General features: G+C 40.3%; 2 protein-coding genes across 3 annotated transcripts; one reads left to right on the top strand and one right to left on the bottom strand.

The window, feature by feature from the left end:
* Window positions 1-4,313: 4,313 nt before the first annotated feature.
* LOC145443180 (uncharacterized) lies at window positions 4,314-7,446 on the bottom strand. Of its 2 annotated transcripts, XR_013916332.1 has the most exons (6): window positions 6,820-7,446; window positions 6,594-6,747; window positions 6,314-6,402; window positions 5,883-5,999; window positions 4,795-5,815; window positions 4,314-4,753 (listed from the first exon to the last, which is right to left on the bottom strand). XR_013916332.1 is itself a non-coding variant. In XM_080321170.1 (5 exons), exons 1-5 carry the CDS (start codon window positions 6,977-6,979, stop codon window positions 5,643-5,645), a joined length of 693 nt encoding a protein of 230 aa, XP_080177296.1. In that variant the 5' UTR covers window positions 6,980-7,446; the 3' UTR covers window positions 4,314-5,642. The 2 variants fall into 2 exon arrangements, 1 of the variants encoding a protein (XP_080177296.1); XM_080321170.1 differs by having other exon boundaries at window positions 4,314-5,815.
* Window positions 7,447-20,955: 13,509 nt separating this feature from the next.
* Window positions 20,956-49,852, top strand: LOC145442869 (uncharacterized). The gene is made up of 6 exons (XM_080320902.1): window positions 20,956-21,070; window positions 22,918-23,025; window positions 34,954-35,100; window positions 39,437-39,583; window positions 48,922-49,169; window positions 49,524-49,852. The coding sequence occupies exons 1-6, from the start codon at window positions 20,989-20,991 to the stop codon at window positions 49,719-49,721; spliced, it is 930 nt and encodes a 309-aa protein (XP_080177028.1). The 5' UTR covers window positions 20,956-20,988; the 3' UTR covers window positions 49,722-49,852.
* Window positions 49,853-72,089: the final 22,237 nt, after the last annotated feature.

The raw sequence follows: 72,089 nt of genomic DNA, 5'->3' as shown, positions 1-72,089 counted from the left end.
GATGCAACCATCGCCAACGGATACTTTGTTACTGCAATTTTTAAAAGAAAGGGGATTGAGATGTTTAAGTGAAAAATTTGAAATAACGGATATGCACCGGCTTGGATTTTTCTTGAATCCAAAATACAAAGGCCTAGTGCCACTAAGTCCAAATGAAAGAACCAAGGTTCATGAACATGCTAGACACTTGCTGTCCTCTTTTTTTTTCTGGAAATTCCACAAGCAACAGTAAACCAGAGGAAGATCATTCATACACTGCTTCCAAAAGGATGAAGATTGATGGTAGTCTGAGTCTAGATGAGCGTTTTGTTGACTGGCAAGAGGAAGTTACAGGACAATATAACCTAGATACTGATGAGGTGGCAAAATACATTTCGACAAATTTCAGTCGACTTGACGTCAAGAACATGTGTGAGGGCCAAAATATTAACGTGTTGAGGTTCTGGAGCCACCCCTCGGTGGTATACGAGTTTCCTACTCTTAGCAAACTGGCTATGGGTATTATGAGCATTCCGGCGTCGAGTGCACCAAGCGAGCGAGTCCTCAGTGCCTGTCGAAACACAGTCACAAAGAAAAGAACGCGACTCTCTCCTAAGACACTAAATTCCGTCATTGTATTGGGGAGCATGTTGGAAAATAAATATGTGTGATGAGGTGCTACCATCTGCTTTTTCATGTCATCATTCTGACACGTTTCGTTCATGTTGATCGTTAATGTCCGGCGCAGTAGTAGTTGCTAACCTATATATTGTGATTCGGCTGATTCTTTCGTCTCTAATATTTTATGTGCACATGGAACAAACTACTATGGCAAGTTCGTTGTATAGTGACCCCTGAAAGTGAATATGTTAGTCATTTGTTTTGTATAAGTACATTAGTGTTGGGTGGAAATAACTTCTTTTTTCAAATTTCCTGGCTGAAAAAGCTACTGGTTGGATTCCAACCGGTGTAGGTGTAGTATTGAATAGTATATTCATATTGGAATGAACCCGGATATTTTCGGATGACATATTTTCGCCTGTCGTATTTTGTGATACAATTGTTGATATACAAGGTTCTTTCCAATTCTCTACTAGTCGCTGACGATTGTCCCTGATGAGTGTCTGCCTAAAATGTATGGGTAAATCTCAATATGAATATATTAGTCAATTGTATATGCAAGTTCTGTACCTCCAAGAAGCTGTTCAAAATAGGGTTGTAGCTCTAATTATTGATGACAGAATTTCCCACAGTAAATACAACGATTTTCACGCTTCCATTGGTTGGAATTGAATCAAACTCGTAATGCACCAATTTCGTACAAAACTTCATAGGGACGGGCAGCCACTATCTAAAATGTGTATACTTTTTAGTATATTGAAAATTCTCATGTTGTTTTAACTACGTTTCTTACAAGCTGGAATTGAATCGAATTAGATGTTCAGTGTTTATAACCGCCCTATAACATGTCTTTCTGTTTTTTCAGTTGTAGATTTTAGATTTTAAAAATTTTTTGGATCAGGATGGACTTGGACTGAAAATCTGGCAAATATTTTTGGATCAGGATGGACTAGGACTGAATTGAAAATTTTCAGGACCGGACTTGGACAGTAAATTTGGAAAATATTTTTGGATCAGGATGGACTAGGACTGAAATAAAAATTTTCAGGATCGGACTTGGACCGAAAAATATTACAGTCCGCTCATCACTGAAGTGAAGCATTCCGTCTTGTCATCAAACTTCTCATGTCGATGCACACTGCACAGCCGCTTCTTCAATCGACCCAGGCAGGGTTCAGGTAACCAGTAACCGGTACATGTCAAAATTCTTCTGAACTGTGGTGTGGTCTGATAAGAAGAAAGAGAAGTAACGTTTATAACCTTCTCGCTATTTTAAGAGACCTTGTTATGTACCTGATAACTCGCGATACAACAGCTGCTGCAGAGACTTTCTTAAGCCTCAGTCACATTTGCGTAAAATCGTACGCGCGTACGAGTCTCACTCTCTCACTAAGTTGGCCAAAACGAGAGATTACGTCATCGCTGAACGAAAAGTGAGAATAGATTTTAGCGCTGTTCCGCATGTTGTCGCTCTGGAGGCCAAAGCCACTTTCGCGCGAAAACTAAAGCAATCGATGTTCTCGGCGTTTGCGATTTGCACTGGACATAGTATTCTGTAGTGGGAAAGCAACATTCGCTGAAAAGGATGAGTATTGTTCGAAGGCAGGGTGATTTGGCTGGGGTAAGCAGCCAAATGGACCTGCTGGGTTTGCTTTATTTGGCGTTGAAGAAGGATGAAAGGAGGAAAAAGAAACAGAAGAAAAGACGTGAATGCTGGGTTCACCCCATTCTTCAGAGAAGAGATCAGCTGGGAGAGTATAGGCTTACGCAGGAAATGAGATATGAAAGACCTGCTGACTTCTTTACATATTTTCGCATGACGCCCGAGAAGTTCGACGAGCTGCTGTCAATTGTTGGACCTCTCATTTCGAAGCAGACGACAGCGATGAGGAAACCGATTCCTCCAAATGAACGACTGGCAATCACTCTGAGGTAAATGACACATCCACACCAACATTATAATACACCTTGTTCAAATCAATTTACAGTCGTGGTGAACTGGCCCTGTACATAAAATCTGAATCGATTGCTGTTCTAGGTTCCTGGCTACTGGCGATTCATTCCAAACAATCGCTTTCTCGTATCGGTGCGGCAAGTCAACAGTGGTCAACTTGATCAGGGAGACTTGTGTGGCTATCTGGCAGGCTTTAGCAGCGGAGTACATGCCAGAACCCACACAAGAACAGTGGAAAGAGAGTGCATCACAATTCAGAGATAAGTGGAACTTTCCTAATTGTATTGGCAGTATTGATGGTAAGCATGTGGTCCTTCAGAAACCTGCAAAGTCTGGGTCACTGTATTTTAATTATAAGAAGACTTTTAGTATAGTTCTGATGGCAGTTGTTGATGCTCAGAGAAGATTTATTGCTGTTGATATAGGTCAATATGGAAGGGTCAATGATAGTAAGTGCTTCAGCAACTCCAATTTCGGAAAACGTTTGTCCTCTGGCCAATTAGATCTGCCATCAGATGCTCCTTTGCCTGGGTGTGTAAGTCCAAGTCCTCATGTTTTTGTCGCAGATGAAGCATTCCCATTGCAGAGGCATATCATGCGACCTTTTCCAGGTACCTCATTGAATTGCCCAGAGCGGAGACATTTTAATTTCAGACTGTCGCGAGCAAGGAATGTTGTGGAAAATGCATTTGGTATTTTGTCCTCCCGGTTTAGAATGTTTCGCAGGCCGTTGGCAATCACTCCTGCAAATACTGACCATGTAGTCAAAGCATGTACTGTCCTGCATAATTATCTTTCAGGTGATCAACATCACCTTGAATTTGCGGCAGATGAAGGCGAGGGACCTCCAGAGCAACCCGGACCGCATTGGCAGTCTCTTACAAGAACAGGAAGACGTTACACGGAGGAGGCTAGGAAGATTAGAAATGATTTTGTTGGGTATTTCAATAGCCAGCGGGGTGCTTACGTACCCAGGCATTGAGTTCATTTTCCCTCCTTCTCTCCATGTATTATATATTTACACGTTTTAACTATTATTCAGTATTCCGTTTTCTTATATATATATATCCTCTCACATATATTTATATTAGTATAATATATATTTATCATTTATATTTATATATATATACATGCGATAGTACTGATTGATGTTACATGAAATTTTACTCTCAAGTTGGACTATTCCGTTTTCTTATATATATATATCCTCTCACATATATTTATATTAGTATAATATATATTTATCATTTATATTTATATATATATACATGCGATAGTACTGATTGATGTTACATGAGAAGTTGGACTAGGGATTACCATGGATTGTCTAAACTACATCAACTCAAAGCGATGAATTGAAAAACAGTGGAGACATACTTAGCAATCTTGCCTAAACTGTTCTAGAAGTAGTTCTAAACCCATACTACTTGCTTAGGCAGTAGTGCTTCTTTTCAGACCGCCTATGGTCACTGGTCATGTGTATTGTCATAACCATCTGTGCAGTTCTCTGGTCAATTGCTGATAATATTCAAGTGCTTTGCCCATGATGATGATTGTCAGGAATGCTGAGGCTTAGATCTGGGAATCTCATAGCCAGAGATGCGACTACATATTCTGAGGCAACATTTTATTGTTGAAGTTTCACTGCAGTACATCTGAATAATATATCATTGAGAAGGTGGAAATCTTGTCAGCTCTCTTTTCTTGTGGTTATGACTTAGAATGCTAGCGGAGGTAGAGCAAGACAAAGAACAAGAAGTGTTGCCATTCATTTATTATATTAATGCAATTGTCGGATACCCAATATGTGCAAGTGCAAACCGGGGCACAACTGGTTGTAGGAGTTGGTGTTTCTCGAGAGAAGAAACACCGGGGAGACCAAAGTTTAAACCCGGTTAAAATGAAAGATCTCCCAGCCATTATTATGACTATTTCCCAACATCCAGACAATTGCTTCTTGCTGCCGCATCCATTGCTTGTACCTAAAAAATAACATAGTAAAACTCCACTCGTATCTTAGCAGAAAATGCAAAATAACTTATGGCCTCTAGTCTCGAATGTTCTAGCCCCTACATCATTTGCTCTCAAAACTTTTTTAGACATGGCCACCTTCATCATTTAGCGCCCCCTCACTGTGATATCAAAAATATTGAAGAGCAGTTTGAGAAACACTGTATACTACATACCGCTCTGGTCGTTCTGGTTCCATACTAATACCGAGAATGGTCATTACCGAGAACGGACATTACCGAGAATGGCCAATGCCAAGAATATAGCTTAATGTAACTGACGTTGTCGAGAAATTTTTATCTGAGAATAGATACCGAATGTAGCAACGCCGTGATGCACACACACGACCTGTTCATATGCATAACATGCCTGCATTGCATATATTACATTCTCGGTGTTGTCAATTCTCGGTATTGTCCTTCTCGGTAATAGCATTCTCGGTAATGACCGGACACCGGTCGTTCTGATACTTAAAAAATCCTTACCTCAATAAGAGTTGGAAAATGACCTTCTTGAATTTACATGGCCATGATCCGATATACTGACTGGGCTTTCTGACACATACCATCTCATTTTTACCGCTCGTCATTTACTACTTTCATTCTTAATCTTGAAGAGTTTATTAACAATATATTTGACTGATTTCCATAAAGAACTATCCTAATCAATACTTACCTGCATACTTACATGTTAGGTTCACTATTGCAACATGAAGCATCTGTACGCTTGGTAGATGTTGGTCATTAGTAGAAGCTACTCACCGCAATTGTTATAAAATATTTCAAAAGTCACAAACTACTTGTTTTTCAAAAAGTTACTTTTTAACATCCGATTACCTGCAGAAACTATGCTAGCCATCAATCAAATATAAGCAGTTTTGACACGTCTTTGTAATTACTGCTCCTACTTGAATAACAGCGCTATTCCAACCACTTCTGACCACAGTACAAATCAGCCTGTACACTTTAGTTACGTAATCCAAAATATGCTGCTACACTGCTTTTCGTACCACTGAGGGGAACAAATACCAATGGTACCACTCAATTCAAGGTACAGATACCAATGCTGCAATAGAAAATCATGTGAAAGCATTTGGGTTGATGGTGGGGAAATTCCTCTTCCTCTGGACGGCTTCGGCAGCAGTGTTGATGAGCAGGACCCGGACTTGATTTAGATATTGGTCATCGTCGGTGCCAAGCTTGTCCAGCTCCCTGGCAATCACCACCCCAACCGCATCGTTAGCACTTTGTCCTGCAAATATCGACATGTGCTACATGATTAAATCCTGGCGTGTCTTCAAGATCGGTAGGTTACACACGTTGGTGACCCTCCTTAATGACTTTCAGTACTGCCTGAATGTCACTGTCCGCGTCTTCCTCTTCCTCCTCCTCTGCCACAGCTCTCCTTTTCCGCTTCGGTCTTCTTGCTGGAGTTGCTACAAGACAATAAAATACATAAATTTTCAGATCCGCAAACTACCTGTACTGTGTAATAATAATAATTATAGACCGATATTGTACAGTATAGAAGTCTACGTATGTGTGTGCAATACAACGCCTTTTAGCCAGTATATTCATGAGTATATATATATATATATATATATAATTGAGGGACTGACTCAACCCAAGTCACGTTCGAAAATCGATCGACTTGATTCGAGCCAAAATGTGCAATGACTCGAGGTGACTTATGGCTCGAAGGCAGTGACTTGATCCTAACACTGCTGTTTACTATTATAAGTATACTTACATGTTGATGGTTCGTCGGCCGCTACGGAAGTCGATGGCCCCTCTGTGACGGATACTTCCAAAGAACAGTCCGCCATGTTGCTGGATGTACTGTAAATACAGTTTAATAATCAATACATTAATAATTGCAAAAGAATACCAGAAATGGTGACATATAAAAATTCCCACCATAAAAACCACAAACTCTCTGAATAAACTACAAATATAGATCAACTTCATCTGCTAATCCTCCGTAAATCTCGACTAATCAATCTCTTTCAAAGTCTCATATCATTACAGACCTGCGAATTTCAAGGTGTGGATCCAAAAAAGTCATGAGCAAACCGAAGGCCCACTTTTTTTGTAAAGCATCTGCCCCTGCTCCCGATGGAATATTTTTCTTTGTCCTGACATAACGGTCACGAAGCGTCTTCCACCTTGTTTTCGCCACCAACTCTGCAATCCGGGCGTCCACGTTACAAGCAATATATCTATCTATGCACTACACGAAAAACACTCATCTCATACCTGATACATCTAATAAAGCCGCTATCTCCCTCCACGCCGTACCCGATTTGGTCCTGAGGTGATGATCATTAAGTGAGACAGTATACAGCAATGGTCTCAGTCTCACCTCCTCAACGAGCCTCTCATTCAAATCAAAACTATCCATATTACTCGTCTGCATAAATAGGATACTTTGACAGTATAACTATAGACTGGTTAGTTATCTATAGTACAACGTTACATGGCTTCCCAACTCATAAACGTAAACAGATGAAACAAGACAACACCGGCATTCCTAAAAACAGACCTGCCAGGCGCAGATGATCCCTTGCGAATCTGATTCATCACAAATGAACTCGATCGCAGTTCATTAGTTATTTTCCCGCGTAGCAACAGTATTGAATACTTTAAAATCTGCGACCTCTTGCGAGCATGAATTTCGCAAACGTCAAGCTTGTGACCGACCACTTGCGAGTGTGAATTCTCACAAATGAGCTCGTCAAGTCAGCAGTACGCGCGTACGAATCGCTCTCTCCGCGTAAGGTCTGCGTAATGGCCGCGTAAGAAAACGAGAGAAAAGAGGCTCTTTACGCGCCGAGCAAACGAGAGAAGAGCAGAGAAAGGAAAGAAACTAAAGAAATGCTTTAAATGCCCTATACGCCGTACGATTTTACGCAAATGTGACCGATGCTTTAAAGCGTAGCAGCTTGACCAAAGAATAGGTTAACAACATAGGAAATCGGTTGAGATTGCTAGCATTTTGGTTGTACTTTTTTATAATTTTTGTCGGTTTCGCCAGAATGTCCGTTAAATGGCAAAGTAACAAATTTGACAGCTCTGCAGGAACTAAATTATACAACGGACGAGTATCATACCCTACTAATTCAACAAAAAGTATAAATGCAACTTTGTACTGCAACTTTTGTCAAAATTAAGTGCAACTTTCTCGCGATTTTAGTGCAACAACAACTTGCCCTAAGCATCACTCATACGTCGAAAATTTAATTTGCCTTGATGACTCGAGTCAAAATGTGCAATGACTCGAGATGACTCGTGACTAGGGCTGGGCACAATGATTCGAGTACTCGAATCTGAATCCAGTATTATTTTTAATGATTCGAGTCGAGTAGTAAAAGACGAATTTTTCGAGTATTGAAATTATACGCTCCTCGCCACTGAAAGTTAATTTATCAACGAGAATTATAGTTTCGATACTGATTTTCACTGCTGAAGCCTTGAAACCTGATTTTTCATATTGTAGCATACGAAATATATAGCACAAAGCTAGGAACATTACTGTAAATACCACATTTCCGAAGTCATGATCATCCCACAGCATTGTCACCAAGTCCTTTGAAATCGGTATGGTCGAAAAAATACCAAACTATGTTTAATGTGATGGATAACAGGCATTATATTCTTTGTGGTAGCATAAAAGGAACATATTTGAACTTTGACATATTACATTATGTTATGACGTGATAATGACTGATACTCGATTACTCGACTCGACTCGAAGCATATTACGTGATTCAGAATCGAATCACTCAGGTACTCGATTTTGCCCAGCCCTACTCGTGACTCGAAGATAGTGACTTGATCCCAACACTGGTATGTACATGATATCCGTGAAATTCTTCAACTCGGATTGGTCTAATACCCCTAAATATAATGATGTTATTGTATTTTGTTTCAAAACAATCGTTAGTGTATAAAATAACAAATAGATTAAATTTATAAACTTTGTGATACGACTATAAGCTATATTTTCATCAGCCCATTCAGCGAAAACATGTCAAAACAAAATCCAATTTCAAAAAATTAACCCCGGATAGAGGATAATAAAGTACTCGGCGATTCAATGCAAGTTCATTTCTTCCTTTCAGTACAGTAACGCCGTATTCAACCAAGCCCGAAGGGGCAACGCCTGGTATAGATCGATATTTTTGTAGCTAAACCACAAGGAAAATTGCCCAATCAAGCGACAAAATAGCTGAACTGACAGCAATGCTCATCGGAAAGGAGACCCAGTTAATGAAAAAGCTGTGGCGGCTCGTGACAATATCGGGTGGTGGGGCAAGGGGTGTAAGTGATTTTAATTGTCTAAATGACGTCATAATAGTGTATTCCGACGTGAAACTTTGACTTTGTGGTGGTCACACACTTATATGGGGTATAGACATTAGGCAAGGTTAACAGGGCTTACATATTTCAAATTATTCGAAAGAAAATATGAAGTACAGTAATTCGTACCTGCTCATTTTAACGGTTGTATCAGTAGGCCTATTGCCCGCGGCGTGATTTCATAGTTGCAAAATGTTCAATGACGAGTTCATTGAAATCTGGAATACTCAGAATGAGAGCGTTGAGAATCGTGAGCACATCTAACGCATCGAGCCTAATTACTGCAGCAAAGTTGATAGAAAGCGATTTTTCAACTATAGGAATTTTAAAAGTTCACTAGTGGTCGTGGTTACTACTTCGGAAAAGATGTATTGGAATATAAACAAGTCAACTCGAACCGAGCAATGTTGGCCATCTGGTAATATCGAGACACCGTCTGCAGTAGACCACATGCTTCAGATCACGTCCAGACATGGGGTAATCGCGATTAGTAATCGTAATCGATTACGCCGATTACAACATTTTCAAGTAATCGTAATCACAATCGATTACATTCGAAAAAATACCGAAGTAATCGTAATCGCAATCGACTACTTCACATATCTAATCGATTTCTTTGTGCATGAACGATTACTTTTTATTTGCACAATGACTATGACATAAACTGAACATTCGTGAACAAGGAGATATTATACCAGGTTTATTGACAGCACAAATGTCAGATTTTTAAAAGCCACTGCTCATTATTACGTCAGAAGTATTAGCTTTGCTCGTCATTGCGTAAGAACTATCCACACTCCACAGCCATACATATGAAATAGACATTCGATGTCCATTGTAATGCGATTGTAAGAACACCTGTCATGCTGTATATCAGATTATCAATACACTCCGGACGCCACTACCTTGCAGCAGGATAATAATCACCACTCTGCCTAGGTGTCAAATAGTAACTTATGTATTGATGTCTGGTTATGCTTAGTTAAACGCGGCTTGACCGTTGTTGCTTGGCATGCAGTAGGCCTATGTATATGTACGACGTACGTACGTACTACGTGCACCGGACAAAGATTTGAAATTTGGTACTCGTCAAATGAAAGAAACATTACGATTTCCGCAATGAAGCTGCTGACATATATCATAACCAAGCCGTTGTTTGCCGTTTCTCGTAACAGCAGCTTGCAATATCTGTATTATCTTTTCTCCTATGACTCTACTTGAAATGGTCTCCAATCGTATTTACGCAAGTCGTTACTGAACATTTGGAAGTGCCGCGATAGTCATCCGCTAATACACCATGTTAGCTTGGGTCATAGGTGTAGCTAGAATCAGGACCAAAACAGCAAGTCATACCCCAACTCCAAACGTTAGTCTTGGGCCCCATACGGTGTTCAATTTTCAGGTTAAACACTGGATTTCGTCAAAATATTGGTGTTTACATTACATTAATATTCATTTTTAATCCTCTCAACCCCCGATGGTCAGCTTTACCGGTAGAGCTGGGGGCACGTGTAATTCATAATTATAACATATGATATGTTGTTTTAATTGCTTTATTGTGTGTTGTTAATTCATGACCTGTCATCTGTTATATAATCAAAATTGTCATGTCTTCATTCTTCTGTGGGTGCCCCCGGTGGCATTTGTATCGTGGGGCTCAGATTGAAACGTCAGGACTATTCGTTACGTCCATCCAGCGCGGCTATTGACAATGGACAGTGGACACATATTCAAAGCGTCGGCCTAGGTCTTACTTTGGTAGCACACTTCGTGGAGTCGCATGTTGACCGAAATTGCATATGTCTTTTGGTATGGTGCCGAAATGCCTATTCCTATAACTTAGGCATGCTTTTATTCTTGAGGGAGTGACGTTTGCAAATCAAAATCAAGTTTTTAGAGACAATAAATTGCGAAGCTCGAAAAATACTTTCAAGTTAATTAAATTTCTCGGAAATCTCTCGCTCCCCACCAGGGTTGTCACCAAGTTCCAAGGTTCCAAGTCACAAGACAATCTCACTTTTTTAGTTTTGACTTGAGTCAAGTCGAGTCATTTTCAATTCACCACCGAGTCATTATATGTTCAAGTTCACTGTTCAGTTTTCAGTTCAATTCGGTTCAACCCACTTTTTCAACTCTGCTGGAGTGATATAGAAGACTCGCATTCATAATATAGTAATTTTACTCAGTCTTACCACTTTGTGGCCCTATTTTCCAATTATCAGAAGTGACAAAATATCAATATTGTGTTACCTGTACTATTCTTCGAAGTTACAATGACATGTCTGTCTTGGCCGCCCGAGTCTCGAGTCATATGACTTGGTTCAAGTCATGAACAATGACTCGAGTAAAAGTCAAAATTGACTCGAGTCGAGTCATTTTACGCATTTGAAAAAGGTCCTCGAGTCGAGTCGAGTCACCAAAATCGCGACTCCAGTCATTACAACCCTGCTCCCCACCCTATTGGGGAATTTGGGGTGCGGTAGTTACGGACCTGGCAAGAAAGCAAATGGGTGTGTGCGATCAATCGTCCCCTATAAAGTTGGACATTCGGTATATTATGACGTAACAAGCAAATGATTTAATATCTATGAAGAAAGTTGTTATCTCAATACGCCTTTTCATCGCAATCATTATATTGTCTACCAATATCTTCTAAGATTAGTTTTAAGAAGCAAAATAAATGTAATCGTGAGTAATCGTGATTACTTTTTCAATGTAATCGTAATCGACTACTTCCAGATGTTGCTGTAATCATAATCGTAATCGCGTGACACAGAAGTAATCGTAATCGCAATCGATTACATTCATAAAGTAATCACCCCATGTCTGGATCACGATACGCAGTTTCTGTCGAACTAGAGACACTGTCCCTGGCACCAGCAGTGTAAAAGTGTATAACAAGGCGTCCTTATTCTCGCTTATACGTCAGCCTCTCATTTTTATCGAAATGCGTTTGGCAAAAGGTAAGAGTACGCTTTCCTTCCGTGTACGACTAGATCAATGAACAATTTCCAGGCTGATAAGGACCGAGTCTTGCGTAAAAACACCGAATTTTGCGTAAAATATATTGAGGAATAGGCTGATCAAGTGATCAGCTGATAGCCGTCATCGAAAACGAACTGGCTATTGCTCTTGCCATGGGGTTGGAAGCAAATTGCTTGAAGGCCACAATTTCACGGTGAAAGTGACATTGGAGAACATAAAATAAAGTAAATATTTGAATGCAAACCTAGAATCTTAGTAAACTGTTTCATGAGAGCATCATCTCATCACCTATCTCAGTATGAAACGCAGTTAAAATTAGCACAGACCAATGCAGTAGTTAGGCCTATGTGTCAGATCAGCGTACATCTCTACCATACTCGACCTCGATAACAAAATTGCTGTCCTATACATTGAGTGTCAAACTCGGGACTTGGCACAGCGTTCGACACTAAAATCAAGACATACCGTGCAAAAGCTCATGACTGATCTAGGTATGGAGCATTGTTAAAATCAATAGAGACCAATACCGGTTTTTCGTAAAATCTGTTAGCGATGAATGGCGAGTTAGCTCTCACTCGACTTGGGAAACGAAATAACCACCCACATAATTCAGTGATAAACTTGAAACTTGTTAAAACGCTCGATACTAACATTAAGACTTACTAAACCAAATGTCATGACCGATCTCGGTATGGAACATCGTCAAAATCAATGGAGACCAATACCCGCTTTTGAGTAAAATCTGTTTGCGACACATGACGGATCAGCACACAGTCAACTCTGGAAACGAAATTACTACCCTAAACTTCAAGTAGCGACCCGGAAACTTGGAGCAGTGTTAAATACCACCATTACGACATAACATACCAAGTTTCAAGAATTAGCATGTTGCGTAACGCCGACGAAATCGACGTATACCAGCAAAGGTCGACTCAAGGCATAGGACGGTAAGAGAGTTCAGGTATATATACCATTGTTACATCACAATGGCAGGGCGACTCGCCAAGTTGCCCCGGTTGGTCAGTAATTTGAAGAATAAGAGAGAGTAGTTCATCGTTTCTTTATTGTGAACGGCTTTGAGAGAACAGACAGTGAAAGTTTGTTATGAACGCTACCGGGGCAAGCCCCGGCTAGGCATTTACAAAGCGAAAACACAAAAGATAATACGATTTTCGTAGAGACTTCGCTATATACGGCCGTTTACAAGCGAAAGCCCGAAAAGAATACAATTTTCGCCGTGATTTCGGTATATATTGATTTCTGAGCGTCTATCAATGGTAAATCATCGTTATTGAACATAATTTTAAGTGGGACAATTCCCCAGATGCCCTATAGAACGATCCACCACTGTCAAAATGTGAAATTACAAGCTACGCACAGTTATTGGCTGCGACCGGAATTTCGTTGTAATATTTGCAGAGATTTCCTTGTAAATCTACCATAATTTTTTACAGTGTGGTTATCAGCAATCAGTCAGTTCTATGGTCAGGGGTGTACGACTTTCGAGCAAACGTTAAAAGGGTGTTCCACGACGAAAAAGGTTGAAGAGCACACACAACAAATTAGTGGCACGCGATCGGGTAAAGTTTAAGAAAGAATGATGTGGCGTCACTTATCATTTCAATCGTGTTACATAAATCGCCTTGTTCCACGACTACCTAATGTTCTCGACGTTTATGTATTCGCGTTAAATTCCGCATTTTCGTAATGGCGTGAAAGTAGGGTTACTATACGTACTCTTTTTTGAATTGTTTGAAAGTATTTTCGGAGAACCCCCAACTGTCCTCTTATTTGAGATTTTGTCCTCTTATGTGAGAAATTTTGGTTTAATATAGGGCGAAATCTACTGAGATGCGGCAAATCAGCACTGAAGTAACGCTCTGGTGGTCACTTAGGGAGCTGAGCCGGAAAGTTGACCGTTTTTTAGTCAACCGACCGCGAAGTGCCAAAAACAAACATTTCTTCAGGATTTTCCTCCGGTATTGCAAGTCTGAAAATTTTGAAAAAGTTTTGTTCACAGTTTCATCCTACCAAAGTTCAGACGCAACACATTTACCAACACAATGTTTTACGAAATTGATAAATCAGCTATATCTTCGGTAATCATCCACTAAGCATTTCATGTTATTTTGCTGAAACATATACACGGACAGCATCGAAAATCAGATTACTGTGTTGATGACAATCCGTGACTCAAAGCGTTAAACACTTGTCGGTTTCAAAACAATTATTTCTGGCATGTTAGCTGTAAACGGAATTAAGTGTTATGCTGGCTACGCGCAGACGGCTGCTACTGAAAACAATACTTATGTTTATTATCGGTTTCAGAAAATTATTCAGTCATTTATGTCAAATAATAATCCAGTTAGTCGGTGTTTATCAGGAATCAGCAAATTTACAATAACGGATTAACGGTAGGAATACATTGAGCGCCACTGCGCCTCAAGCATATGCATCAAAGGCTTTCTTATTGGGAAACAACGAACGATAAGGAATATTATTATTAGTATGTATAAAATCATTTAGTGGTGCTTTTCGCATCGAAGGCTTTTTGCACCACGGCGATTTAGACATTTTGATCAATATGATGGCATGAAATGGCATGGAAACACAAGATGAGTACGTAGTTAAATGCGACGCTTTGACTCTCGTATAAAGTCCAATAGGTCGGCGATAATGTTGCTGTCCGTTAAAAGGTTATTTAGCTGGAAAGGTACGTTCTTTGTCTGCGCGATACGTTGTAGCTTATCTCAGTCAGATGTGAGAGGGAGAGTCTTTATTTTCATCCAACCAAAATACATAACAAACGGCAGTGATGGTGGTACAGAAAATATGCATGCACAGTATTCGGTATTAGATAGGAATGATCGGTAAGACCGCTAAGGTCATCTAGTCTGATCACACCAGCATCAAACAGGTACACTTGACTCTGAACAGTCTGGCTGTAAAAAATGTTTACTTTAAAGAGGAAAATAGAATAAAAATTAAACGATGGTCATAATATAGTGTTCTACCGTTTCTAATTCGCCGCAATGCTCGCACAATGGTGATTCCGAGCAGCCAATGTGGTGGAGATGTGCATTGAGTCCGCAGTGACCGGTGCGTAGTCTAAAAATAGAAAACGGTATCCCCCCGAAAGGCGATAATCAATCATTAGATTAATTTCCGGCTAATCTCAATTTTCAAACGACTGAAGTTAGCGGTTAAATGCAGCGATGGGCTGTCATACTATAGTAAATGGTTGATGTGTCTGATTACGGTTTGCTGCCAAGATGACACCATAAACCATAGCCTACTGTCGGCTAACTATAGTATTTTCAACATAGCACGGGTATCGCTATTATGCGCAACTGCCCGATTTAATATCTCCCCAAATGCAGGGACTAATCTAATTTCAATTATCAAATACTTAAAAGCACCATGGAATAAATTTAATAATTTACATACAATTTCTATTAATCACTTAGTTGCATACTGTTATTTCTTGACCTTCCGTCAGTATTGTCGGTATAGTGGAAAGATATTGGAATCGCCCTAACGTATCATAAACAAGATTTGAAATTTGGACTCACCATATTACCCATTTCGATTTCCATATCGAAGCAACGGATGCTGATAAATTATGACCGACCTGTTCTTTCCCGTTACTCGTAACGGCAGCCTGCGATATATTTGTATTAAGCGGGCTGTAGATATTAGGTAGGCCTATAGGTATGTTCATTGTCCAACTACGAGAAGCATTATTCAATATGGCAGAATTTCATTTTCACTTTAACTTATTCTCACATGGCCCGATAACTTCAAGCGGGCATTTATTAGGGATGGTGTGAACCTCTAAAAGGTTCTGGTTCGTGTAAACGCGAACCTTTTTAGGTTTTGTGTGAACGCTAACGTGAACCTCATGACGTCACGTGACGTCATATTGCTAATTCCAACCCCACATTTCAGTGGAGTGATAGCCTATTTGTACAAGTAGGCCTACACGATACCTAGCAACGACTCAGGCCACAGTGCTGAAGTACATATTGACGTTTGAAATGTCGCCTAATGTATCAACTGGGTCAATCAAATGATATCATATTCCCATAAAATCAATATCTTCTGTCGCTTTGCCAACAATTTCGACGAGGACTTGCAAGGGAATATAATCCTACGCCGTAACGGTCTATATAGGCCAGCGGTTCTCAACCGGGGGTCTGCGGACCCCTAGGGGTCCGCGAAGCAATTTCAGGGGGTCCGCGAGAGCTATAAATTTTTAAAATGGTTGATAACCTAATTTTTATTATATTTTTTTATTTGAGAAAGCATGAGGCAGTTTCGCACGACAACTGCTAAAACCTCATGACTCATATCATCATCATAATCGGCTGACATGAGCCATCGTAGTGTGGAAAATCATTTTCATCGCCAATTTCTCAATAACCTGCTGATACAAACATATTGCTGTTTAGAGACGTTTTGTTTGGGTTTGTGGAAAAAATAAAAAATATGGAGATAACGTCAATCAGGGTGACTTCGTAATGTCTGCGAAACCTTCTCGATGCGAAGTTGTCAGTCTCGTAAAATTAGCGAACAGTCGTTTGATATAAAAATTTCTGAAGTATTTCCCTAATTTGACCCAATGCAGGGATTGAAACCTCGCCACGAAATAAATTTTATCCTGTTATATACATATCCACTATTTGAACAGCTTCTTGGAGGTAAAGAAATTCAATATACAATTGAATAGTATATTCATATTGAAATGAACCCGAGTATTTTCGGCTGACACTCGTCATAAATCAGACTATAATATACCTGCCCTTAAAGCTCGGCTATCAGATTTGGCACATTCTTTTTGCGGATTCCCTATCGACAAGGCTGGTTTTTTGATGAACAAGGAGTGTTTCATTACGCTCCAACTGAAATTCATATCACCAGGTATATTGGTATGCAGCCTTGTCTTGTTAATGTTCAATTGTTCATGGTCGAAAATGTTTGCTCGTAAATATATATGTAAACCCGAACATAACAAGTCGTTTCCTGACAGCCTTTCTTAGGTAGGAAAACTTGAATCCATTCTTTGGCGCATAAAACTTGTCTATACTTTTAGATTAGGATTTCACTTTGACGGTAGAAACTCTCTGCGGCTCGCCATCCGTATGTTGCCCGTCGCTGCGCTAGATGCTGGACGTGATATGTCCATAAAATATATGTTTCTTCATTTTGGTGCCATAAATGTTGAGATCACACCAAAAGTATCGTCGGAAGCGTTATGCGTTAATATTGCATTAGCCTCCATCTATCTTTGCGGAACTGGTTTTCGGCACGCCTCGTTCATATCAAAATGAAGACGCGGATTTTCAAGACACGACCTAGTACTTCAAGAAATACAGTAGCAAAATTAGCTTTGAAATAATAAAAGTCTACCAATTTCTACATAAATGGTATGAGGTTATTTTCAAGAAAGATCATTATTTTGCTGTTTATCACAAGCCTATGCAGTTCATATTTGCACAAGGCAGATGAAGTTTGCACCATAATAGAGCTAAAAATGAACTAAAACTTGAGAGGGTCCGCGCGGGTTCGTGACGGTCAAAAGGGGTCCGCGTAGCCAAAAAGGTTGAGAACCACTGGTCTAGGCCATACTGGACAATGTATCAGGGTTGTATTGATGCGAGTCTTGACTCGACTCGATTCACGATTTTCTGATGACTCGACTTGACTCGAGTCATTTTGTCAAAATACGAAAACGACTCGACTCGACTCAAGTCAATTTGTGTATTGACTCGACTTGTACTCGAGTCATTCCGCATGACTCGAACCAAGTCATATGACTCGAGACTCAGACGGCCAAACCAGCATTTCATTGTAATTTCGAAGAATAGTAAAGTAACCACACTATTGGAATTTCGTCTATTGGTACTGGTACTTGACAATACGACCAAAAACTGCTAAAAGTGAGAGAAATTAGTATATCATAAATGCGAATCATTCGTTATCTTCAAATAAAGTTATAAAAAGTGTGTTTAACAAGACTTTAACTGGAAACTGAGCAGTCAACACAATTACTTGGACTCGGACTCGAGTCATAACACCATGACTCGGACTCGACCCTCTACTCGATGACTTGGACTCGGACTTGACTCGGTAGTGCATTGAAAACGACTCGACTTGACTCGAGTCAAAACTATAAAAGTGAGATTGACTTGGGACTCGGAGCCTTGTGACTTGATTACAACCCTGCAATGTATTCCGCGTCTGAGTATTGCGACGTTGATATTGAGCAGGGTGTAGAACCTGTATATACTTCCTACAGATATTACCCCATTAACAGGTTAAACAGCAGTAGCCAACACCCCAATCACACGGATTTGTTTTTTATGATACAATAAATATATGAAATCAAGATTAACCTAAATGTAGTGTATTTCGTTCTTGATGCTGTGTGATTGCGGGTCAACCTCACAGCAGAGAGTGACTATATATTCGAGCAAAGCTTAGTAACGAGGAAAGAATAATTTATGAGATTGTCAAGGTGCATGCTCGTTTAGTGTTGAATTTTTTTATGCAGCCAACGCCATGCATATAGTGCCCGCAGTAGATATGAAATAAATTTCAACCAAAGCTGTGATAATGAAGTGAAAATTTTCATATATGAAAAAGATTCACAGTGTGGAACCTACCAAGGTTCGTTTGTGAACGTGAACCTCACGTTCAAACCATCCCTGACATTGATTATTTTGCAATTATATACTCATCATAGGAGTCTGCTATCATAGTCATCCGGGTATACACCATGGTAGTGTGGGTTGTAGCTAGAATTCCAGTCGTTGGGAGCGAGAACTCGTCAGCTATAAAGGTGTGCAATGGATATATTGTGACGTAACAAACAAATAAAGTCACATGTAATAAGAAAATTTTTCTCTTATGAAGTATTCTCATGGCAATCGTTGTATTGCCTTCCAATATGTCTTCTACGAGAAGTTTTCAAGAAGCAAAATAACTGCCTAATCGTGAATAATCTTGATTACTCTGTCATCGTAATCGACTACATGTCGAGATTTTGCTGTAAGCGCTATCGTATTTGTAATCGCGTGATTTATAAGTAATCGTATCCGCAATTGATTACATTGATCTAGTAATCACCGCATGTTAGACCACAAGACCTGAAAGTGTGTGATAATCGTTTTAATCTGTTTTATTCATGACTCATTCACCATTTCATTACAATGTCCTGGATTCATTTGAATTGAAAATCCCATTACAAAGTATACGAAGTCATAAAACTCATAAAATCCGGATTGTGAAAGGTCAGGAAAACGAAGATAACGTTTCCGCCGCATGACACGAAGTGGTAGAGATACTGTAACGACATAGGAAACCTACAAGTTAATTAATTCCATGAAATTTCATACCTGATGTCGTTTCCTTCAGTCTGGATTTAATCTGTTATATATCTGTAATCAGGAGGTATACATTAAAAGCATAGACATGCAGAGCATCGCCGGGATGTTTGTTGTCTGATAGCAATCTGGAAATTTCTGCCTCACAATACCTAAACACCGAAAAACAGTATGTATGGAATGCTGAACTTGAAATGGATTTACCGACCAAGAAAGTAGCGTGCAAGAGGATTCCATATTTAACTGTTTTATTTTTTGAATAAATATAACATAATTATAACAAATATCAGATATCTATTGTAACTTAACTTCGTATTCCATCGCTACCATCTCAACTGAAAATATTACAGGAAAAAAGCGAACGTTGTCCTTTTTACAAATCGACATGCCCAGAATCATAATATTGAATATCTATCTGGTATAAAATAAAATACCATGTAGCCGAAATACCATCAATCCCAAAACACCAGCGTATACTAAAAATCGAACATGAGTATATAAAAAGTGGCATCGCGTATTTACTACTTTCGCAACGTAAGACAAAAAAATTAAATTTCGTTTTCTTTATTTTAAGCGGTTCTAAGAGAATAAAACAGTGTAGCTCACTGTGAACACTATCTGGGACAAGAACATATAATACCCAGCTAAAAGGTATCTATAAACGAAAACACGGAAAATAGAATGATTTTCACCACCATACAGTCGTTTCAGTGCTCTACATCAAGTTGTAGTTAATATTGTTATAGCACCGAATTATAGGAGTGGCAAGGCCTGAGTTTGCCGACGGGTCGGACTTCCACTGTCCAAGTCGATGTAATAACTTAAAAATAAAATGAGTCCACTTCGATGCCCCGTGTTCCATCGAAATGTTTAGGCTTGCTACCCTCCAATATATCCATTAAATTCTTCGTGCTCTCCAATCTACGGCCTGAAATCATCAATTCTTATTATCATGATTGTAAAGGCCTCATCTACGCTAGCAGTTGATGCAGTTTCACGATGTTGGGTGGCATAGCCTATGAGTGGCCCGCACAGATTATTTCGGTGGATGTCGAACTTACGCTCGCCTAAAAACAAATCAATTGTTTTGTGAAAGACTCCTGTTCAAAACTGGTATGTTTGAAATACGCGTTGTTTTAAATTCACACCTAATTTTGTGCAATATATGTAAAACCATGAAAAATGGACAAACATATAAAATCAAAATAATGTTGCAGCTTCTTGGAAGACAGTGCCCTGAGAAATTTGTGGAATACCTTCCTTCAGTATTATAAGTATCAAAGATCGAAGCGCTACTTCTTATCTTGGAAAGAGAGATTGGGAAATGGTAGATTCGCCTATATATTCCGTTTCGCAGCGAATAAAGATAGCATTGCACGTAAGCGACGCAATGAAGTGCACTGAGGAGTCTTTCGTGGTGATAAATTATTTCGAGATTAGTTGTTACAGATACATATATATACTTCTGTATCATGTGCTATATCGCAACTCTGATACCTTTTCCAGGGAGAATTATCCCTGCCGAAGGTCGTAGTTTCACATTGTCGATGTATGGCTGAAAACCTATTATTAGCAAAGCAATAAATAGCCATTCACTCATGCAATAAATCATTTGGCCTTTCAAGAATATTTATCTAACAATGCAATATATCTCTCTAGGTGTTTTGAAATTCAAACATTCCACTTCATAAAAAACATGAATTTTGTATTCACCGCGGTTTTATGTTGCATTTTCGCTTCATCAGCAATTGCAACATGGATAGCGTGGTCGGAAAAGAGTGAGTATATATTTCCTATATTTCAAATAGGTAGAAGCATGCTGACGTTATGTATGCGGAAGTAATTTCACAAATAGTATTCAATGCGACTAGACAGGAATATGGTATGACGACTATAAAAGTCGTAGAGGTATTGACAGTTATATCAAATGTATACTAACGTTCTATAGAACTCTACTATTGTACTATAGCAGTGGTTCCTAACGTGGGCGATTAGGCGGTCTAGGGGGGCGAAAAGGACGAAGGGGGCGGTAGGGGGGCGAAAATGGAGAAATGGGGCAACGCGGGGGGGGGGGGCGAAAATAGCGAAGGGGGCGATAGGGGGCGATGACGCGTTAACACGGCTATATTGGAGTCAAGTCGGAGAAATGACCTTTTTTTTAGTCAACCCACGAAAATTCAGTTGCAAAAGTGTAAAATTTGACATCGAGCCGAAAAGTTGACTTTTTTAAAATCAACCCGCCGGTGATTACAGTTTGTATACCGATTTTTCGGTTCACAAAATTTGGGGGGCGATGATCGGCGTTGAGCTTGAAAAGGGGGCGATGAGTCGAAAAAGGTTGGGAACCACTGTACTATAGTATCGAGCAGTGTTGGGATCAAATCACTATACCTTCGAGTCACGAGTTATCTCGAGTCATTGCGCATTTTGACTTGAGTCAATTCAAGTCGATGGATTTTCACAGGTTACTCAAGTAAAGTCACTCGTGTTTTGGAGGTGACTCGAGTCAAGTCGAGTCAAGTCAAGTCAAGTCAAGTCAAGTCACGAGTCAAGTCACAATTCAAGTCAAATTGAATTTTCGAGATATGAATGATGACTCCAAGTATTACATTTTTCTAGCTGTGTGAAAGACAGATTTGTTGGCCATTATCTTGAATCAAATAACGAATATAAAGTTGAATATACACAAAATAGGGCGTTGTAGCGCTCACGCATGCGTAGAACTGCTAATACAATGTGAGGTGAAATAGAGGATTGAATACAAAGCCTCGAGTGGTTGAAACAAATTGATATGGTTCTGTAAATCTTTACACTACCCACCGAAGCCTGTTAATATGCAGATACACAAGATTCTATCCTCTATCAAAAGCTGACGATAAATTTTGCCGGTGAAAACTAATAATTTTATTATTATGTATGGTATTCGCACCAATACTTCGTCCTCGCACGGATGGACTGTTGTTTCAAGGATTCGAAACTTTACGCTATGTCCAAAATTATATTGCCTGATAATTTTACCCCTCATGTTTTGGGAAATATAGTCCTACACCGACTCATGATATACAACAGTAGGATACACACGATCTATGATTACGCATACCATGAGTGTATGACGTACATATGCCGGTGAATGAGAAAGGTGCATAAATAGCATGGTGGACTTTGTGAGTCTTACACCACTCCTCCATGGTCTCTCAGGAATGCTGAGCTTCAAGCGGGGAAGTCAAGGATATGAGTTTTTATAATAAGATATTTGGTTTGACCCGACCGGCGATTGAACCCATGACCTAACGATCAAGAAGTCGGACAATGTCCGAAGTGGATTTTACTGGTAGATGAACAGATATTGAAATTATATTATAAAAATATACCACATGTTGTGCAGTAGAGTATATATTCTCTCTTATAAAGGAACTTAAGATGTTCATATTTTGACCTTCGTTAACAAGCAAACATAGTTGCAAATAATATTTTTAACAGCAATGTGTTATATATTTTCAAGGTATATTCATACGATATTAACCAGACTTGTCTTGCTACATTATCATCAGTACGATTCACTGTTACTACCATGATACGTATAAGAAGTGAAATATTCAATGTGATTGTTACATCTCCATTTCAGTGGTGTCAAAAGAAGTCAGAGAACTAAACTGGTCTTGTGATGTTTACCGTGGCTGTTGCTTCATTCCGTATATTCGGGATATGTGTCCGGTAATGTGCGGAGTTAAAGGTATGTGCATTCTTCTGTCGCTGAGGCAAATTACAATATTATTGTATATATGAAAATAGGAAATAGAAAAATCCGTGTATAAGCTGGTTTCCACTCAGGCTGAATAGCACAGGGATTGACAACCTAGACCGACGTCGAGTCAGCTGTTTATTGGTTTTACTCTCGTTCTCACGTAGTCTGGATGACGACATACGTTTCTCCGCTAGGACAGTTGTTCTCAACCTGGGAGGCGGACGCGAAGAAGCGGTCAACTGAATATATTTTTCGATTTAGGCTCTCCAAGTCACGCGTGTTTCTCTGTATACAGACCGAATTTCATATTTTTTAATTCTCTCATCAACAGTCATAACCTTCCATGCCATCAAGCAATCTGTTGGGATTGCTAGCATCCCGATTGGATTTTGTGATATGACGATAAAGGGGGCGAGAAAGTTTTCACTGGTATAAAGAAGGAGGGGGGGGCGTGTCTAAAAAAGGTTGCGAACCACTGCCCTAGTACGTGTTATAGCAATCACTCTCTTCGCTATATACGCATCTTGACTTCTGTCATGTTGTTATGGAAACACTTTGAAACAATAGTGCATGCGCGATATCTTAATATAAAATGATGCCTTCCAAATACCTAGCTGTAAATACAGACTGTTGTTAGATTGGTGGATCCCAACCTTTTAAAATTCGTTTCGGGGGCCTCGATTCCCCCTCCATACGACAGTAAATGAACATAACACAAAAATTTGTGCTAACACTAATTTATTCCTCATGACTGCTACGTTCTGAATTCGCTCGTGCTTTCGCAGTTTTGCAATCAAAACATGAAGTTGTGAGAAAGATAGCCACGAATAACACGGGTTGAAATATTTTGGCGCCAGTCGATGATATCAAAAACAGGATAGTAACTGCCGCACCCCAAGCCATCCAATAGGGGGGACCCGAGCTCGAAGGGCCCCAAAATTACTTCGTGAATTAACATAAATCATAGACTATTTTTTCGGATTTTCTGCACATTTTCAAAAAATTTTTCACTCTGCGCGCGATTTACTGTTGCCAAGTTTATTAATTATTGGGTACCCTTCCTCCGACAAAACATACGCATGATTTATAGAAATAGGCACTTGGGCGTCGGCCATCACCGCGCCACGACGCATCAATACATATGAAGTTATAAGCCATGTAACATGCGATTCCGAGAAGTGTGCCAGAACGATCAGCAGCGAGAAGACCTTGGCCGAAAAGGACTGCCCTTGTACTGACCGAAAATTTCGATATAAATACATAATTACATATATATTTAATAGTCCATATGCGCCTAAATGACTGGCGCCGAATATTCCTGTCCTGGTGATCTGAGCCCCGCACCAGACAAATGCCATCCCGCAGGGAACATTGTTTACCAGTAAAGAAATATCAATTTAAAATCGTGTACATCTTTTAGTTTAGTACGTTTTGGCGATTTCAATATCTTTTCACATAGCAGATAGGTGGTCACGAAATAGCATCATGAAACGAAGTCGTTATATCAACGGGTACGTCCGAGGATGTTTCTGTCGCCTAAACGCGCGAAAAGCGAAAATTTCTATATTTCATGATTGAATCGGTCAATATGGCCGTTATATTGCTATAAATTTTGATCCTCTCTCTGCTCACGTAATCATATTTGCCGATAGAGCTGAGTGAGATGCGTTGGAAAAGGTAGGCCCCCTATATAATAAGGTAGGGGTCCAACACATCTCACTCAGCTCTAACGGTAAATCTGATTACGTGAGCAGAGAGAGGATAAGAATTGATGGCAATATGTATGCAACTCCCGGCCATATGGACCGATTCAATCATGAATTGAGTTTAGGCGACACAAGCTCACTCACTAAACCAGGGGTGGGCAAACATTTGAGCTCACGGGCCGCATTCAACAACTGAATCAATTCGCGAGCCGCACCATATAAAATTAGGACTATAAGCCACAACGCAATATTGGTATTTGATTATATAGTAAGGACAAGGAGATAATATATATATGCTTATTTAAAACAATCCAAAAATTGCTTTGATGATATCGTACACGCGTCAGAAGCAGTGGCGAGAGTTCGTAGGCTGGTCGACCTCAATCACCAATTTGTCAAAACCATAGAGATGAAAGTCGGTTGTCCCGATTCATAGAACAGGATTGAAATTTAAATCTGTGAGCAGCGATCTGTTCATAAATTTACTAATTCCACTTTTGGATCAGTTCCAGGACACTCAATGCTGTCAACATCATAACCATCTTAGCTTCAAACAAGCTTCTATACTGTGTGTAGATAAAATAAAATTACCCTAATTCTACGCATACAGAGAACGAATCTACCTAAGACACGCGCGAAACGTTTTTTATGAGCACATCATAGAAGTAATTAAAACTGGAGTGGCCAATCTGTAATCACACTAGTGATCCGGATTATGTCAATCTCGTTTAGGATTTCTGTGATGTTAACCAGTTGAAACCTTTTAAACTGCGTGGGCCTTGAGGTCGGGCTGTCGCACCAGAAATTAAACATAAAAAATAAGATAGGAAGTATTTACCTTAGAACAGTGCAGTGTTGGGATCAAGTCACTACCTTCGAGTCACGAGTCATCTCGAGTCATTGCAGATTTTGACTTGAGTCAAGTCAAGTCAATCGATTTTCAAAGGTGACTCGAGTCAAGTCAAGTCACTCGTTTTTTGGCGGTGACTCGAGTCAAGTCAAGTCAAGTCACGAGTCACGTCACAATTCAAGTCAAATTGAATTTCGGAAGTGCGAGTGATGACTCAAAGTCATTACATTTTGCTAGCTGTGTGAAAGACAGATTAATTGATCATTTATCTTGAATCAAATAACGAATATCTAGTTTAATATACATGCAAACATAGACGTTGTATCCCTCACGCATACGTAGATTTGCTAATAAAATACGGGAGTAACTGTACAGCTACATAATACAATCAGTTATTATCAGCCAAAATATGGCACCTAATGCCAAGCTTCGAGAAGTTGAAACAAATTCATATAGTACAATCACCTACACTATCCGTCTACACATCCCTGAGAATATAAACGCACAAACTATATTAGTTCGATTTAAATCATACAAGAGGGTTAGTAAATGTGAGCACTGCGCAACGTAAGCATTGAGCCGTCTAAAAAAGACAGAGACACATTGCTATTTATATTACTCTTCTACTATTACTTCGACAGCGTAAGCTGTGATCGTTTGGTTTGCGGTCAATTTATGTGTGATGTATCAATGAAGGATCAGTGTAACGAGAATAAGTGAATGACTGGTTGCTCTCACAAGTGACGACGGCGTATCTAGAACAATCTGAACATACACAGAATACAGTGATTTATCCGACAGCGTTTACTTCATGACTTGAAATTGACTCGTAAATTTTACTCCGAGTCACGAGTCAATGCACATTTTGGAATCTCCGAGTCAAGTCAAGTCAAGTCATTTTTCCAAAGTGACTCGAGTCAAGTCAAGTCTTAGGTTATATGGTATGAAAGGTTACGACTGTGGATGAGAGATTTTTAAATATGAAATTCAGATTAAATGCAGAGCAATAACAATGAATGGGATGTTTATCGCGCGGAGCGCGAAAAAATTGCCAGTTGAGCTCAGCTTCGCGCCCTCCTTCAGATACTTTCACGCCACCAAGGGGAGTGCGCCCCCAGTTTGAGAACCACTGCCTTAGAATTATCATTGTGAAATATAATAGGACAAAGTTTAATCAAGTCCCAGCATTAACTCGATTTTTAGTACGCATTTTATCAATATTTTTATTAAGTTTCTTCAGACTCTCGCGGGCCGCACAGAACGGTGTGGAAGGCCGCATGCGGCCCGCGGGCCTTTGTCCACCCCTGCACTAAACGGACACCCAAATAGATGAGAAGTACCGCCGAAAAGCGTATAGCCTGAGGGTGGTCAACCTGGGTATATCAACCTGGGGGGCATACCAACGGGGAGGGGGGCTGACGAAGTGCTGTTACGATCCTGATCCAAAACGACGTACGCAATCACATAATGCAGTAACAGAATGCATATGGATGTTTGGTTATGGTGGTAAAATGGTGTGTGGCTACGCGATTCGATTGCGTTTATTCGAGTACCATTGACGTCATAATAGAGAGAGGGTCTTGAAGTGTCCAAGTACCAGAGAGGAGCGGATTTGAAATTTCTATGTCCTAATCCAATCCAAATCCTAACCTTCAAATCCAAATCCAAATCCTAATCCATAACTTTTACATATTCAAGTCCATGTCCAATCCTAATCCGATTCCAACTGGAAATTCAGAAAAAATACTAATTTATGCAATGGAGCAATTCGAAAATTTTCTTTCACAATCAACGATTCACTTGATTCAAGATAACTTAGTGACCTTAAGTACATTAGTAACTGATCTGAATAAAGTTTGTCGCCATTCGCCACACGACATTTCAATCTCCCAGAAAATAGGTCAATCCAATCCAAATCCTGATCCGTTCTGAAAAAAATGTCTAATCCAAATCCAATCCAAATCCGACAAAATTTCACAAATCCTGTTTTTTCAAAACCTAATCCTAATCCATGCTCATCTCTGCCAAGTACGTATCGTTTATGAGACGAAGAAGAAATGATAACAATAGCGCTCATTTATTTATATAAATTAGTTCATTGACAGTGATACGTCATTGCGATTTGCGACAATACTGCAGGTCGGTTAGTACTAAAGGTAAATGTTCTTGTCATGAACGTTGGTAGTCTACTGAGTAGACTTCTGCTGCATGTATTCAATGATATGCTACATGGTATCCTATCGGAGTTTCTAAGATCCCGGAGTGACAATATAACATCGCAACCTCAGTCTTCGTTCATGAAATAATATGACTTAGGGAGGGTATAGTTTTGGTACTCGTAAATATTAGCCACTGTACTGTTAAAATCAATCTGTTATTTCTATTATATCGTAGGCTGCATTTCACTCGACATTCGACAATGCATTACAAACAATGTTGCTCAAACCCAAATTAGTTTATAACTAGAGCCCGACCGATATTGGATTTCTGAGCCGATACCGATAAGACCGATATCCAGTACCTCCACCGATAACACCGATATATTCAGCCGATATTCAAAAGATATGGAATCTACCTCAAGGTCCATATTTAACACATCAGAGTATTTCTTTCAACAACTTTACATCCATTGATATGCTTGAACATGAAATAAATGATCCAGGAACTATAAAAATATATCAAAAGCACCAATCCAGCAATTGCAGATTACAGTTCACGAAGCACAATTTCTCGGAGTGAACTTCTGTGGTCTTCCATAGATGATGTATATAGTACTAAACACATTGAGCAGTCTTTCACTTGGTACCATAGTTAGTGGCACAGCAAGAATTGGATATCTTTCTTCATTTCGGTTCCACCGCTCCCTTGCAGGGGATCTTTCCTTCAATGGTTTCACCGTATATTGATATTAATATTGATATTCTTCTGGCAATGCACCTGGAGCCTTCAGCAAATCATTAACAAATAGCTGAAGAGAATGTGCAAAACAACTCAAATTGTCCAAGTCTGCAACTGCTCCACCCATTCGGACCCTTGGGCCTTGACCATGACCAGCATTTCAACAATCAACATTTTACGCTCTTGTGTCAGAATTGGCCAATGTCATCATGGAATCAAAAATTTTGGTATCAATTATTGGTTTTACTCCACGTTTGCTTGATTTTCTTGCCCTCATGCTTGCATATTTCCTATCATGGTGGCCCCGCAGGCCTCAGTCAGACGACTTCATACATTACTGGAATAATTAGCTCTGTTGGTACCGAACCGAGATATGTTTCGACGCGACGCTTTTCTCTGTCATTACGAGGGTCAGTCCAGCATGATTGAAGTTCTCATTTCTCTTACTGATTGAAATCTTCTGCAGACAACTATCCATCCAGCTGCTCTCTGTCGTTGGTGATCGATTACTGCAGGGGGATTCCCACGAAGTCAGTGGGGCATAACGGTGGTTAGTTATCTATAATATTTTTCAGATAGGCACGCCTACTGCCCTGTATGCAGTATGCACTATATGCAGCTTGGCCATTTATTTTTATAATTTACCGTCCTCACGTCTTCTATCGACTTCTCTGTCTCCCTGCCACCATGTTGTGACGTCACGAAAATGGCCGATATTTTTTTACCTTCAATGGCCGATACCGATATTTCTCTCCAAGCGTGATATCGACTCGATATTATCGGCGAGCCGATAATCGGTCGGGCTCTATTTATAACCATAGTTGATGCTGCACCTGTCAACAGTAATTGTCCATTGGATCCATTAAGTTACTGTGTCTTGGATATTGGTATCGGTACTGGTGGGACAGCAATATATGTAAATTCAATGTATGGACACTACCGGTAGCCTACGTTAAAAGTTTCTACTTGGTACATATAATTCCGTACAGTCCAACTGCAACACTGAGTACAAGGAATCGGATCTGTACCGGAAACCCAGTGGAGCGAATATTCTTTACCAAGGGTGGGCAATTATTTTTCCCCGCGGGCCAAATGAGAAGCAGAAATATGTTGGCGGGCCGAATCAAAAATTTTAGAATATCCAGCGTATTGATTTTATTTCCAAATTGGAAGCAGTGAATTGCACGAATTGGTGCTCAGTGGATGATTGGGGAATGAGAAAGTGACGGTTAAATTCCCGTCATATTTAGAAACAATGTTAAACATAATACATTTTGAACTCTCTTTAAACCCCTATCCGCGTTTCTCTATGAATAAATTAAAATGTATTTGGAATGGCCAAGACAACCCGTCGTCATCCCCCCAAACGTTGGTCTTGAGCCCTCCATAGAGTTCTAAACCAAGCTCCTGGTGGCTTCGCCCCCAGACCAGCCCCCATCGAGATGCACGATGCACGAGCTGTCATGTGTACCCTAAATGGCAACTTTTATGTCCCAATCGCGGAATTTTTTCATGATTCATGATTCAATCGGTCAATAATATAGGTAATTGCAAATATATGCCTATATTTTTAACCTCTCTCAGCCCACGTAGTGGCCTACTCAGTTTTACTGGAGCTGGAGCTGGAGCTGGAGCTGAGTGAGCTACTGTCTTGGAAATATATGAGAGGGCCTGTTGATATAATTACTTCGTTACATGTTGTTATTTCGTGACCTCCCGTCTGCTATGTGAAAAGATATTGAAATAGCCACAGCGTACCAAACTAAAAAGACGCACCCGATTCCCGATTTATATTTATTCACTGGCAAATATTGCTTATGGACAATTGGACTTCGTGGTTTTCGGTCAACATAAGGGCAGTCGTTTTCGGCCAAGGTTTTCTCGCTGTCGCGCTTTTTTTCCCTTTACTTAGTTAATTTGATCAGCAGTTGCAATTGCAGTGCCTTTTCGGAATCCCGTGTTGGCCTAAAGTTCATTTATCTTGGTGCGTCGTGCCGCTGTAATGGCTAACGCCCAAATGCCCAATTCTAAAAACCATTGATATCTAAATCGGGCGAAGGCGAGAAAATATTTATTGAAGTTGCATAAATTTTCAAAAAAATACCCTATAATTTATGTTCTATCACGAAATAATATTGGGCGCCCGTCGAGCTCGCCACCCGATTGGGGGGTTTGGGGTGCGGGAGTTACAGCCCTGAGGATAATATATAGCTTATTGTCTTGGTGGCTGGTTGCCGAGAAGTGTGCAGCATGCCAAAATGGCCGCGTTGTTTAGCCAAGGTTATAGTTATCAACCATCTTTGAATTTCAACTTTCGGCTTTCTTTTTTTGACATCCTTTATGGGTGGAAATATATTCATAAAAATAATGGACACTGATTCACTTGTTTCACGAATTATGGATTTTGAAATACATCACGTAACAATTGGAAACACATATCGTGTAGTGCGTAATGTGACAATGGCAACAAAGAAGGTTTGGTGACTTTTTATGACTTTAATTCTAACGGCATAATTTGCTACATTGACTTTACTTTGAATCTGGATTAGGCACACTCTTAGAAATATTCGTACATTTACCAAAATTATACCGGTAAATTTGTCCCGTCAGTTATATTAACGGTAAATGCCCGTTAAGTTAGTAATTCAAATTTAACGGTCTCAGAGTCGTAAAACTGCTGCCAGGATCGGACCAGTAATTTGGCATAGAACATTTTCAACAGTGCATGTGAGGTACGTATAGGCTGCGTACTCAGGGTATGTTAATAAACAGGCTTGATAGTAAACGAATTTCCGGTTCAGTTTATACATCGTATGGTTTTAGTACACGCAACAACATTAAAAAGTAGGTTTGATAGTTTAAATTTCAAGCAACCTTTCGCGGGCCGCACAGAATCGCTCGGCGGGCCGCACTTTGCCCAGGCCTGTTCTTTACAGTACAGTTCTTTATAGTACCGTTACGAAGTATAACTCACCATCCAGATATTTCCATTCTCGAAAGAGGCTTTTTTTTACCGATTCACGACAACTAATCCAGTCACTCGGTCACTCGATAGCCAGTCTGGTCTCGTAAGCGCGGAAAGTCGGCATATAACGAAACATAGGTGTACCGAAACTATAGTGCAGCAGCTGTTCTGGTGACGACGGTTTTTATGATCCATTATGATGTAACAATTGACTAAATGATTCGATAACAATATTCCGGGATAACGAAGTTAAGGATCTCTGACATATTTGTATGCTATATAATTGATATATCGGAAATATGGATTTGATAGCGGTATAAAGCTGCAGATTATATCATCATAAGCTGAAGAAGTCTTGCCGTACTAGATTCATCTTAATAGATCGAACCATCGATACGATCCGAAAGCTGTATGACTATTGCCGGTTAGGCTGGCTTACTGTGCAATCCAAAAATCTACCAAATATTGATTAACAACATTCTAGATAAGAAAGTAACCAGGAAGGTGCAGAAAAATGCTGCAGCCCTTTTTTGTTTGGGAGATTTTGCTCCTATTTAGGCCTCCTTTCGCCTGATCCAATGATTTCTCCGTGACGTAACCTTGTACCCTTTCTTATGTAGCGTCCCTGATACGGCGCATCACAAATGTCAATGATTGGGGTGTGTATTTGATGGTATGGCGTGGTATGGGTGTATTAGGCTTATTCACACTCACTAGCATGGGTGTAAATAACAAATTCAGTACCCAAAGGTGTGATGACTTGTAATACGCCCTACGCTAGGGAGTAAATTGCGGAAACACCATTTTCGTTTACAGTGTAGTGTTCAAGAATGTTCATTGTTTCGTTCATGTCATAGTCCTCGTACAAATAAAAAGTAACCGTAATTTCACATATAAATTGATTAGATATGAGAAATAGTCGATTACGATTACGGTTACTTTGGATTTTTTTCGAATGTAATCGATAGCGATTACGAATACTTGAAAAGCTGCAATCGAAGTGATCAATTACGATTACTAATCGCGATTACCCCATGTCTGCTCTCAACTATAGGTCCAATGCCCCATACAGCTTATCCAGTGTAACTTGAAACTTCTATACTCTTGATAATTCGAATCAAGAAGAAGATAGCGGGCCGCAGGGTAAATATTTTGAAATCGAAGATGATTTAGAACGTACAGTAGTCCATCGAATCAAAATAAGTTAAATGATCTGACATAGGCTTTGGGTCTTGGAAGAGAAATAGTAGGAACTTTTAGCGTCCTTGCGAAAGGAGAAAAGATTACTTGACAAGGGAGAGAAGATATCCCACTCTCGATCATGACAAACGGCGTTTTCATCGTAGGGCTACTTTCGGCAGTTTAGACAAACCACAAAATTATGAGTTATTAGCGTAAATTTGAATCCCAAAACTCGCACTTTAGTTGTCCGGCAGAAACAATATCAGTTTAAATCAACCAAATATTGCAGTTCAAATGTTTAGTTATAGTCTATAGATTTACTTTCAACTGTTTGTGATTTTTGAAACGTTTTATACAATAAACACAAAAAATTATATGTAGTACTTTTATGTGGGTTGTGGGACAATGTGGTGGGAGGCTAACCCAAAAACTTGACGTGATGGAGAAAAAAGGAAGTCAGTAACAAATCCAGCGCCAAGAATTTAGTCGAAATCAATTGTATGATAAAAGTCAATAGGAATTGAGTTTACCATTGTTATCCGTCATTCGCAGTGCAGTGAAACAATGCTCTATCGACGTAGCAAACCGACGGTGTAATATGAACTATGAAGTTGTGACTGCCAACCAGTAGTGCAGAGGAAATACACTGCTCTGATGTAACTGTTTCCAATCCATAACTACTTTCAATTGTGGAAATGTAGTAGCTTTTGTGTAGCCTAAGTGTATTTGCCAGTGCCTCACGACACTGCAGCAAACCATAGTTGGTTATTGAAGAGCTACAATTCGCTATTATTTTCTTCAACACATAAAAACACTTGGCATGTAGGATAATTCTTAACGAGTTTAGCACAATGCGAATTTCACACACCTTACACGACACAAGACTCAAGAATGTTTGCTTTTGTAGAAGCCTAGATAATTTAAATTACATGCCGCTCAAATCAAGATATCAAATATGAGACATACAGGTTGCTGCATTAAAATGTGCCTTAAACGCATTTGTGTATTACATGTTTTAGGTACGAATGTCTGAAACATGTTTTAAACAAAATACTTTTTTTTCAGGATTCATATTTAGAAGTCCGTACAAAGTAGCCAAACTATTTTCAAAAGACCATGTAGTCTGGGCATGACGAAGTCTTGTGCTCGGAATACACATTATGTATCTGATATGGAACCTCGATATCCTTCTTATATACAGCAAATTTCATCGCGCACGTATCAATTACCTCCAAAACTAGAAACTTGTATGCACCCTGATTAGCAATGATCGACTCTTTTCTGTAGCAATTATTTTGCCGCAGTGACACACAGACGAAAGATGAACACACGATATTCGATTCTTTAGGGATAGCGTGCGGTAAGTGCACCACAAATGCACCAACAGTTCGTGTATGGTTGTGCAGTTGTGGAATATATGCCTTTCAGTTTCTAAAGATTTCCGTAAGAAATGTTTGGCTGTGATTGTCGATTTCATTCAAGAACTAATTGCACATTGTTGTAGGGGTAAGATCATGATCACGGACAATTCATATGTGACTAGCAGCGCCACTGCAAGTCGAAACAATTCACTTTTGTTCATATTTAGACGACCAGGAGAGCAACAACTCACTATTTTGGAGATTTTCGACTACTCCAGAGTATGCTAGTCATTTATTATTATAGATATAGACTTAGCGAAGCGTTATTTCCGTGAGTTCAACACGTTTGCAATGTTCTGGATATGTCAAATACAGCGACGAAATATTCTGCAATGTGGATATCATAGATGTGTAGTGGTCGCAGCTCTCTAGGTATCGGCAGGGAAATACTTGGCTCTTTCTCATGTATCAGCCACAGGGCAATACGGCGGATTGTAAAAATGCTATTGATTGAAGGCATCGCACAAATTCACGTCCAATCCAGTGCAACAGCATTCTAGCAGAAACAGGCATATTCAAAATTTACCAAAAGCAAGTCCCTTCACCTAGGGGTCCAGAATATATCATCGACCTCAAAGGGATAAGGACGATAGAATTCCACACCAAGTTAATAACATAAGAGCTATAACGCGTCATTCGACGTCCGGAACTTTTACAACATTTTCGGGCATAGCAGTACTTCACAGACCACGATATACCTGAATGTATCACGCTCTCCATGGATTGATTTCCTACCACGGATTTTTCAAAAATATTAATTTGTTCTCGTTCAAACAATATGTAGCACTTGAGGTTTGAACACACGTTTGGATTGAAATAATATCCCCTAATGTTGAGAGAATCCTGAAAATGACCTATTGAATGTCACAACTGCAAATATAAATTTCATGACAGGTATCTGGGGAAGTTGGTCAACTTGGATAAGTTGCACCGCGTCATGCAATGGAAAAGAAGTAAAAAGAACAAGGAGCTGCAGCGTTCAGGGAACATGCGTTGGCGATTCAGAGCAATTAGAGAACTGCAATCCTCGAATCTGTCCGGGTGAATATTTCCTAACATGTCACGACTTAAACTACGACATGCTTCGGTATAAATGTATTTAATGTAATCACGGCAATGATGAAGTTTCAGGAAGGGCACCGAATTAATCGGCTTATTTATTTTAAATCGTGATTTTCTATCACATTCCTACATGATCTGAATAAGTGGTTCACAACTGGTGGAGATTGCCACAATCAAAAAATATTGTAATTATCATAGTTGAGTTTGGCCTAAGAATTGCAAGCCTCTTTAGGTGTGATAGTATTTTTTGACGATTTTTTTCATGGCAGAACCGTTGAGTATGAAACTAGTTCTGCTCATATTTGCACCTTCTTAGGATAGTATACGCAGAGGTGGTTAGTAATTAAGTACTGTTACTTTTTTTAAGTACTCAAGTAGTTTTCCTCTACTTTCAGTACATACCCAAGTCAATCAAATTTCCGCTACTTCTACTTCGTAAATTTTAGTGATTTACCTACTTCTCTATTTACAGTTTTACAGTCAAGTAGAGGTATTATTTTCTTCCAATGACAGAGACAGAGATACTGAGTAATGTCGGGAGTGCTTACACGGAGTACCAACAATAATTTAATTTCCCAAAACTTGAGTAAAGCCAGGAATTCACTTCGCTATTCGCGCAAAGTAGATGTGGATTGATAAATATATTTTCACTAAAATACAAGTTTGTTTGGTATGCATTCATATTAAAGTTAATAACTGGGTGCAGTACTACATTCAATGTGAGCATAGAATTACCCCAAATGCCCCTCAGTGTATTTACTATTCACACAAAGTTTATGAAAAAACGCAATATAAACAACTAACCCGCAATGCCAATCCCAGAGGTGAATTAGGGCTGAGTACATCGGACAGGAATCAGATGGCATAAGCCCGTACCTGATGGTCGGGATAACAAACTTAATTTGATCCCGAATATAGCACAAACAAATGTTATATCGGAAATTGGTCGAATGATCCCCCAGCGCGTTTCATGCGCAAAATAATTCCAATAGTGTAGTCCCAACCCGAAAAGACCGACCTGACTTCGAGACTTCCTTCCCATTTGGAGTGACAGTTCTAGGCAATTTATGAAAAGGGGAGCTGGAGGGAAAAGGTAACGAACTACTGATCAAAACTATACGTTCTAATCAGGGCCGTGGAGTCGGTAAATTTTACCACCGATTCCGACTCCGACTCCTAAGTACTTCAACATACCGACTCCGAATCCGACTCCGGCAGTATTACCAATTTTCTTCGAAAATTATATGCCACCCTGTCGGTTGAATGACTATCATACAACCATTAAACATATGTAAACATATGATTATCGGTGGCATGCAAATTTGAAAATGTTTCGTGGCCCAGAGCAACATTTGACGAGCTGATTACTAAAAGAAGTCAGCGCCTTTGCCCGGACTTACTCATGTGCTATTTTGGAAGCTAATTGCGTTCAACATTTTCGCGAACCCCAAAGTAATGGCAAAAGACCTCCACATTTAGAACCACTATCTTTGAATAAAGCATTTGAACGGCCTTAACCGTCTTTAGGAATATACCGTTCTCCTATAATTGCGATTACAATTAGGCTTATTTTAGTAAATGAAGTTATTTTAATTTATTTTTATTATAGTTTTTGCCAGGGTGGTGGTCCCCAGTGTTGGGATCAAGTCACTACCTTCGAGTCACGAGTCATTTCGAGTCATTGCACATTTTGACTCGAGTCAAGTCAAGTCAATCGATTTTCGAAGGTGACTCGAGTCAAGTCAAGTCACTCGATTTTTGGAGGTGACTCGAGTCAAGTCGAGTCAAGTCAAGTCAAGTCAAGTCACGAGTCAAGTCACATTTCAAGTCAAGTTGCATTTTCAAAGTACGAGGCATGCTTACGCCATTGCATTTTGCTAGCTGTCTGAAATACAGATTGAGTGGCCATTTATTCTGAACCGATGCACGAATGAAAAGTTAAATATACACGCAAGAAGGCGCTATATCACTCACATATACATAGAAATGCTAAATTACCTAAGTAATTGCATAGCCTCAGTGTATAGTTATAGTAGCCAAATAGGATGGAGAAACGGATTGATAAGATGCAATACATTACCCATTTAGAAATTGATATGATACAATTCGAGCCTGCGGCAATGGTTGGGGACTATAGGGCGTAAGGACGTAGTTTATTTTTGTCCTTGATGTTTTCTTGCGGCACGTACACCGACTCATGATACACATACACACGATCTGTGCATATGCATACCATGAGTGCATGATGTGCATATGCCGCTGGACAAGGAAGTGCAGATATAGCCTTTACGACTTTCTAAGTCATGCACCACCCCTCCATGCTATCTGACCCGGCCGAGGATCGAAACCACGACCTACCGATCAAGAAGCCGGACGCTTCACCATGACGCTATCTTGTCGGTAAACTATCTTTGAATTCAATTTCAATAAAACACGAGGTTTGGCTCGGGTAATAACACAGAACAGTGTTGGACATTTCGCTATTAAATTACGTTACGTACTAGTTTACGACAGCTTAAGTTGTAAGCTTCGATCACTTCGTTAGCGATCAATTTATTTGTGCCAGAACACTGGAGGCTCAGTAAAACGCACGATCATTGAATGATTGGTCGGCATGGTTGCTCTCACAGGTTAAACCAGCGTTTCGCGAACAATCCGATTGCTTGACACAGTGATTTTTATCGACATCGATTGCTCGATGACTTGAAATTGACTCGTGAATTTTGCTTCGAGTCACGAGTCAATCCACGTTTCTGATACGCCGAATCAAGTCAAGTCAAGTCATTTGAGCAAAGTGACTCGAGTCAAGTCAAGTCATACGAAAAAGGTGACTCGAGTCTGACTCGAGTCAAGTCATGACTCGAGTCATCCCAACACTGGTAGTCCCCATATTAAAATCAAAATATGTGATAGTAAATCACGCGCAGCGCGAAGAAAAAATTCATGTATCATCAATCTTCCCAAAAATAATGCTAATATGTGGATTTACGAAAAGATAATGAGCCTACGTCAAGCCTTCAGAATTCCGGACATTTAGGCATATTTTAGAAACCCCTCCCGGACGCTGTTTAAACAGTGAAATTCCAGACATGTCTGGGAAATTCCGGACGTATGGCAACCCTAAACTAACTAGATCATTGGTTATCGACCGGTAGGTTAGCAGATTAGCGTAGGGCACACCTGGCATTTTAAAGCCCGCGGGTTAAGTCCGGAACACGTGAAATTGCTTTGAATTTTGAACTATACACTTGAATGTGTACTAATTAGAACCATTGGCTGTATAAATTGAACAGGAAATGCTTTTATTTTTAAGGATGTTTAGTGAGCAGTACAGTAGTGAACAACCCTTAGCAAAGTCTCATGTTGCAAATTGCAATGAACCATTACTGTCAGTGAATGTGATACAATTTATGTAAATAGGTTTATCTAGAACAGTGGTTCTCAACCTTTTTGGACACGCCCCTCTTTTTGATAGTAAAAAATTTCGCGCCCCCTTATCGTCATATCACAAAATCTAACTGGGATGCTAGCAACCCCAACAGATTGTTTGATGGTATGGACGGTTATGAATGTTGATGAGAGAATAAAAATATATGACATTGGGTCTATATAGAGAGAAACACGCGTGCATTGGAGGTAAATCGCGCGAAACGCGAAAAAATTTTCCAGGTGACCGCTTCTTCGCGCCCCCCTTCAGGCGTTTCACGCCCCCCAGGTTGAGAACCCCTGATCTAGAATCTATTACTTCGTTGTCGCATAACAAGTAAGTTTGACGTACGTTTTTGACAATTCGAGATCCTTCTACTCATATGCTACAAAATCAGTGATTCACGAATAGTCGACTCGAAGCTCCATGCTCGAATAGGAATCAAATCACTCATGAACTCGATTTTTCAGAGCCCTTATCGTAGCATTTGTGTGTATATTGAAGTTCTCAAATACGGAATTGCGTCCGTTGTAGTTGATACTGCGCTTTAGGATTACAAGTCTTAACGTCGACGATTGCGCAAGTATACAATCCTGATAACTAAATTGTGTGCAGTATTCCATTCACTATCTAAAAAAGTCATTTTGTAGCTATTATTGTGTTGCCGATTCTATTATTCCTAATTGGCATCCTCAGATCTCAAGAGTAAATTTTGTGCGGAGCTGTCATGGGAAATGAGTGAGCAATTGAAATAATGTGTTTCTTGTTCTTTTGCGTTCCGTCGTAACATTGAGGTGGATATCGAGGGTTCGGAAATTCACCCTGGTTAGGGGAACGGAGTAAAAAGGTTAGGAGCCACTGATCTAATGAAGAGATTTTGTTATCCAGGAAATTGGTCACCATGGACAATATTACGCAGCTGCGACGTATCTTGCGATGGAGGCATTCAAACAAGGTCCCGCACATGTCAGGGACCTGGCGTTTGCATGGGAAAATCGAAGGAATCACAGCGATGCAACACCCAACCATGTCCTGGTAGTCTTCATATTTCTGATTATACTTCCATGTATCTTCATCACCACTGAAGCAGTTTGACTTCAGAAATCCACTTCATAAATAATTGGCTAACAAAAAGACGGGTATGGTGCAGATGATTGGGTTTAACCTAGATATAATTTCGTGAAAATAGCATTCGTAAACACACATCGTATTAACTCGCTAACCTCGTTCACAAATAGACATTAGTAAGATAATTATGGCCATTCTACAGTTTACTTCAAGGGACACCAATGTTTTAATAACAAGTGGTATGTGTAAACACTTTGTTTAAACCATGTTCTTAAGGTATGGGTCGCGGCCCAAACATGGGACCCGAAGGGTGTAAATTTGTGTCGCGACCGCACCAGAGTGATCATTTATTAAATATATAATATTTGAACAATTTCCTTCAATAAAGTATTAGTTCGCGCCTTGCACGATCTCCTGTGAATAGCTTGCACGTGTCCAAGGTACTATAGCGAATAACTAAAAAACGCAGAAAAGTGGTTATGACAACACGGATTTGTGATGAAAATGTGCCGACCTTTGTAATACTTAAATTTGTGAGATGTCGTGATAACATTTATCTGACTTTGGTGTCTCTGGAAGGATCTAACTAGCGCGTGAACAACTGAACATGGATATAGCTACCCCACCCACAATTCCTTTTCGATATGCATGATTTACATAAATGAATCTAACTGTAGGCTCATCCTCAGTTGTTAAAAAGGGTTAGTTTCCTACTTTCCGTAGTATCGTTTGACACCGCCGGAGACCGTTAGTAGGCTAAGTTTAGTCTAGGGGTATGCAGCGTGCGAGAATATTAGGCACATACATTTCAGGGCCGAGCCTTTCCGCTCCGGGAACATGAAGATATGAAGTTTTGGGCAACATGCGACCGAGAAACATTGGTCTAGATCAGTGCTCTTCAACGTTTTTCGTCGTGGTACACCCTTTTAAGGTTTACTAGAAACTGATACACCCCTGACCGGATAACTCATTGATTCCATATAGTAAGCCTAGACCTCCTTGTTATTCATGGCCGTGCTGCTTCGATTCCTTACATAGCATACTACCGCATTCCGGCGTAGTGTCGTAATGGCCCATCTGGACGTCATATAATCAGGACTCTAACTGCCGCACCCCACACCCGTCGATTGGGGGGGGGGGAGCTCGAAGGGGTCCCAAAATTATTTCTTGAATAAACATAAATTATCGAGTATATTGTAAAAAATTTGTTCAACTTCATTCAATTTTTTCCGCCCTACGCTCGATTTAATGTCAAATTTCTTGATTATTGGGTAGCCTTATATAACAATATGTATGCAATTTCTGATATTATTGGTGGATTCAATCACGAATTATAGAAAATTTCACACCTCACGCGATCTTACGCTATAAACTTTTTCCTTTACGGTTTGCATTTATTCGGTGGGACTCAGATTACATTATATATAAAATACGAAAAATCCTGGTCCCCTGAATCGCGAAAGCGTAAATAAAATTTTCAAGTATAAAATCTCTCAAAGATTTGAGAACCTAGTCGTTAATTCAAATTTCATACTAACGGACGCCAAAACACGTTCTAATTTAATTAAAATGTTTTGCATAAATATTGTTCAACGGCTGCATGCGGCCTGTTGAAATAAGGATGAACAATGCTGCAACGTATTTGAAATGCTAAATACTAATCATGGCTCGGGGATCGGACCACCAGCTAGCACAGTGGTTCTCAAACTAGATCCCCTCGAGACACCCTGGCTACGCCCCTGTAATGATGTACGCTGCGCTATTTATAAGGATCTCACAGAAAGTACAAATCCAATATTTATGAACCGTTGCAGTGGTTTCCTCAAGCATCAATATAGACGGATATAGCAAGCGGAACATATGTCATCTCCTTTCTTTTCTACTTCAAATGGAATCAAAAAGTCCATACCAACATTTAAGTGATGTGCACAAACATATGCTTATGATACACCAAATTTATTGCTCGGCAAGCCGGTCAAAAAGGACCGTCAAATTGCCTGTAGCCAAATGGAAATTGTGACGTGATACAATTTCACTGAGTCGTGAGATTTGCCTGTGTCGACACCATATAGGACACTATGGTTATAGCATGTGGATATAGACCAGTTGTGGGCAAACTTTCGAAATCGCGGGCCGCATTCAACATCTGAATCCATTCGCGGACCGCACTATACAATTGGGATTATTAACCAAAACGCAATATTGGTATTTGATTATATAGAGAGGATATGAAGAAAATATATATGTATATTTATTACCAAACCAACTATTTATTTGATGATAAGATAGATGTGTCAAAAACATTGTCGAGATTTTATAAGCCGGTGGACCACAATAATCAATTTCTCAAAACTAGGGATGAAGGTCGGTTGCCCAATTCTTAGAACAGCACAGAAATTTGAATATCTTAAAAGCGATCTGTTCATAGATTTGCTAACTCCAGATATGATGGTTCAACCAGGACCGAGACAGTAATTCGTCAGCACCATAAAAACGTTGGTATTGGGCAACCATAATCATAAGCAAAACTTCTGGAAGCCTTCGCTCACCAGACCCCCCTTCACGACTTCCCGAAAAGCATGTTTTCCTGTTATAGGGAATTTGGAAAAAACGTGTACGTATAGTCGCGCGAATCGCAAAAAAAATTCATATTCAGGATTGAATTTTATCTGTAATATTGTTGATTGCATACATTGCTGTTAATTTTCACCCTCTCTCAAGTTCACGCGATCAGATATACCGGTAAAGCTATGGGAGGAGACTTCAGATAGCAAGTGCAGAGCTATTCAGCGTCAATGGATAATTAGGAATATATTTATTGATGGTTTAGGCCAACATGCAGCGCTTATTTTCGGTCAAGGTTATGTTTGGTAAAACAATACGCGAAAAGTAGCATGTTGGCCGAAACTTCAAAAGCATTGGTGTGGCGTGTATCGGTAATGTTCGGCGCTGAAACAGCTATTTTTATTTTATAAATGATGCGAATTTTTTGTAAGGCGTTACGGGTACCCATATTAAAAATCCCACATTCAACTATATTAATTCGCGTGTACCGCGATAAATATGATAAATTTATAGGAAATTTCCCACAAATGCTGTATAATTTATGTTGATTTTAGAACTCGCTCTCCCTAATTGAGCGTTTGGCGTGCGGCAGTTACGGCCCTGGGTTTAACTCCAGGACACACAATGCTGACAGCATCATATCCATGTTATCTTCGATTACGCTTCTACAATATATAAATATAAATACTTCTACAGATACAGTAAACGAATCTACCTAACCTACGCACGCGAATCGTTTTTTTTTTCAAAACCACACTCGTGATACGAATAAAGTTATTCCCGTTTTGTCTTTTTGTGTTGTTTAGCCGTTGGAAGCTTTTAAAATGCGCGGGCCTTGATATGGTGCTAACGCGACAGCTATGGAATAAGAGACTGTAGTATGAATATAACTTATAATTATCATGATCTAATATACCAAGAAAATCTTTTATACGGTCCCTGAAGTGAATAAATTTTTAGTATGAATTTTATCAATATTTGCAATGCGTGTCTTGAGACTTTCGCGGGCCGCACCAGGTCATGTTAATATCGAATGTATAACTGAGGGGGGCATGAGGGCTAATCGTAGTCAATTACACTGGTCTACACGATTTTTGCGCCAGGACTTCTTTGAGTCGATTATAGCTAATTTGGACGCGCTGAATACGAATCTAACGTTAACTTGCTCTATCACATCACGTTTTGGAGATATTATAGATGTTGAACATTTCTACTTTTTCGAGGTACTCAAGTAGAATTTTGGCTACTTGCAGTACTTACGGAAGTGGTAATGGTTCACAACTACTTCAAAATCTACCTAAGCAGCATTCTGGAGGAACTAAGTACGTCAGCAATTTTTTTTTTTGTAAAGTAGAAGGTAGTTCAGGGATTATATTGCACCACTATCATGAGTTCAATTGTCGTGAGAAACGCGTGAAATAGCCTCTGAATGACGGCAACTGGATACATTTTTTCAAAGATTCTACCCATGGGTGGTGTCATTATAGTCATTTTGCGTTAGCAGCGTCCATACATCTCGCGATTTCGTATGTAGTTATCTCCGGCTAACTGTTGAAAGTATGCGATCACCCTCCTCCGACCAAATATACTTAGATATTTTTTGACTTTTAGTAATTCTCATACCTTTCATTTCGTATTCCACTTGAAATAGTTTTCACATATCTTAGAAATTACTACTTTTACTTGTAATGAGTAGAAATGTCAGGCGTTACTTGTGCTACTTAAGTAGCAACGCCAATCACTTCAACCAACTCTTTTTCATACTAAAAAATTACAGCAAATCAGAAACCGCCAAAAATTTGAAGCTTTTTGTATTTAGAACTGGCGTTTAATCACGCAAAACACTGAGAAAAAGCCTCGAACCATATAAAAGCATAACTAGAAATTACCCAGTGCTCATCGCTGGCTCTGTTCCGGAATAGAACACATGGTATTTGATGTAGGCCACAGACAGTCCTATGTCGAGATGGATCTACTGTCCTAGAACCGATGCATATGTTTCGTTTTGAGCTGTTAGTAACATGGCTGTGTAGTCGGTAAATTTACCCCTGACTCCAACTCCGAATCCAGTCATTTTTATTATACCGACTCCAGCTCCGACTTCGACTCCACACATTTTCGAAATGCTGACTCCAGCGCCAACGCAAACTCCGACTCCTGAGACTTTAAACGTATTGTCTTCGACTCCAACTCCGACCTCAACAGTATTACCAATTTACTTCGAAAATTATATGCCACAGTGACGGTTAAATGACTATCATATAACCATTAAACATATGTAAACCAGTGTTGGTATAAAGTCACTACCTTCGAGTCACAAGTCATCTCGAGTCATTGCACATTTTGACTGAGTCAATTTAAGTCAAGTCTATCAATTTTTGAAAGTGACTCGAGTCAAGTCAAGTTACTCTATTTTTGGAGGTCACTCGAGACAAGTCGAATCAAGTCAATCAAGTAACGAGTCAAGTCACAACTCTAGTCAAGTTGTCTTTTCGGAGTACGAGGCATGATTAAGTCATTGTAGTTGGCTAGCTGTTAGAAATACAGATTCATTCGCTATTGATTTTAAATCAAGGAATGAATATAGAGTTTAATCTATACGCAAAAAGGCGTTGTATCGCTCACGAATCCGTAGCAGACTGCTAAACAACGTAAATGCTGTATACCCCCGGTCTTAAATCATCCGCCAAAATAGACAATAGAATACAAAACCTCAGATAGTGGAAACAGATTGATAGGATACATTACCCATCTACATATCCATGGGATAATTGACTAGTATTTTAAACTTATTAACTATATTCGAATTCGATTTAGATCATACAAGAGATTTGGTCAATGTGATCACCTAGCACCAATGACCAGTCTATACAACAGATATAGCTACCTTGTTTTATATTACTGTACTACTGCGACAACTTACGCTATAAGCGGTCCATGTATTCGTGATAGAACAATGGAGGTTCAGATAAACTAAAATTCATTGAATGAGTGAGATTTGTTACACCAGCGTATAGAGAACAATCCGAACATTTGTGAAGTATATAGCGATTTTTATCAACACTTGATGACTTGAAATTGACTCTAAAATTTTACTCCGAGTCACGAGTCTATCCGCATTCATGAATCGCCGAGTCAAGTCGAGACAAGTCACTTTTACACACTATATTTAACGAAATCTATCTTGGTAATGAACTTGGTAATAATTAATAACATAAAGTCAGTAAAATATCTTGAAACATGATAGGAAATGAAACATAGGTATTGGTGACGACGTTTTGGGTATGATATAGAATAAAGTCAGTGCAGTATGTCGATATGCTACTTAGGAAATGGTAACCCGACAAAACATGTAATATGTGTATGGTGTGAAATATTGAGAGGAAATACGTGTCTGTACATGTATGTTATATACGTGGAATATATTGATTCATATAGATTTGACATATTACGGTGGGGACGATTAAATAAATCTACAAGTATTTGGGAGACAGAACAAAACCACGTTGTACGAATCGGATTCAGCAACCTTAAATCAGCCTGAATCAATGATTCAAATTTTTGGCGCAAAAAATTTTCGAAATTTGTGGACCATTATTATATATAATATCAGTAGTATCAAAGTAAAAGAAGCTATACGTTTATCAGGGTTCAATGCTGTTTAGGGCAGTGGGTCCCAGCCGGTGGGGAATTCCCCACTGTCGGGGAATTCGATGGTTTCTGATGGGGAATAGACTAAGATTGCCATATTTTTGTGGCACAAATTTCGGACGCTCCTTCTCGCCAACTAGCGGATTTTAAAATGAGGCATGAGCACACTGTTTATCAATATGAAGTCACACCAGCAAAGCTTTGTCTATCGACTGGACTTGGTCACGATCCGGTTCAGGAGTATGTGCTGGCTGTGTGTTCTAAATTGTAATCAGGGCCGGAGCCACATTTTCAGCCCCTATCCCCAAATACACACTGATCTTGGGCTCACCGTAGGGTAATCGATGCAACTTTTGGGGGCTTACTATATGCATCTGGTTTTTATATGCATCTGGTCGTTAAAAGAATTTGAATGAATTATGTTAATAATATTACCAAATAATTTTGATCCTCTCTCCGCTCACGTGATCAGAGTTAGCGGTAGAGCTTGTTGAGGATGACGACTTCGAAAATGCAAGGAACGTAATCGTACATCGTTAAGTCATGTTCATGTCACACCGATAATACTATTTAGCAGCCTAATGCCGGTGCTCACTGCACCACTGAGCTATATAAACACCGCATATTCGGTGGTTTCCAACCTTCCATGGTCGTGACCCCATTTCCAGTTTTTATATATTTTTGATCGCAATTTTTGCGAGGGCGTTAGTCCGCATGTTAAAACCAATATATATGACACTATATCGCACGCAGCGCGTAGAAAAATTTTATGTAGCATAAATCTGCCCAAAAATAATATTGTTCATGTTGATTTACGAAAAAAATTATGACATTTCTTCAAGCGTTCAAAATCCCTCACGGACGCAGTTTCAACAGTGAAATTTCCGGACATGTCCGGGAAATTCCGGACGTGTGGCAACCCTAGAATAGACCCATTTGTTAAACTATAGATAACTAACCTACGGATAGCTGTGCAACACGTGACTCACGGTCGAGTGATGCGACAACGGCACATTTCTTGTCGCTTCATAGCATGAAACGGGAGCGTAATTGCTAATCCCGTAGATGACGACCCTATCGCTCAAATTAAATAAAGTTGATATTATTCGAGAGCTACAGTCGCACTGATTCTGATAATATACATAAAATTTTATTCAAGGCATTGGAACCACCATGAAATGGCCTTCAAAATCTGAAAATCGGCATTGTTCTAAACCAGTGGTTCTTAACCTTTTTTCGTCCAGCGCCCCCTTTCAAAAATTATCGTGCTCCAGCGCCCCCCAACTTCATATTGTGAGGAATGTAATAAAGACAATGATTAAGAGGGAGGGCCGTAACAGCACTTCGTCGACCCCCTATAAACGATTGCCTTGCGCACCCATAGCGTGATAAACCAAACTTCTGAGGGCTTCGCCCCCACGAACCCCATAGCGTGATTCGTTACCAGGGTCGTAACAGCACTTCGTCTGCCCCCCCCCCCCCCCCAAACAAAAAACGTTGATCCTGGGCCTCCATCTGGTGATAAACCAAACTTCCGGGGGACTTCACCCCCAGACCCCCATTCGGCTGTCCGCTATTTACTGATACTAGGTATCTACATTGGGTGTCCAATTACTGAGGCAGCTACTCTCGCCTAGACGCGCGAAGCGCGGAAAATTTCACTAATTAATGATTGAAATTGGTCAACATGATCGGGAATTGCATGTATATTGAGATCAATTTTTATCCTCTCTCTGCTCACGTAAACAGATTTACCGGTAGAGCTGAGTGATGTGTGTTTGCAAAGGTAGGACCCCTCAATAACAATTATACATTTTCGGGCGTATACCCGTTGGCAGGAACGAAACGTCACTTCGTCAGGCCGCCGAAAAAACTTGGGTCTTGGGCTCCCATAGGGTGATAAACCGACCACCCCCCCCCCATCACGTTGTTCGCTTTGGCCACGGAATCAGCTGTACTGTTTAGCGAGCCAGTGCGAAACGCGAAAACTTTCGATAATTCATGCTAAAATCGGTCAGTAAGACCGGGGATTGCAAATATATTGCTATCAATTTCTTGTCCTCTCTGCTCACGTTACCAGATTTACCGGTAGAGCTGAGTGAGATGCAATGTTCCCTCAAAGCTGCGCACGTGCGCAGTGCTGACACCGTCTCTACGCACAGAAAATCTACGTTGCTCATAACAAATCCGAAGTTATGACCTTTTTTTAGTCGTCACGCACTGTTGTCCAAGGGTCAGCGCAGTGAGTTGTTGAGTGTGCGCAGACTCATCAAAACTTGAAGCGAACATTGTGAGGACTGTAGGGCCCGTAACTAATAAATATTAGTTAATATAACATATTTGGGCGGGCGAACCCGTTAATATGACTTCGTTGCATGATGTTATTTCGTGACCTCCTGTCTGCAATATCAAAAAATATAGAATCGCCCAACTGGGATATCGCCCAACAGGAATATCCCTGTCGCCCAATCGTACTAAACTAAGAGACACACACGATTTCAAATTGGTATTTCTTCACTGGCATATAATTTTTCCCTGCCAGATGGAATTCGTGTTCTGGGGTTCAGATTGCCAAGACAGAAACATTCGATGCCAGTCGTTTAGGCGCCCATGGACAGTTAAACCTGTATGTACTTTGAAGACGTTTCGCTGTTAATTTGCTCTGAATACTCATTAAGGATATGTCCTATCACCACATCATCTACTGCGAAGCCATTTTTCTCCAGCGCCCCCCATACCGTCCCCCTGAGCCCAGCGCCCCCCATATCGCCCCCTGAGCGTTTCCGCCCCCTTCAAAATCGTCAGCGCCCCCTGGGGGGCGCTGGGAGCAAGGTTAAGAACCACTGTTCTAAACAATCGCAACCACGCACGGATCGTTGTTATGGTCATTGTGCTGCGCTGTTGCGATTGTTTAGAACAATTCCGATTTTCAGACTTTGAAGGCTATTTCGGAGTGGTTCCATTGCCTTGATGAAAGCTACGCTTATCCCAGTTTGAGCACAACTGACCAACGATGACCATCTCTTATTGATACTGCAATTTTACACAACGCACAAACTCATTCACTTCGACTATTCTTATCATTGCAGAAGAGGACTGCAGAAGACGAGGAGGACTGCATCACTCTAGAAAATGCTTTACCATTCATCCTAATCTGACATTATCACGTGATATGAATTACGATAAAGCAGTTGCAGAATGCACAAAGCATGGAGCTCTATTGGCTGAAATTCATGACCGAATTCAACAAAACGCTTTGTTTGATTTTGCTCTCACGAAGATGCCAGCTGGTACATCTTTCGTCGCCCTATGGGTGGGAATGGAATTTAACCACTCGGTAGTTGGATTTATTTCTATCTATATAAAATTATATCAGGGTTTGTGAACCTTTCTCGTCAAAATAGCGATATTTACTCGATATTTTCAATTGCAACTCCAAACGTCACAGTCGAAGATTCGTGACGTCGTGACGTCAGAGATTCGCGTACAAAGTACAAGTCTGCTCAGTTATATCCCTATACCAATTTGACGTCATCTTGACCGACAATGTGTGCAAGGCTCTTTTTCAAACCCACTAGCTGGCGCTAACGTGAGTCCGGATGGTAACGTAAACGCAAGCGACTACTGCGCCCGTGATCAGAGTTTCAGAAATAATCGTAATTAGTAATTTAGGACTTTCGTTTGTTAACAGAATTCAACTCTGGTGTACCGATCAGGAATGGAAATACATTCGAATCAATTTCAATGGCATCCGGGTTATCCAAACTTTTCGTCATCACGCAAGTACATTATCCTGAAAGTACGAAATGACGATGGTTCAGACATCGGTTTGTGGAATTTCGTCAAAAACACCTCACTGAATGGAGTGATATGCGAGAAAGGAACCTGATCATTCGTTACAACTACAGAAGAAATAACGATGACGAAACGTTAAACGGAGAAAGTCAATCTGAATATGTTCATTTTGTTATTAATGCGGTATCGATGCAGAAAATGTAATGATAAAGCGACTATCTGTCACAGCGACTGTTAGTCATGGGATGACGTCACCGGCTTGGATGATCCCGAGTCGATGATATCAATCAATATCAATATTTTGCAGTGTTACGTTACGGTAGTAGTATCAATCAAAAGGTGTGTGGGAGCTGTTACCTGTTAGTGCGAAAACGTTTTTGCTGCAAGCGTGGGGTTGTTGAATGATAGAGGATGTACCACAGTCGATTATCTACAGTTGAATTTAACAACAGGATGAAGTACAGATCATATGATAACAGGTCAAGTCAAGTCACTCGTTTTTCGAAGGTAACTCGAGTCAAGTCAAGTCAAGTCACGAGTCATGTCACGATTCCAGTCAAATCGAATTTTTGAAGTATGAGTGATAATGCAAAGTCATTACATCTCGCTAACTGGGTGAAGGATAGATTGATAGGCTATTTATCTTGAATGAAATAAAGAATATAGAAGTTAAATATACACGCAAAAAGGTGTTGTATCCCTCCCAAACATTTATCACTGCTAATAAAATACGTGAGTCACTGTATAGGTACGTGATGCAGTCGGTTGTTATCAGCCTATTCCAAAGGTCGGAAACCTTTTTCAACCGAAGAGCCATATTGGTCCCATATTTTTCATTGTAACTGTCAAAGACCCTTACATGTCAATCAACTGTTACGTGACAATTGAAAATCCGTGACGAACGGGTATCAGTAATATATGAGATTCGTAGTGCGCACTGCGCACTGCAGGGTGTGATACGTCAGTGACGTAGGGTTAGCGGCGGCCAATGAGGCAGTGTCTCAGATGTCGTCAGGGATGAGTGAAGGACATTTGTGACACCCGCATTGATTATATGGCATTTTCTATCGATGTTTATGAATGACTAAATTGTCAACATTTTTATTCCCAAAATCACGGATTCTTCAAATTTATTTTTCGAAAATTAAGCGCAAAAGAATAAGTGTAAGTTACAGATGAGGCACAGGCGGGCCAAACCTGACCTGTTAGAGCAGTGGTTCTTAACCTTTTTTCCTCCAGCGCCCCCTTTCAAAAATTATCGTGCTCCAGCGCCCCCCCCCCAAACTTCATAATGTAAGGAATGTAATGAAGACAATGAGTAAGAGGGAGGGCCGTAACAGCACTTCGTCAACCCCCTAAAAACGATTGCCTTGCGCACCCATAGCGTGATGAACCGAACTTCTGAGGGCTTCGCCCCCACGAACCCCCTATCGTGATTTCGATGGTCAGCAAAGTTTGTGTGGCCTGATCACCCTAGGTACCAAAATTTTCTATAATGCATGAATGAATAGGTGGCAATTACATATATACGTAGCGATAAACTGAGTAAGCTGTTGTATGGGAAGATAAAGGGCATGTAATTAATAATCAAACATATTCGGGCGTGCCCGCAGGCACAATTATTCGTCACCAGGGCCGTAACAGCACTTCGCCAGCCCCCCCAAACAAAAAACGTTGGTCCTGGACGCCCATCGGGTGATAAACCGAGCTTCCGGGGGACTTCACTCCCAGACCCCCATTAGGCTGTCCTCTATTTGCTGAAAGCCTGTTAGGTATCTACATTGGGTGTCCATTTACTGAGGCAGCTATTGTCGCCTAGTCGCGCGAAGCGCGAAAAATTTCACTAATTAATGATTGAATTGGTCAATATCATCGGAAATTGCATGTAAATTGAGATTAATTTTTATCCTCTCTCTGCTCACGTAAACACATTTACCGGTAGAGCTGAGGGAGGTGCAATGTTCCCTCTAAGCTGCGCACGTGCGCAGTGCTGACACGGTCTCTGCGCACAGAAAATCTACGTTGCGCACAACAAACCCGAAGTTATTACCGTTTTTTAGTCGATACGCACTGTTGTCCACGGGTCAGCGCAGTGAGTTGTTGAGTGTGCGCAGACTCATCAAAACTTGAAGCGAACATTGTGAGGTTTCTTGGAAACTGTAGGGCCCGTTACTAATAATTAAACATATTCGGGCGGGCGAACCCGTTGGTATGACTTCGTTGCATGATGTTATTTCGTGACCCCCTGTCTGCAATATCAAAAAATATAGAATCAATCAATGGGGATATCGCCCAACAGGAATATCCCTGTCGCCCAATCGTACTAAACTAAAAGACGCACACGATTTCAGATTGGTATTTCTTCACTGACATATAATTTTTCCCTGCCAGATGGAATTCGTCTTCTGGGGTTCAGATTGCCAAGACATGAACATTCGGTGTCAGTTTTTTAGGCGCCTATGGACAATTAACTATATATGTATTTTGAAGGCTATATGTAACGAAGTTTTCGGTGATAATTTGCTCTGAATACTCATTAAGGATATGTCCTATCACCACATCATCTACAGCGAAGCCTTTTTCTCCAGCGCCCCCCATACCGCCCCCCTGAGCCCAGCGCCCCCCATATCGCCCCCTGAGCGTTTCCGCCCCCCTTCAACATCGCCAGCGCCCCCTGGGGGGCGCTGGGGGCAAGGTTAAGAACCACTGTGTTAGAGCGATTAATCTCATCGTAAATCGCTTAGAATTTATATTCACTGATATTAATCAATTGTAATTGTCGTGCTGATTCCGATATATTCTAATTACTGATCGACTTCTAAAGTATTGCGCGTACGTGACACTGCGCTACAGACCTACATTTTACGTTGGTGCTAGAAAGCTAGTTACCAATAAAGAACATGGATGCCCATTGCGCTGTTTTTGTTTTGAATTTATAATTGTAAATGTCACTTCCACGCAGTGGCGGCTAGTCCTATAGCCATAGGGCAACTGGGGCATTGTCCCACCTAAAATTATGTTCAATAACAATCATATACCATTTATAGACGCGCAGCAATCAATATATACCGAAATACCAGCGAAAATAGCATTCTTCATTTGCTTGGGCTTGTAAATACCCATATATAGCGAAGTCTCTGCGAAAATCGAATTCTCTTCTGCGTTTTCGCTCTGTGAATGCCTAGCCGGGGAATGCCCCGGTAGCGCTCAAAACAAGCTGTCACTGTCTGTTCTCTCAAAGCCGCGCACAATAAAGAAACGGTGATTTACCCTCTCGTATTCATGAAAATACCAAGCAAGTGGGGCATCATTGCCTAGTTGCCCCTAAGGTGTGATGTAACAATGGTATCTATATCTGAACTCGGTTACCGTCATATGCGTTGAATCGACCTTTGCTGGTATAGGTCGATTTTGACGGTAATCCGCACAATGATAATTCTTGGAACTGGGTATAGTATGATGGTGGTATTCAAGAAACCTTACTCAGTGCTCAAACTCATTTTGCGTCAACATTGCGTAAGAATCGGTATTCAGAAAGCGACGCGAGAGAACGAGTTTGAGTTCAATTGGAGTCGAACTTGGCGCTCTTTCGAGTTGTAATTTTGTGGTTATTTTATTCAATGATGATCTGAGGTTGGAGTCGATCTCGAATGACGGCGTTTGAGCAATCGTTTTCCGAGTCAAGCCGTGGATAGACTCAAGGCCTTACTCATTATCCTTTTTAGAGTTTGGCCGTGAATATATTGCGGAAATTGCGCTGTGAGCATGTTTGGTGCCTGAATTCACAATTTTAACTGTAATATATAGCACCGTTATAAGAAGGAAATCATGTTCTAGCCCCGTATGGCTTCATCGTTGGTTGCGTAGGCTATTCCCAAATCGGCGGACAATTTTCATCAGAAAGGTTTAAGATGGATTCGCAAAATCGGTTAATTCCTCACAACGCTCTGTTTTATCACTTAATATAAAACGTAGCATCAGGATATGTAAAAACGAATGAAGGATGAATGTTACTCAAAAACCACACACAAGCTGTTGTCTACAATAGCGATCATCCAATCCTAACAAGAATCGAATCCTCGGCGATGCGGACAAATGCACTACACGATGGTAGATGACCTGGCGCGGGGCCTACGCCGGGCACTTTATGAATGTACGCAATGTTAGATCATCGTAATACAGTTGATAAAACCATCCGTCCCTGTGTAGCCTATGTCGGAAATATCAACACCGCGGTACCGATACCGATAATCACTAATCCAATAAATAGCTTGTGCACAATATAAAATTGGGATACCAAGCCCAAATCCAATATTGTTATATGATTATATAGTGACCGACGACAAGGAAATAATATATATGTAGTTGTATATTCAAAACAAACCAAACATTGATTTGATGATAACGTATGCGCGTTAAAAACATTGACAAGAATTTATAAGCTGGTTGTCCTCATGGTCAAAATTAGAGATGAAAGTCGGTTGTCCCGATTATGTATGGATGTACAATTGAGTCTGTGAGCAGCGATCTGTTCATAGATATGCTATGCTGAATGTACTTTTGGTTCAACTCCAGGACACACATTGCTGACAGCATCATGACCATCATGTTACCTTTGAATACGCTTCTACAATATATAAATAATATAAATATAAATACTTCTCCACATACAAAGAACCAATCTATCAAACACACTCGCGAATCGGTTTTTCCAAGTAGCCTACATCACTAAATGTAATAAACTTGAATTGGGCGTCAATGTGACCGACCTGTTCTAACTAAAACTAAAGTGCGTGAAACCACAACACCACATCCGTTTGGTTATGATGTGGCCTATGAGCGCACTCAACATTTGCGTTCTTGAGGGATTATGTAATGGAAGTGTTTCCTTCAAAATATTTCGACATTTGTTACAAATGTGCTGGATATGATAACCATTTTTCAATCTGTTCAGAATCACTTCACGGGCCGGATGCGGTCCTCAGGCTTGATATTTGACACCCTGCATTAGAGTTATGATTTGAAAGAAATATTTTGTATGTTATAGGATTAGATGAACATTTCGGTGTAAATTACGAAAATTATAATTATTTTGTTCTAATCGTCAAAAAGGTCCCGCGCCAACTGACTGAAATTTTCGACATTTGTCCAAATGTAAAAATATTTAGAATTCAAAGATATTCTTTGCTACAAATTTAATGTTGAAGTATTTTTTCCTTTGCACTACTAAAGTAATACTTCTATTAATTTCAGTTCCCTTTCTGCAATCGTGTAGTTAGGGTAATCATATTTTGTGAGTCTGAAAAGAGGACATTTTAAAAAAATTGCAGACTTACGGTACCGGAGTAAATTCTGGAAAAATTGGTGAATTTATTGCGGGTTCGTAGTCTACCCGGAAAATGAAATTTTATTCTGAAAGTATTGACAAATTGTATGCGTCATAAAACAAATCCAATTTTGTTAAGATGAGAAAGATGGACATGAAACTACTTGCTCTGTTTAGGTGTACCATGTACACATATATTCGACCATGAACATTAACGAGACATTCCAAAATAACTGATGTTCACGTTCAGTATTTACTAACGGTTTCTACATACGACATGCAGCAAGAGCTCAAAGAACTTGTTGACAACTTTGACCGACCACAGATGTCTGATTGAATTCAACAGCTAATGGTAACAGACCCATTAAATACTGGTTTTGCATGGTCTCTATGCTTTAAACTTGAAGTTTACATTAAATACGATTTATTCCTTGTATAGGTGGATAAATACGCGATTAATGTATATATTCTGTAATCCGGCCCGCCAAATACTTCATTTTCCCATATCCGGCCCGCCGACCAGAGAAGTTGCCCGCCCCTGGTCTATATCTACAAAAGAAAGCCTCTCCTCCATGTACTGACAACTCAAAAATTTTGGAGCGGGAGATTTTTGTTGAGACAGTCTCAGCTTTTCTGAGTTTTCAAATCAGGACACAAAAGTTCATCATTTGTGACTACAGGACACACATAGTTTTGAATTAATTTTCAAATCATAACTATAATGATGCATTGTACAGTTTGTATATTAAAAAGCTATTTCTCCACTTCTCTGTAGTATCCCAATCACCAAAGAATTGCTTGAAGCTGGCCCAGAATGGTTATATTATACCCTCATCATAGTGGGCGGAACTAAAACCCAAATCACACAGTGGATGCGGGATCAGATCATTGAGTTTTGCGACGTGATTGAAACAGCTGACGGCCATAATTTAGACAAGAGTCATACGATCTACCAGGGCTGTAACTGCATGCAGCACCCCAAATTGCAACGTCCACTATTTCGCCACATCCACTAGAGCAGTGGTTCTTAACCTTGCCCCTAGCGCCCCCCAGGGGGCGCTGGCGATCTTGAAGGGGGGCGGAAACGCTCAGGGGGCGATATGGGGGGCGCTGGGCTCAGGGGGGCGGTATAGGGGGCGCTGGAGAAAAATGGCTTCGCAGTAGATGATGTGGTGATAGGACATACTTAATGAGTATTCAGAGCAAATTAACACCAAAAACTTCGTTACATTTAACCTTTAAAATACATATAGGTTTAATTGTCCATGGGCGCCTAAATGACTGACACCGAATGTTCCTGTCTTGGCAATCTTAACCCCAGAAGACGAATTCCATCTGGTAGGGAAAAATTATATGTCAGTGAAGAAATACCAATCTGAAATCGTGTGCGTCTTTTAGTTTAGTACGATTGGGCGACAGGGATATTGCTGTTGGGCGATATCCCCGTTGAGCGATTCTATATTTTTTGATATTGCAGACAGGGGGTCACGAAATAACATCATGCAACGAAGTCATACCAACGGGTTCGCCCGCCCGAATATGTTTAATTATTAGTAACGGGCCCTACAGTTTCCAAGAAACCTCACAATGTTCGCTTTAAGTTTTGATGAGTCTGCGCACACTCAACAACTCACTGCGCTGACCCTTGGACAACAGTGCGTAACGACTAAAAAAAGGTAATAACTCCGGATTTGTTGTGCGCAACGTAGATTTTCTGTGTGCAGAGACCGTGTCAGCACTGCGCGCGTGCGCAGCTTAGAGGGAACATTGCACCTCACTCAGCTCTACCGGTAAATGGGTCTACGTGAGCAGAGAGAGGATAAAAATTGATCTCAATTTACATGCAATTCCCGATGATATTGACCAATTCAATCATTAATTAGTGAAATTTTTCGCACTTCGCGCGAATAGGCGAGAATAGCTGCCTCAGTGAATGGACACCCAATGTAAATACCTAATAGGCTATCAGCAAATAGCGGACAGCCTACTGGGGGTATGGGAGTGAAGTCCCCCGGAAGTTTGGTTTATCACCCGATGGGGGCCCAGGACCAACGTTTTTTGTTTGGGGGGGGGCTGACGAAGTGCTGTTACGGCCCTGGTAACGAATATTTGTACCTGCGGGCACGCCCGAATATGTTTAATTATTAATTACGTGCCCTTTATTTTCCTATACAACAGCTCACTCAGTGCTACTGATAAATCCGATTACGTGGGCTGAGAGGATAAAAAGTTTATAGCGACCTATATATGTAATTACCACCTATTCACTCATGCATTATGGAAAATTTTGGCACCTAGGGCGACCAGGCCACACAAACTTTGCTGACCATCAAAATCACGATATGGGGTTCGTGGGGGCGAAGCCCTCAGAAGATCGGTTTATCACGCTATGGGTGCGCAAGGCAATCGTTTTTATGGGGGTTAACGAAGTGCTGTTACGGCCCTCCCTCTTACTCATTGTCTTTATTACATTCCTTACAATATGAAGTTGGGGGGCGCTGGAGCACGATAATTTTCAAAAGGGGGCGCTGGAAGAAAAAAGGTTAAGAACCACTGCACTAGAGTAACACTTCGCAATAATTGCAACGACCACTGTTCATAAGTTCGCGCCAATTTCGTAGCCTTTGAAGGGGCCTCACCGAGAATTGAACAGGACATTCATATTGCCTGGCCAAGACAAAATATGCCTGGTCTACGAGCATAGCGAGCCATGTTATAAAAAGTGGCGTGTTGTTGTTGTTTGTGGTATTCATGGTGTTTGCCGACTACTATGGTAAGCATTTACACCAGGCCAATTTGCTATATTTTTATTCCGTGGCTGCTGACTTGTAGCACGGCCCACTTCCAGGCTTTTATAAGAGACGACTTACGCGGATGAGATGGCGAAGAGGAGCCTAGATAAACCTCCAACACTTAGGTAGGAATTCTGCAATCGACCTCGGTCGGACTCGAACGCGCAAACCATTGGTGTTGCAGCTGTGAATTATACCAATGTGCTATCTTGCCTTACAAAAATGGTGTGGTAGAGTCTGGATAAAGACATCCTCACTAATTAATTATTTAAAAAATACGATTTTCAGCACATCAGGTTGTTGGTTTGGTTCTTGCTGTCTCCACATTTACCTACATTTTGCAGCTCGCAGTACTACCACACTTTTATGTGAATACACACTATAGAAATACTTTGATCAACTGTGCGCAGTTATATGTATATTTATGATCAAGTATCCTCACGGGGAATGAGCGAAATTGTCATCGCCTTAAAATATTACATATAGGGTTGCATTTAAAACAAAAATCAATTTAAAGCAATCATGTTTAAAACACTGCCCTTGTTTAAAGCATGTTTTTTATTGTTTTTTCTTCTCAGCCATGGCGTCAAACATCTTCAAGTGTGACGTCACAGTGGATTGCAATAGACAATTCAAAATATATGGTAAATATCGCTCCTTCGATGAAAAGGGCTTCCGACAAATGTCATGAACAGACAAAAAATAATTTTAACCAGGACTAAATCGTTATTCAGCATTTTTACGGCCGGCGGTCATCATCATCAGAACACCCATTTAATGCCTATAATCGATACCTACTTGCTATAGCTGTTGAACCGACGACGATTTTGAGGGTTCCAGCCACCCTACACGCATATAAGTCGACTATATTGGGAGTAAATCGTTCGCAGACTCATATTTCATGTATTTTCGAATATATTTACATAATTATGGCATAAATATACAACTTTTGAAAAAAAAAGTTTTTTATGAAAAGGCATTTGCCTAAAACACCATTTAAAACAGACTTGGACAACTATATAACTGATCGCTGGTCCAAGGTGCTGCAGATTTGAGTAGCTCCGATGTGACTCACTCAGTTCATCGGTAATATAAATGTAATTCTTATCAGTCTTCCGCTCGATACCAACCGTAGTTGGTGTGATAACTGAAATTAGTCATCGCGCGATTATCTGAATGATCATAGAAACAGCGATTGAGTATGGATTTGGAGCGTATTTACTGCCTTCACTTAGCGTCATCTAATCTAGTGCTTTTCGACAAAATAAACGATTGCCATAACTATTAAAAATCGTTGCTGATACATTTGGCTCTCACTGTTCACCACCTAACCGCGAGTGGTTTCAATTTTCAATATGCTATAACTAATATCCAAATGGGGTGGTAATATCCTGTAAACAGTGAAACTGGTAGAATCATGTAGGTGATAACAGGAAACTGACTATAGTCATTGTCCTAAACCCACACATTCGAGATCAGGATCAGCAAAAAAATGTCACATTTTATAATAATCGGTATACCACATATCCGATGTTCTAAGTATAGTACTCACTACCGAGTCAAGTCTGAGTCTAGGTTAGCTAGCAAATGGTCAAGTTTGAGTCATAGGGTGGGTTTCAAATAGTCGACTTAGGCCCGTCGTCGGGCTTAAGCTACACCCCCCAGTCCTAAGTCAATTTCAAAACTGTGACTTAAGGGGATTTCCCTCCCAACGTGAACTTTGTTAAGACAGATATCCAAGCCTGGTAGGGGGTAGGATGAAATCTCCTGTGCTGGTAACTGTTGTGCTGTTTTTTGAAAAAGATTGGCCATTTTTCTGATGAATAGCTTGTCAAATCAGACGAAATTATTGTTTAGTGCGCTGTCAGGCAGTTTGGAGCAATGTTTTATCACATAACATGGTCCATCTTGTCATGAACGTGACAAGCTGATATGATATACTATAATAGGATTTACAGAGAAATGATGCAGGAGTCTTCATAACTTAGCGGATCTCATTCAAAATGGATAGCCAGAGCCCTCGACAGCTTAGCACTTCTCGCAAAACCGCACCATATTGTATCGAATAGTGTTCCACATGACCACCGTAACCTTCGTCTTCTGACTCCAATCAATTTGGTTACGAACATGATATGACTGTGGTTACGAGACAGCGGGAATGATATTTGGGGTAAGGCGTAAAGGAGCGCATAGCGTTGGACTTGCGAATCCCGCCCATTTTGGTGAACAAAGGTCAGCGATACGAATCCGCTCAAGGTAATGATGCTTATCGGTGGTCATGGGGAACATCAGTTACTTTGGTGCATGTATCGAAGAAGCCCCAAGATGAGATTTTAGGTTGCGGCAGATCAACAGGTCCCTTATTGATAGCCTACGTCAACTCATCATTATAGTTTTCTCAACTGGTTACGTCTTTTAACTTAGGCACGTTGACGTTTTGATAGTTTAACTTTGCTGTGGTTATAGCTAAAAAATTAACTCACGACGCGTCACCAGAAAATGGAAAATATGTATCATGCTCATTTCGTTGAGCTTAATCAATGTTGCACGCAACTGTGATTGATTGCAGGGTTCCCCTCAATATCCATTTTCGCTTCACCACTATGAGCATTGTCATAAATATGTGTAACCGCTACTTTCTAGAATAGTGCTGACTGCATGGAACTTTGATCAATATGTGTTTTTTCAACCAGCATTGTATTGATATTCCGTTCACTGCACGCGCACCGAATTTCAGCATAGTGGATAAAGATCCAGAAGTTTTGGAAAGAAAAACGACATGACTTGGAATGAAGTTGTTAGTGAATTGCTACAGATGTGAAGCAATGTTCCCTCTCATTTCTGACGAGTCTGTGCGCACACTCAAGAACTCACTACGCAGACCCTTTGACAACAGTGCGTAACGACTAAAAAAAAAGGGTCCATCACTTCGGATTTTCTATGCGCATAGACCGTGTCAGGTCAGCACTGCGCATTTGCGCATGTATGCAGCTTAAAGGGGCCATTGATGTGAAGTGACATATGCCAATAATAGCCAAAGTACAGTACATGCAAACGCTACAGTAATCCAAAATTTTTGATATATATGTCAATTCCACATTGATTTTCACAGATATGAATGATACCCAGTCATAGTATCGTCATAGTAGCATAATCAGTCAATGTAAAAATTATTACATAGCTGTGCAATATGCTGCCAGAGTGAGCTGCAGGCTGTGAAACAAATGATAGCACCATTCTTTTGGAACACAGAGAAAATCAAACAAGCAGTGATGTGCCAAGCCATCAAATAGGTATTTATCTATCTATCTGTATATGTGAGTGTGAACGCGCATACCAATATCCAGTTCATTTTATATCAAGGTTTTTCTGAAAGCACTTTGCTCGAGGTTTATCCAGTTCCTCACACGGTGATACCAACACTGGGCTGTATGTCATTTCCATTCATATCTATACCATGCTTGATAAGTTGTTTTGTGATAGATGCTGACCCATCTGATCCACCAACTTATGGAGTAGCAGTTGGGAGCTGCATCTGCTAGTTGTTTTGGCAAAAACATTTCCAACCAAATCAAGGTAAATTTGCATTCATTACTTTTTTCTAGTTCATCAATTGTCTGTTTGTTATCTCATTATTATTGCTATTAATCATTATTTTATTATTATTGCTAATAACATTCGTATAGTTTACTGATGTTATGTATTATACTATTGAGTTTTGTATGGATAGCAACAGTATAAAAATTGAAAAATTCGTTCGAAATTCATCAGTTATATCTCTACCAACAGATCACCGAAGTCCAGGCCCAAAGTCAGCTATGAAGCAGCGAAGATTTGGAAATCAGTGATAAGGCAGAAGAGAATAAAACAAGTTGAGCATGGTCTCAAAGTTAATACTTATAGAAGATGCTGAACAACATTAATTTGACGCTAGCCGAATCTAGAGTCAAAACATGTCTTTTGTACATTTGATTCAATTTTGTTCAGCCGTTCATGTCCGCCTGCTCCAGTTTTCCAAGCCCCTTGCAATAACTTCGCTATCTTGTGTCACAAATGTATAAACTTGAACTTTCTTAAAGCCATACTGCACATTTTACCTCATTTTTACGTGTCACAAGCAATGAAGCATGAGCATGTTTTGGAATGTAATCAAATGTATTGCAAACAAGAATATTTATGAATGCTAGCTAGAAATAAATCTCTAGATCATGCGTTGTCGTGCAGATTTCTCTGTAGGAGTCGATACCGTGCGAGTGCGTTCAACGATTCCAGATGCAGTATGTCATCAAATTCAGCTCCGTCTGCCTTGTCTGCATTGCTATGATTGTGAAGGCAGAGGCAGGCTATTGTCATAACGATATTCTGAGGTTCTTCCTTGAATATAGCCAATGCGCGAGATATTTTCTTCAACACAGAAAGCACTGCGCTCTGCCAGAGGGTAACATTATGTATGGAAACAATAGTGACTTTTTTCGGTCAAAGTTCTTGGGCATAACAGTGGCGTGAGTAAGTAAGTCCTCAGCGGATATTCAGCATCTCCAAGAGCATAATCTTCATCATTTATTATGCCAAAATGCTGGGCAGTTGTGTCTTCAAAAATCGGAATCACAGCCGCACTATTCCTTCGAATACTTTGCGATAACGTGCTGAACATCTGCCAGATACTTCTTCGGAGTTCTGTTCTGATCATCCGTCCGTAAATTTCAACAACTCAATCAATTTCATATTCCTTCACTGCATCGCTATACTCAACGATATCAGCGATCAACTCAAAACAATAATAATCTGTCCTCGGTTCCGTGTTGAACTCGCTACAGCGACGAAGTAGACAGTAATTACTCGTAAGTCGTAACTAACGGACTTGGCCGAGCCCGGCGCCAAATTGACATTTGAAACCCATCTAAGACCGCCGACGCCTGGCGACTTGAGCAAGTCATTCACTGGCTTTAAGCCAGGTCTAAATTAAGACTACTTTTTGAAACCCACCCTTAGTGTTGAGACTCGAGTCCGAGTCCAAGTCCAAGTCCAAGTCATAGTTTCACTGCTCCTTGTCGAGTTCAAGTCAGGCTCAACGTAGGCTACTTTCCTGAAGCTCTTGTGTGACATGGAAGACATCACATTCATAATATGCTAACTTTTCTCAGACATAATATGTTTTGATTGATGGAGGCCGTTATCTTTATCTTATCCCAAAAGCTAGAGTTGTTGAGCAGTGAAGAATTTGTACTTCTCCGTATCACGGAAATATGTTTCTTAATTTTTTATGCTTTGTGAAGTCGTTTTGTTTGTACACTGCTGTTTGTATACTGGTCAGTAACGCAGTACTTCCACTCTCTCGGCTCAGCCGACTCGCAATTCACGATTCCAGATTACTCCCACTTGAATTTAAACAGATAATGATGTAAAACTGACAGCGCTCCAGTCGCTAGTTGCACTCATGCGGATGTGTAACGTGACTGTTAGAGTAAAGGTTAAGCGTCCGGCTTCTTGATCGGTAGGTCGTGGGTTCGACTCCCGGCCGGGTCAGACCGAAGACCTGATTAGTAACACTGGTATCCATGGCTTCCCTGCTTGGCGCTCATGCATTACTGGGATAGCATGGAGGGGTGGTGCATGACTTAGAAAGCCGTAAAGGCTATATCTGCACTTCCTTGTCCAGCGGCATATGCACATCATGCACTCATGGTATGCATATGCGCAGATCGTGTGTATGTGTATCATGAGTCGGTGTATATGCCGCAAAAACATCAAGGACAAAAATAAACTACGTCCTTTCCTGTGAGAGATCCAGTAGGTGGGGCTGTAGAGTCGCTCGGTTCCGAGTTTTCTGTTTGTTTGAAAATGAACAAACTCATGCTCCAAAGCGAGACTAATTCTGCTCAATTGCAGGCGGCAGTAGCGTCTGAAGCTGACTCAACAGCTCGACTCCACTGGAAGTATCAAATGGAGGCGTCAGACTACCCAAGTCACCTCTTCGATGGATACATTTACTCGACGGATCGCCAGTTCAATGAAAATCACTTTGACCAAGGATATCTAGATATCTGTGACATTAGCGTATTGAAATGATAACAGAGGAAAGTTAACGGTGTAGCACATGGTGTGATCGATATGACTGTGGGTTGGATCAATGGTCTGATCACACCTTCACTTCTCAGGTACACATATTACGTGTTTATATACAGATATAATTAGTAATTCCGTTAGTATGTGACTCGGTCGTCAACTCGCAAAAACGAGAAAAGTTACTGACGAGATCATCGTAGCATAAGAATCGAATTTCAAACTGTTGTTTATAGCTCATTGAAGATAAAGCGGCTTTTGTGATGGAAATGTGGCGGCATGTGCTGATAGTATCAAGACACTGCGTAATCCGACCATACGTGACTTGATATTAAGTAGTTGGCTGCGGGTATTATAACATTGCTTTAATATTTAGCACCGAAAATATGGCGCACATGACGAGCTGGTCTTCTATTTCGCGCAACGTTAACGTTGCAAATCTTCAATCTTGGCGTCACAGTTCGTTGGAAATGTTCTATGGCTCTTTCAGGATAAAATGAAACATGATCCAATATGGCTCTATTAACCAACAAGTTTCCCAACGAGTGAGCGAGCATCCTTGTCTATAAATTTCTAAAATTTGCATTGAATATTATCGTGCGACATTCCCATCATTACAAGGTCGCAAATGTCTCAATCCAAAATTATGTATGGTAAGGTGATCACTATTCACGCTGCATGATACCAAGCGTCACGGTTTCTGCATCGAGATTTCATCCACGACAGTTCAAACCTGGTGTTGTCTCTTTCTTCGTTTCGGATAATTATTGTATGTTGTATATATATAAAGATATATATCTGCTGTCAGGTTGTAAAACATGTAATCTGACAAAGCCGAAAATACATTAACCATATCCCACGCAAATTTGATGTTTATTGGTAATCAGGAAGTATCTCGTATCACATCACCTTGAATGCTGACAAATTTTTGTATAAACACAAAAGAAAAGTTCTTTCCTGGAATGTTGAACTTGAATTGCATTTCGCTAATATGAAAGTTAATCGCAATCGAATACCGCAGATATTGCTGTTCGCTTAGTATCGATTTTGTCCCTATGATAAAATGTTTCCTATGAGTGTAGGCTACATTTACATCGGCAATGATTATTCAATAAATGTTAATGAGCCCAGGTTGTTCATCGAAAATATTATGACAGTAGGTTCTCTGGTGACTAAGGCTGATTCGCCTGTTCATCTCATTATTCTGGGAAGAATTTCAGAGAAATCCCATTGCAAGGATTTTTCTTGATCGAAAAAGGTCACGGAGACGTAACTATTTTTTTCGAAACCTGATACGCATTGGTACAGATTCAGCAACGAGATTGCAAATCTGAACGAAAGCCTCCTTTATCCGGTATATGTAAACTGTTATATCTGTAATCAGTTAGTAAATCCCGTAATGTTGCATAGATTAAATAATGCAAAGAGCATCTCTCGTGTATACGTTTGTGGCGTGATGGAAATCACGATATTTCCGGCATCACAACACTTAAACACGGAAGAAATGTTCATCTTGACTCGTAGATCAGGCCATTTCCATCCGTTACGCGATGTGATCAATCAATCAAGTTTATTTATCATCATTAAAATACGAGAAAAAAAGGAAAAGAGCAATGATGGAAAATGATACGGATACGAATTCGTCAAGTCAATTGCAGCCCAGGTATAGATCATTTACCTGATATTTTCAAAAACTTGAACTAGCTACGAAACAGAAAAAAGGATTGATTTTTACTACCATTTCTGGCGGTAAATCAGGCAAAAGGAATTCGCAGGAACACACAATTGGAAAGGATTAGTAGCATTTCTGACATGAAAAGGAAACAATTGATGACTACAGGTGCATCTGCAGTTGTCCCCTTTGCAGAGCTTGACGTTCCTAAAGTCGGATCACCCTACCAATTAAGAAAGTCCACTCAAGTGCGGATATCCCCTGGATTGGGAACCACTGAAGTAAATAATCACTCAAAACAGAGCTAGGAAATACTAGTATGTCATATTCCATCCGCCAGGTGGCAATGCTCGGTCATAAATCTAGTCATCATTTGCAACAAACCTCTGACATCGACACCAAATTCTGAAAAGGATGGCTCATGCTTAGTTTTCAAGGACTAAGGCTAAAACGCCGACGCTATAATAATGTACACATCTGCGCTGTATGAGCGATATGATGCGTTTTGTACTTCTAATACACAGGTTTGTTGAGCTACTGACGTTTAGACATAATGCCGCTTCAGATGACCCTTATATAATTCATTTATCAGCCAGAGGACTACATAAACAATGAGATAAATCATTTCAATTTGAATAACTACATAGATACAAAAGGTATGACGCACATAATTTGTTGATAGCAATGAGTTACCCTTCTTAACGCGACGGCCAAAACAGGAGAGTGTATGTTATAACTTAGCATCAGCTAAATATAGAACCTACAAAACTAATATACTCCATTGGTAGCTGACTCAAATCATAGTGTTCTATATGGTGTCGACACAAGCAAATCTCACGGCTCAGTGAAATTGATTCACGTCACAATTTCCATTTGGCTACAGGCAATTTGACGGTCATTTTTGACCGGCTTGCCGAGCATTAAATTTGGTAACACGGATATCAATCGAAAGCTGACTCTGCACTGATTACGAAAATATAAAATTTATTCCACTCGCGGCCCTGGAACCCCCCACAATCAGCCTCTAATTTTTCATTGTTATGGAGATTGGCATTGGGACGCAACAATGCTGTCTAGCGAAACGAGAGAGTAGCTCAAGAGAAAAGGAGCCAGACAGCATTGTTGCGTCTCTCGTTTCGCCAGACAGCATTGTTGCGTCCCAATGCCAATCTCCATAACAATGAAAAATTAGAGGCTGATTGTGGGGGTTCCAGGGCCGTGAGCGGAATAAAATTTATATTTTCGTAATCAGTGCAGAGTCAGCTTTCGATTGATACCCGTTTCACCAAATTTAATGCTCGGCAAGCCGGTCAAAAAATACCGTCAAATTGCCTGTAGCCAAATGGAAATTGTGACGTGAATCAATTTCACTGAGCCGTGAGATTTGCTTGTGTCGACACCATATAGGACACAATGCTCGAATCATCCATCAACAACGTTCTTGATTGTGGACGTTGTGAAAGCACCGGTCCAGTCGGATTTGACACAAATTTGTACGTAAAAAAGCGAGAGTGCAATGAAAATAACAAATATTGTATTGCGTTCCTGTGATCTTGATGACTTGATTTAGTTTAGTGAAGAAATCTTAAGGACCTGATTGCAAAGTTAAAGTCTAATAAGATTTACGGATAATGAATAGCGAAATAAAAGGCTTAAGCTTCTTGAATAGTTCAGCTTTTTGAAGTGTCCCTTCTGCCCCACATGATTCGACCGTCATCGTCATACGATGCATGCGGCGCTACGCCCATGGTCCACCGAAATTTCAATTGTTTCGAGCATCAGAGTGATCCCGAATGTAACGCAGGGGTTCTCAAACGGTGACATATCTTACCACAAGTGGGACGCGAGTGAATATTTAGTGATACGCGAAAAATGTCGGTTTTTAATTGGACTCAGTCTATAATTTGCTATCTTTTGCAGTAGCTAAAATCACTATAAATTGGGGTTACCATATTTCTGTGACCCAAATTCCGGACACTCTTTAGCGCCCACTAGTGGGTTTTAAAATGAGTTATGACGTCACAGTAGCAAAACATTGCTCATAGACCAGAGGTGGTCACACTATCCGGTTCAGGAGTATTTGGCTATGTGATGTGTAACCGGGACCGAAACCACATTTTTCAGCCCCTTTCCGCGCAAATAAACAATGATTTTGAGCCCACCATAGGGTAATCGATGCAACTTCTGGGAGGGGGGCTTGCTCTATGAATCTGGTTTCTACATGCATCTGGTCTTTAAATTTTTTGAATGAAGTCTGTCAATAATATTGGTTGTTCCATGTATTACTATATATGTTCATGTCCCACAGATAAGATTGTTTATCAGCCTTATGCCGGTGCGCACCACGGAGATTTATAAACACCCCAGTGGTTTCCAACCTTTTATGGTCGCGAGTCCATCTCCAATTTGAATATGTTTCGTGACCCAGATCAAAATTTGACGAGTTGATTACTAAACGAAGTCAGCACCTTTGCCCAGACTTGCTCACGGGCCGATTACGTTCAAAATATTCACGAATCCCAGAATAAAGGCGACCGGCCGCCACCTTTGGAACCACTATCTTTGAATAAAGAGCAGTGTTGGGATCAAGTCAATACCTTCGAGTCACGAGTCATCTCGAGTCATTGCACCAAACGCTAAAAGGATCATAGGTTTCAGCAGTGACGGGGAGAGAATAAATATTGAAGAGGCGGCAGAGTATGAAATCGTGCGAGTGTGGTGTGGGCTGGATCTTATGGCGCCGGCCGAATACCGCCACCTCTGCAACAATTACTTCGTCCACACGATGACGGGACTGATTGGCTACCTCAGACGGCAACAGAGTTTGTTGACACACGTTGGTTGTCAATGAAGAAGGTGAATTCTTGGTTGATTTATAGACACCGTATCAAACTCCTCGAGACTATGGACTAGAAATGTCCTCGATCGCATGGCCACAGAGCTGAGCACCACAGTCACGAAGCTTCACGGACTTGGCCTTCTGATAGTGGAGCAACAGGAGGATCTCTAGCGCCTGGTCGAACGTCTTCGAGCTATTTGCCCAGCTGAGGAATGGGACAATGACGCCCGCTGCAAGGAAGGATTTCTGGTCAGAGGTGTGCAGTTCTCGACAGTTCCCGAGCGGATACAGAATATCGGAGACCCAATTTCAATCCCTGTCTCTCCCTTACAAAACGGGCATCATTTCCAAACGCATTATCGACGAGCGCTTGTCAGGAGCAAAGGATTGTAAGATTGAGGAGTTTGGGAACTTTGAAGACATCCGATAGTTCTTTGGACCCCAAAGCTCGATGTTTCCGCCAACTGCGACGGTCGAGGCTGATTTCTCGAAAATGAAGGGAGAGAAGGGTCTTGACCGGGTGTCTCACTGATTTTTCTTTGGAGGGCATTCTCGAATATAGATTTAAATATATATGCAAAAAGGTGCTGCATCGCTCGCACACACGTGGAACTGCTAAAAAAATACATAAGTAACTGTAGCTACATGCTACAGTCTGATTTTATCAGCCAATAAAGAGGATCGAATACGAAGCCTCGAGACGTTGAACAAATTGATGTGGTACAATAGACACTACCGATCTGCACATCCGGGAGAATATAAATGCATAAACTATATTCGTTCGATTTAAATCATACAAGAGTGTTGGTAAAGTCGAGCACTGCGAAATAAGCACTGAACCGTCTAAGAAGCAAAGATACGTTGGGATTAGATTAATCAACTGCTACTACGACTACGACAACGTAGGCTGTGATCGTTTCGTTAGCCGTCAATTTATTTGCGATGTGACAAAGGGGATCAATGAAACGTACAATCAGTGAATGACTGGGTGCTCTCACAAGTGACAACGGCGTATCGAGAACAACCCGAACGTACATAAGATACAGTAATTTTATCGACACCTTTTACTTAAAATGACTTGAAATTGGCTCGTGAATTTTGCTCCGAGTCACGAGTCAAACCACATTTCTGAAGCGCCGAGTCAAGTCAAGTCAAGTCATTTTTGCAATGTGACTCGAGTCAAGTCTAGTCATACGAAAAATCTGACTCGAGTCAAGTCGAGTCAACACTGATAAAGAGCATTTAAACGGCCTTAACGATCTCTAGGAGTATATCGTTCTCCTATAATTGCGATTACAATTAGGCTTATTCCAGTAAATGAAGGGTGTTTTTATTTATATTTTTTTGCAGTTTTTGCGAGGGTGGTAGCCCCCATAATATAACCAATAAATGTGATAGTAAATCGCGCGCAGCGCGATGAAAAATATCATGCATCAACATAAATATTCCCAAAAATAATGATTTTATGTTGATTTATGAAAAAATTGTTAAGCCAACGTCAAGTCTCCGAAATTCCGGACATTTGGCATATTTTAGAAATTCCTCCCGGACGCTAGTTTGAACTGTGAAATTCCGGACATGTCCGGGAAATTCCGGACGTATGGCAACCCTACTATAAATATACTACGCGATCATTACTTCAGCTGTGCAACAATTGCACGTTGACATTATTGCATCACAGCAGATTCATCATAACAAACACAAAGAGAACCGAGCTAATGGTAAGATTGGCGGTTTAGACTAATTCATCAGTACAGTATATGAAGGATAAATTTTTACCGTGTAGAAACGAATGCATGATACCGAATACATGAAGTATTGATTGATCGCAGCTGACGATGGAGGATAATGTTTGCCCAATGTGGTTCGTATGAAAGCCCATTCGAATTCAACCATGAAACCCAGCCTGTTCGAACCGTATTTTGATTCGAACCATACAGAGAAAAAAAATCGTAACTCCTACTTCAACACGGTAGTGTGAGTAAGTTTCATCATTGCATCTATCTCATTAAATAGCGGCACTACATTCCGGCTGCCAATAGCTAATATATACCGGCACATTTGAGTAAAATAAGTCATTCAGGAGCCAGGTGGTTGTCAGTCTACTACACAACCAATAAGTGGTACGCGATTGGGAAAAGCTTAAGAAATAATGATGTGGCGTCACTTATCATTTCAATCGTGTTGCATAAATTACCTTATTCCACGACTCCCTAATGTTCTCGACATTTAAGTATTTCGTGTTAAATTCCGCATTTTTGTAATGGCGTGAAAGGAATTATCTCAAATCAGGAATTTAAAAGGTCAGACATCGGGTTTCCGTCGCGTGAGCTGCATTAATGGGATACTGAAATGTCAGGTTGTAGACCTTGCACAGGTTCATACTACCAAAGTTATGACGCAACACATTTACCACAGTGTTTTACAAAATTGATAAATCAGCCACATCTTCGGTAATCAACCGCGGAACACTTCATCTCATTTTGCTCAAACGTATACACGGACAGCATCAAAAATCAGTTTACTGTGTTGATGACAATCTGTGACTAACACGGCACTCAAAGCGTTAAAGACTTGTCGGCGTCAAAACAATTATGTCTGGAATGTTAGCTGTAAACCTATTTGGCTGATATGCTGGCTACGCGCAGACATATGTTTATATGGGTTTCAGACAATTATTCAGCCATAAATCTCAAATATTATTTCAGTATTCGGTGGTTATCAGCAATCAGCAAATTTTACATTAACGGATGAACGGTAGGAGAACATTGATTGCCACACCGCTACAAGGCTATACATCTAAGGCTTTCTAATTGGAAAACTTCGAGCTATAAAGAATAGAAAATGCTAACCGGCCGAAAGGCGATAATCAATCAATAGATTAATTTCCTGCTAATCTCAACTATCTAACGACCGAAGTATGCGATACAGCGATGGGTTGTCGCACTAGTAGATGGTTTATGTGTCTGATCATAGTTTGTTGCCTAGATGACTCCATAATCCATAGTCTATTGCCGTATTTGGTCTACTATAGCATTTATCTGTCTGATTATGGTTTGTTGCCAAAGTGACACCATAATCCATAGCCTATTGTAGTATTGGCCAACTATAGCATTTTTGATCTCAACATAGCAAGGGTTTCAAATAAGCGTGATTTTGTTGTCAGTCCGCTTTATTATCTCCCCAAATGATGGAGATAATTTAATTTCAATTATCAAAGTTTTGAGAGCATCATTGAATAAATTTAATATTTTACTTACGCGACCAATATTACCTACGTTTTAGCCAATTGTTGTGGACAGTGCCACTTTGTCCAAATAACCCTTATTGTAGAGGTTTTGTTCACATAAATTTGCAGTGGTGCTTATCGCCTCTAAGGTCATATGCGCCACGACATTAACTGCAGTAATCACAAGTGTCTTTACGTCTTTTTAATGTTTCGGACGCCTTCCATGCTCGCGCTTTTTCATCATCGGCGTCTACCGTTTTTCGTGTGCCCCTATAGCTTGAACTTTACTGCCGATTTTACGGCACGGCTCGCCTGCACTCCTGGATTTTGAAACACTACTGTGGCAGTGGGGTCAGCGATTACGACCATTTGAGAGGTATTATGAACAATACAGTGAAAACATATGCAAAAACAGCCTTATCCAATGTTAATTAAAAAAACATGGTTCTTATTAATGACCGTGGAGAATTTAGATTGGTAAATTCTAAACTTTGCCCCATAACCACAGAAAAACAAAAAACTTACTCTACCTGCCCACTAG

This window comes from Botryllus schlosseri, chromosome 7, assembly GCF_051294905.1.
Source record: "Botryllus schlosseri isolate E-star chromosome 7, Bs_hap1, whole genome shotgun sequence".
Taxonomy (NCBI): Eukaryota; Metazoa; Chordata; class Ascidiacea; order Stolidobranchia; family Styelidae; genus Botryllus; species Botryllus schlosseri.
This window is presented reverse-complemented; position numbering and strand designations above follow the sequence as displayed.

Bases quoted from the DNA above. Each gene is read 5' to 3' on its own strand.
- LOC145443180 (XM_080321170.1), bottom strand. From the start codon at position 6,979: ATGCAGACGAGTAATATGGATAGTTTTGATTTGAATGAGAGGCTCGTT. The intron at 6,748-6,819 runs GTATGAGATGAG...CCCGGATTGCAG, and splicing joins GGCTTTATTAGATGTATCAG to AGTTGGTGGCGAAAACAAGG. The intron at 6,000-6,313 runs GTAAGTATACTT...ATTGTCTTGTAG, and splicing joins GGCCGACGAACCATCAACAT to CAACTCCAGCAAGAAGACCG.
- LOC145442869 (XM_080320902.1), top strand. From the start codon at position 20,989: ATGAATTTTGTATTCACCGCGGTTTTATGTTGCATTTTCGCTTCATCA. The intron at 21,071-22,917 runs GTGAGTATATAT...TCTCCATTTCAG, and splicing joins GATAGCGTGGTCGGAAAAGA to TGGTGTCAAAAGAAGTCAGA. The intron at 39,584-48,921 runs GTAGTCTTCATA...TTATCATTGCAG, and splicing joins CAACACCCAACCATGTCCTG to AAGAGGACTGCAGAAGACGA.